This window comes from Tachypleus tridentatus, chromosome 1, assembly GCF_004210375.1.
Source record: "Tachypleus tridentatus isolate NWPU-2018 chromosome 1, ASM421037v1, whole genome shotgun sequence".
Taxonomy (NCBI): Eukaryota; Metazoa; Arthropoda; class Merostomata; order Xiphosura; family Limulidae; genus Tachypleus; species Tachypleus tridentatus.
Window position 1 is genome coordinate 35090401 of NC_134825.1, and position 60948 is coordinate 35151348.

The window sequence follows — 60948 nt, forward strand, 5'->3', positions numbered from 1 at the left end:
GTCATTCATTATTTATTTAGATAAGAATTCGTATCTAACAAATATTAGTACTTCACTAAACACTACGTTTGGAGACACTAAGCAGCTCATTTTAGTGTTTCATTTAGCTGCAAACAAATTGAGAATTTTAAAAAATGTGAATATTATTATTTAGATGTAGTATTTTCTTCCTAATTTTTATTAAAATCTTCATTCAGTCCTATATGAACATTGGTCAACACTTCACTTGAGATCATTTGGTCAATGCTAGCCTTAATTGGTCAACATTCTTGTTTAAGGCATTGTATTAACTGAATGATGTTCTTAAAGACAATAACATTGACCTGAGAATCATGGATATAAACACTGGTTAGCAGCTAATCACTCTAACATGTCGTTTTCCGTGGACTAAATTAAGAACAGCCAGACGAGGTTCATCAGTGAACCTCATATTGACTGTGTCTGTTAATATTAACATCACGTATATTGCTTACTGTAGCAATCTTTCAGAAGAGTGCTCAAATATATATGTTTTAAAATGCGATATATGTCATGCATATCTCTATAAGGTGTTCCCAAGTTCTACGAAGAATAAGGGCTATTCAGAATATTTTGACATTAGGTATGTTACGAGCTGGCAAGTTAACAAGCTGCCAACCTTACTTCAGTTTTGATCTTGAAGATGCAACACAAACTTCATTGACTGCAGCTTTTTCTACATAGCAAAGATGTAAACAGTAACCTACGCTGTAAATAGTAGAAATACACGAACAGTAACATTGTACTGTAATTCCAATTAGATTATAGTCACAAGATTCTTCTGTCTTCTGTTCAATAACCATTTGATCCTATGATTTGTATCTTTATGGCATTGCTGAAAATCGTAACGGTGCTACAGTTATGGAAAAACAGATTTCACTCCTTGTATTGGTAATTAACATAAACATTTGTGCTCGTTGGAGAAATATAAGTAAAGATAATATCACCTCTGAAGAGTACACAAGTGTATCCTATAAATACAAAAACAATTTCCCTTTACATTTATTCTTACATAAATCAAGTGTTCATTGAGTAATAATAAGTGAAGATTCAAATTGTGATATTGCACGAACCAAGTAATTGGTACATCATTTGCAAATACCATAATGAATCTATGAAACATAATTAATAAATACATCACACGCTTCAACATGGACAAGTTTTGGGTAAGAAAGAAGTTAGTGAGCATTCAGATCATTTATGAAGCAGATCTGTCATTATCCACATAGATAAAACAGCTCATTTTCATTTATATCAACACTATATACATATCCCAGTTTCTAGTGGCAATACACGAATTAAAACGTCATACAGTGGTTTCTGAGTACTGACGGTGGACACAGCAGATTGTCCAATGTGGTTTTTCTCTAAAATAAAAGCAAACAAACAATACAGTTGTTTGTAGAGAACGCGGGTTTGCATTTAAAACAATTCTAACATTCAAGTGACGAAGTGTATAAACACAGTAAAATCGATATCGAAAGTACATAAATAAACTTATTATATTTTGTGATACTTCGATGTTCATTTAGTTAAATCAAACAAAGTATTGTCTTGAATTCTAAAATTACATAAAACATAGTATAACTACAGATGCATAACTGGAGCTGAAATGATTAGGACTAGAAATTCATCCATTAGGAGAGTTGTTGGTCTCAAATAAAATTTAAACAAATACTTTAATATTATTAAAGAAAGAACCGACGTCAATTTGTTCATTATTATCGCAAATTCCATCGAATATAGAAAGAAAATTACAGATTTAAAAAGCTACAACAATAGGAACATTGATCTCAGTGATGTTTACATTAGTATTCCTTCTGATAAAATCAAAAAGAGTTTTTTGTAAGTATAAACTCTTTTTGTAAAAAGAGTAATTCTGATAAATTAATACCCTGTGTCAGTACAGAATTTAGAACCTTCGATGAAAATGTTACTCACGACACTTATCATTATTTTACATTAAAAGAATTTTTTGCAGGAATATATTATTTACTTCATAATAGATATGAGCAATGTGTCCAGTATGTCTTTAAGTAGTATAGGGAATTTTAATGGAAGGTAACTTTTGTCCGCAAGTTCGGTTTGTGCTCATTTGAACTAAAATTTTCATACGTTATAAACCTTGTTAAGTTGCTACATTAAAGTTTGCACATCAGTTGTGCTTTAAGAAATACAAGCATTGAAAATATTGCCAAATATAAAAATTATATATGGTTGGCTTTATAACTTGAAAAAAATAACCAAAAAGGAATGGTATGTAAGTGGACATCTCACTTGATCCGTCTAATGATCATATAGCTGTCTTGACTTTATAGGGAGAATAAAAAATGTATGTTACTGGCTTATTCACTGTATGTGTCAAAAGCTTGATGTTTTAATAGGATCTAAGCTTTCGTCCTTATACATTACCTTTAGTTAAATTTAAAATGCTAATTTTTATGATTAATTTGCAGTACAATTTTGACCTGATTGCAAATTGTAAATTCTGTATGTGTTTCTTTTCCAGTGAGAAAGCCAGTATTGTGTGGATTTTATTCTCCATGTAAAATGAGAAGGCTTTGTTTGCTGTGTGATCGTTAAAGAATCAAGTGATATGTCAACTTCGATTTCTATCTTTTTTGGTCAAATTTTGAAGTTTAGTAGCCAGTCCTGCATAGTTTGTTTTTTTATTTAGCGATAATATTTTCCCCTAAGTTTTTTTTTACTTTTCTGTGTAAGATGGCATACAGGGGTTATGACGCTGTAGAGTGTGTTCTTAACTTTATAAATATTGCAATAGAATTAATAATAAAATAACAAATCTAAGATCGTGAAGACATTCTTATTCTATTAGATCATGTTAAAATTATAGTTCTTGCTAGAACTAGTTAGGCACTAGCCCTGTTGAAGAAAGTTGATGATGAACGAAAATAGGAAATCTTAGTTTTGGCTATTCGTTGGGACGCTCTGCGTAGCTAAAAAGCGGCACCTGCACAGTAGATAGAGCGACTATATCAGATAACTCTTTGTACTTAGCTTTTGATTACCTTTAGACAAGAAAATCCAGACGACCTTTGTACCACGCTACCTGCACATAAAGATTGCTAAAGTGCTTTCCGACAGATGATAGTCTAACACAAATTTATTGAGATATTTTAGATACAGCCATGAAATACCATAGATTATGCTTGGCAAAATTCTACAGCAGATTGCCATTTCTTGCAACAGATTGCAATGCTGAAATCTCCTTATGATCACAAAATTACATCAGACATGAAACTGTATCAGCACAAGTGTTTTCAACCCTTTTGACATGGAATATAATGCTAAACTCCCAATTTAACAGCCTTCTGCTTTTGCCCTTCATTTGGTTCAAAAGCATGAATGAGCTGTGATCATTGTAAATGACAATAGGTTATTAAGATATAGATACATACATATTGGAATGTTCTGAAGCTAACACTCAAATTTTTTTTTTCCACAGTTAATAGTTATTTTGGTGACAGTTAAACGTTTTAGAAAAATAACAAACAGAGTGTTTAATACCTCTGTTGTTTGATGATAATAGAATGACACCAGCATCACAATAGCTTACACCAACAGCTAATGCGAAACATTTAATAAAGTGAGGTGTCGTCAACACAGGGTGAGTGCACAATAAAAATTTGATCTTTTCAAAAGTAGATTGGCATGTTTCACACCACTTGAACCTTCGACCTTTCTTCAATAGATTTGTTAATAGCACAGTGGTTGACCGTGGTGTACCACATGTCCTACGTAAACAAGTTTGGTCTATAAAAGTCACTTTTTGCTAAACTTACAGTGAAATTAGATTTCTTCAGCCTCAAAAGTACCAAGTAATACACTTAAGTGTTCTTTCCAGGTGTTACTGTAAATTACAATTTTATAAACATAAATTCTAACATCTGATGGATTGTTGAGATATTGACTTATCATTCACTGAAAAGTTTCCTGGAATTTTTCATTTCAAACGGTATTACTTTATATTGGTAAAATCCAACAGAAGTAACAAAAGCAGAAATTTCTTTTTTTATCAGTTAGAGGAATGGCTCAGTATCCCTTCAGCAAGTCACATTTTGTGATATATTTGGCTTTCTTAATTTTATCAATACAGCCCTCCATTCGTGGAATGGGACAGGAATCTATCTTTCTCAAAGTGTTCACTTTGCGAAAATCTCTACAGAATATAACCAAACCATCAGATTTAAAACCAATACACAAGGTGAAGACATATCACTTTTACTGAGTTCTATAATGCCGTTCTCCAGTATATAACATACTTCTCTACTCATTTTCTCAATCTTGATTGAACTCATACGATAGGAATGTTGTTTCACAGAGAAGCATCATCAATATCAACATCGTGAACAGCAATGTTGGTCATATTAGAAGCATCCAGGAATATAAACTCATATTCAGACAATAAACTACCAAATTGGTTTTTTCTCTTCAGGATGCAAGAGATCGAGTTTTGTATCATGATTGGCCAAAATGTCCAAATTACCCACTTTGATGCTAATTCATCTCTAACATTTTCACATTTATGGGTGTCTGAGTCAGAGAGACTTTCAATAATATCAGAAGAACATGCAATAGGTAAAATGTATTCAGATACGTCTGGGATATGATAATTGGACTTACATCGCTGAATAGCCTTTCGACGATCAGGCGTTTTTATAACATAGTCTGTATCATTGAATATCTGAACAACCTTACAGGAACCATAGTACCAACCACTGAGCTAATTTCCCATGGAGGATAACAATACCATGTCACCAGGATGGAACTTTCTTTTTAGGAGAAATGGTTTTAAATGTTAAGGTGCAATCATTAGAAAGAAAAACTTGTAATATTCCAAAATTCCTTTTGTCCAAATAAATTTTAAAATATCCATTTTTATGGCGTTTAAATTCTTCAATTAGAAATAATTATCTTAAATTGTTGAATTTGTTGTCAATATATATAAAATTACACCATCGTTCAAAATAAACCTCTTTTCTTAGACGCATTCCATATAAGTTTGATTACCTTGCTTGTGATAACATCGAAACTATGGGAAATAATCCTCTGGTACTAATTCGTATTCCTTAAAGATAGCTGTTTTCATCATGTCGTGAACACTACACTCTTCTATAGAAAGAGCAGCGTAGTTTTTTTTTTTTTTGTACACTTTACCAGTAAGAACAGTTTATAACAATAATGACCATTTTTCTGCAGGTCATTCCATGACTTGGGTAATCTTTTCAAAATGTTGGAAGTATTTATCAGCTTCGTTTCGATTAAATGTTGGTACTTTAATATACCGATTGATTTCAATGTTGTCATTTTGTCATAGTGAATCAGAATTGGATCCAATTTCTATTTCTTTAAGCCTTATTTATTTCTCGGTTTCGATACGGGTTTGTTCGGCCTCGAGACGTTTACTTTCTTTTTTTTCATTTCGATACGGGCTTGATTTTTCTCAGCTTCAATACAAGTTTATTCAAGCTCTATTTTGTTGAGTTTTGACTAGATTTCTAGCTTATCTTTATTACTCAATTCTGATGGCTTGTAGAGACACTAGAGTATTCTTCCAATGCTTCCTTAGACAACAAATCAGCATCAACCGATATTTCAATGCTTCTTTAGTTTTCATTTTTCCTCATTGATTTGTTGACCTGTTATTCTAAGTTGTTAGCAACTTCGAACAATTCACTTTTGTTATATTTTTCTAGTTGTTTAAGGGAGGGTGAGTCACGAAAACCTTGATAATCAGACATGATCAAATATTGTTGGCGCTGATAAATATAAATACAATTATGATTTCAATATTTTGACTTATATCGAACTTTATCTCTGATTGAGATCTATGTTACATATTGCAATTTATCTCGAACGAGAATCCGATTCATAATGTTATAGAAATCATGGTATCAAGATAGGGTATAAACTTCTTGAAATTATCAACATGAGTAAGTGTGAGATTCATGTCAGGATGGTGATTATTAAGAAATTCAACAAATTTCAAAAGAGAAGAGAATTCATGATACCATATACCGAAAATGTCCAATATATCTGTACAACTAACTGGTTCAATATTGGTTTCAAAATTCCACTAATTATGGGAGAAAGATCAAAAGAACTGTATAGAGTTCAAAGTAACAACAATTTATACCTAGAAAATTGAATTGAGTTTCAAGTAACTGCTGTTTAGGTTTGTGACAACTTTCGCTATAGAATACTTTAACATATCTTTTCATTTAATCCAAACGACCTTTCAGTAACAGATACTGTATTTGACCCCTATAATAACACTATTATTATCCATGTTTTTATTTTATTCTGTATTAATTTATTTTATTATATATCTTTAATTTTTACGACCTGTAACACTAACCTGTTCAACAATACTTTTATCGCGCTTTGACGTGCACCATTCTAACATACTGTTGTACTTTTATATTATTTTCGGTTGCTATTATTTAGAATCAATTTTGTAACCTGTGACGTCCTTAGTCCCTTTAAAAACAATAAAAGTTTCACGTCCACATTTATTTCCTTGGGATATTATTTGAGGTACAGTGACTGCTTTATTATACTGACCACAATTGGTTTTCACCTCCTGTTGTGTTTCAATTTGAGGGTCAACCCATTATTCGTCGCACCAAACATACTCGCCCTTTCAGCCGTGGAGGCGTTATAATATGATGGTCAATCCCACTATTAGTTGGTAAAAGGATAGCCCAAGAATTGGCGGTGAGTGGTGATTACTAGTTGCCTTCCCTCTTGTCTTACACTGCTAAATTAGGGACGGCTAGCGCAGATAGCCCTCGTGTAGCTTTGCGCGAAATTAAACAAACAACAAAAACATTCTGTTGTGGAGAAAATCGCAAGGTTAATACGTTAAATGCTGTTATTGGACTGTCATTTTGAGCTTCTGAAATTCATCCATTTCATAAAAAGCAATATTGACCTTTGCATCATGATGCGAGAGAAGCTTTCATATTAGAACGTTAACTATTGTAGTGGTATTAACATTCAACAAATACGACATAGTATTTGTTGCAAGTCCCATTTTGTCAACCAGTCTTGGAAATACGTAGTATACAATGCTGCTAACAGTTACTAGACGTTGGTATATTAATATTTAAAGTTTTGGCCACAATTAACTATTATGTATTTTTTAAACCCTTCATTATCTAAAACAGTAAACCAAATGCCAAGCATTTTTGTTTGTCCACGTCAAAGTGTATTTTGTTTCCATGCAAAAGTTACATAATCTAATATTTTTTTACTGTTTTTGTTCTAATGCAATACTCTCATAAATACAAATAATTTTGTTGCTAAACGTTACCAGTTTCAATATTCCGAGAAATTATTCCAACGTTATTCATCCACATTAAAGATTTGAAAATACAAAATAAAATACTTATTTATAAATTACAGAGAAACTAAATCAATGTCATTTAATAAACAAAAAATACCGGTAAGAGACGTATAGAGTTTAAGTAAGAACAGAAAATATAAGAATATGAGTCGTTTTTCGCTAATTTTGAATCATTGTGCAGAAATGAACAGTTAACTGTTCAGGTCAATGTCGCTTAATTTATGGAGTTGTTAATAACTCGACGTAGTGATGTGGGGAATAAAGTCAGCTGAAAATCTATTTGTTAGTTTTTTTAATTTTGTAAGAAAATAAACATGGGAAAAATCAATATCAACGAATAAATTACTATGTTAATGTCAAACACAGTTCTGGGATAGCGCAGCAGTAGGTACCGTTTTGTTCCACGAGCTATTAAAAAGATTAATGAAGACATGGTGTATCGAGTTGTCGTCTAGGAAACCCAGCATAAGAATTGCTCTCGGCTTACAGGCCGATCGATCCTCACCTGTCTTTTACTCTTTGAAGAAATGTATTCACTTCCAAACAAATAGTTGTACAATCATTGCTTTAAAATTACTGGCGCTAATTTCTGAATTTTTTACAAAGACTTCGTTTTGATTTCGTTGCTACTAATTACAAAACTGTTTGTGAACCGCGGGTATGGAAACCCAAATGTTAGCGTTATAAGCTCTGAAACTTAACAGTGAGCCACCAGTAGGTAATTTTTGAAAGTTTGTTTGTTTTTGAATTTCGCACAAAGCTACTCGAGGGCTATCTGTGCTAGCCGTTCCTAATTTAGCAGTGTAAGACTAGAGGGAAGGCAGCTAGTCATCACCACCCACCGCTAACTCTTGGGCTACTCTTTTACCAGCGAATAGTGGGATTGATCGTCACATTATACGCTCCCACGGCTGGGAGGGCGAGCATGTTTAGCGCGACGCGGGCGCGAACCCGCGACCCTCGAATTACGAGTCGCACGCCTTACGCGCTTGGCCAATTTTTAGAAAGAACATTATCCAACAATGTCTTATATTTTCTGTGATGTGCTTTGCTACATTATAAGAAAACCTGACTTAACTTTTATTTTTTTTATTTTCTGTTTGGTGTAAGAAACTGTATTAGTACATAATGCACTTACAGGCATCTGTTTTCTCAAATATTAGTTTGCTAGCAATTCGTGTCGAAATTCAACAGAATATATAAAGTTGTGGTTTTTTAAAGCACGATTTAAAACTATGGAGTGTTGAATCCCTGTTAGAAAATATGTTTTGAAAACTTCCTTGTAAACAACATTTTCAATATTTTCACTTTTAAAACACAACAATTTTTTTTTCTGTTTATAAGACGTTTTTATGTTGAAAATTATGTTTATACACGCTCATTCTGATGTTACATTATTTAACGAATAATAAATCTATACTACAGTATTTGAAACTATGAACTAGTATTTGTTTGTTCCTTAAACAGGATACATTTTATTTTTTATTTTATGTTACTTTCCTAAGCAATAAATCTATACTACAGTATTTGAAACTATGAACTAGTATTTGTTTGTTCCTTAAACAGGATACATTTTATTTTTTATTTAATGTTACTTTCCTAAGCAATAAATCTATACTACAGTATTTGAAACTATGAACTAGTATTTGTTTGTTCCTTAAACAGGATACATTTTATTTTTTATTTAATGTTACTTTCCTAAGCAATAAATCTATACTACAGTATTTGAAACTATGAACTAGTATTTGTTTGTTCCTTAAACAGGATACATTTTATTTTTATTTAATGTTACTTTCCTAAGCAATAAATCTATACTACAGTATTTGAAACTATGAACTAGTATTTGTTTGTTCCTTAAACAGGATACATTTTATTTTTTATTTAATGTTACTTTCCTAAGCGATGCTGGTTTGAATGTAGTTTTATTATATTTGAAATATAAGAACTTCTAAATAAACAATAATAGAGATTTTTTTTCATTACTGTCTTAGTGTATATATATTTAGGATTATAGAAAAATCTTCTAAGGTGCCCAATCCTCGTGATATTAGGTTCATCGCTAAATTATAAAGAGTTAGATTTTTCAAATGATGAAAAGGAGCAATGAAATTAAAGTAAATTTATTAAGCTATATGAATTTATTTTTAGTTTCGACTAAAATAGATAGCTTACTCTGGTCGGACGTTAGTGTTAATTAACAACATTTCTTTTTCTAGAATAGATTTTTAAGAGATTATTAAATATTAACAATTAGATTTAACTTACATTTTAGGATTATTAAAATAAAATAATGCTTAGGAATAATAAACAACCTACTGATTCATCTGGGCTGACCCATCCTCTGAAATAAACAAGAACTATTAAACAACAAAATTCAAAGCCAGCGCTTTCCACTAACATAGTTATCAAACTTTCTCCTTAACAGACATAAGTTTACTCCCTCTATAACACTCGAAGACAGCCCCTCGCATAGGCCAACTACTCTGTTAACAAAATAAAGCTGTCTTAGCTGAATATGATTTGTATTCTGCCAAACTTTACATTCCTGTCCGTTAATCCCACCATTCTTACCATTAAGTGTGAAACAAAGATGATGCATTGATGCCATCAAATTCGTTTACAATCTTAAGCACTGTAATAAGATTCCCTCTAACTCTTCTCTTTCAAGGAAAGAAAAATAACTTTACATATTTTAAGCTCTCCTTGTATAAAACCATTTTTATTCCAACCCTTTCCAACAATTCGGTGCCTTTCCTAAAGTCTCAACACCGAGTCCATTACAAACATTTTCTAAAACTGATGGAACCGAATCAAAATAGGCGTAAGAGAAATCACAACTGGAAACACTAAAGAACCTTTATATACATTTACTGGCTTGAGTGAGTAAATTGTATATTAAAGACAAGAGGGTCAGCTAAGAAAAATATTGATGGTTTCCCCTAGAGTTTACTTGCAGATTATATGCATTTTTAAATTACAATTCACAGATTTTGCATGAAGAAATGTATTTTTTTAACCTAAAGGTATGACGTTTTCTTCACTAATGCGGTCATTCTCACGTACACGTTTTAACTACAAATTCGTTTTTTGTATTCAACAATCTAAAACTGGCCAGGTGGTTAATACACTCGACTCGTAATCTGAGGGGTCGAGGGTTCGAATCCCTGTCACACCAAACATGCTCGCCCTTCAGTCGTGGGGTTTTATAATGTGACGTTCAATCCCACTATTTGTTGGTAAAAAGAGTAGCCCAAGAGTTGGCGGTGGGTGGTAATAACTAGCTGTCTTCCCTCTAGTCCTCCACTACTAAATTTGGGACGGCTAGCGCAAGTATCCCATGTGTAGCTTTACACGAAATTCAAAATTAACCAAACCAGTCTAACACTGTATTTAAATTAGAGGATTGATAATGGTTACTTATGCACGTGCATATCAGTTCACATGAATTAACCAATTATTTTTATAACTGAACATTTTTTAACACAAAAGGGGAACAGTTGTAAAAATGTGGAACAGTTGTGAAAAATATTTGCATGAGGTTGAAAGTGTTTAGGAAAATAATGATCAAAGACACAGAAATATGCCTGCGTATTTGTTAATCGTGAGATTGTTTGATTTTATTAATAAAGTTTCTCTGATTCTATCCGTGTCAGTTTCATGTTTTAGTATTGTGACATTCTGTTCACAAAATCGTTTTTTTTTTCATAGATTATGTTCAAAGACTTGGGAAGGGAGTTTTTAATGTTTTTTCTTAGCCTAATCTTCAAGGTCCCGTTTCTCTTATGCAAAAGGTTGGACAACTGTTACGTCATCTTTTGTATAAGTTTACTTGTGAGGTCGGTTTCTTATATAGTTTTCTTAACATGTATTTAATTTTTCCTTCCATGGATGAAAATGAGCCTTGTCGCTATGTTAAGGTTATCTTATATCCTAGTCTTTTCAAACTTTCTGATAGACATATGCTAATATTTATATATATATGGGATAGTGCAAATGATTACGTTTAATTTGTTTCATGGAATGCTTTTCAGTTTTTACTTGTACTTTGTGTGTGTTTTTTAGATTATTTAATAGGTAATAGAAAACTGGTTTCGATTAGTAAAACATTGAGTTACGCGTATCACTTCTTCATCGATGTTTCTTGTGGAGCATACAGTGTATCGTAAATTCAGGGAGCCTTGTTAGTTTTGAATATCGCAAAAAGCTTCACAAGGGCTATCTGCGCTAGCCGTCCCTAATTTGGCAGTGTAAGACGAGAGGGAAAGGCAGCTAGTCATCACCACCCACCGCCAACTCTTGGGCTGCTATTTTACCAACGAATAGTGGGATTGACTGTCACATTATAACGCCCTCACGGCTGAAAGAGCGAGCATGTTTGGTGCAATGAGGATTCGAACCCGCGACCTTCGGATTACGAATCGAACGCCTTAACCCACCTGGCCATGTCGGGCCCTCAGGAGGCCTTTAAGAGAGTTTTGTTTCTTGTGTATTACGTAATTACAAAACCAGTTTTTGTTATTTCCGTCGTATTTGATTTTCTTTTTTCTATTAATTTTAGTTGTGAAGCCTTTGGAAGCTTGTGTAATGTTAGCGTTTCCAATATTAATCGTGTAATTATTTTCATTTTCAACTGTTAATGGCATGAAAATATCGCAAATGTTTTACGAATCGCAGTTAGTTCGATATATTTACCATTAAGGAATCATACTGTTTGATTAACAGAATCACAATAGAGTTTTCTTTATCGGCCTTTTGATTGGCAATGTCCTGGTTGTTTATAAGGGTTTTTAGCCTTTTTCTTTCTGTAGATGTCATATTTTAAATGTAAAAAAAATCTGAGAAGACCATATTTTTTTATAGTATTAGGCTACACTGCAATACTACAATACAACTCGAAACGCTGTAAAGATTGTTACATCTAATATATCAAATATTAGTTTTCTTGATAGTTTCTGCTTCTAATTAAGCAACCTTATGATGCCACACACTGACAAACTATCCTTGTTTTGCGACAAAGAAACCATGTTCTATGCGCAAAATAATTGAAAATAATATCATCCTGAATTATATTGGAGATAGTTCACGCAGTTTTAAGTGTTCTAATATATTTTTGTAAGAAAATAATAAAACACCCGTTCTATTTAGACATTTTTGACATCTCAAAACTGTGTTTAAATGAACAAAACTAATATGCAACAAACTAATTTTTTAAATGGTATTGATATGGTTTACATTTCTTACATTAAAGCACACACGCTTAGATTTTGTACGTCTGTAGTTAAGCATTAAGCTACACATTGGGCTATTTGTGCTCTGCCCGCTATTGGTATTAAAACCCAATTTCTGGTGATGTTCGTTCGCAGACTTATGAAGCAATATTACCTGCAATGCAAAATATAAAATAAATCCAGAACAAATATATAGTAACGTAATAATTGACCATTTGGATAAGAAACTTCTACAACTGTCTTTAAAATTACAAAAAATGCATAGAACATTGCTACGTTACATTTTTATTCTGTAAGGATAGTTCAGTGTTTTTTTTATTTTGATATATTTTCTTAATAATTGATAAGAACTTTTCACCAATAGATGACGCTACAAATCTAATTTATCACATTATTTAGGATGCCTCCTTACCTAATAATAATAAACCAAATTACATGTGAAATTTGTTTAGTAAACACAAAGCTGCACAATGGACTATTTCAGCTCTTCTCAACATGGGTGTCTTAACTAGGTTTTTAGGGACGTTAGTTTACGGACTTACCAGTTCGCCGCAGGGGCTGTAGGTGAAATTCAATACTAGACGATTTTGAAAAATCTAAATAGTAGCCTACAGCTAAAATAGTTTGCATATCTTCAAAGATTAGTCTTACGAAATTATAAAACTATTTTAGATTCCATAGTATTAGCTGAAAACGTAATTAAGCTTCAAATGAAAGTATTTTCTATCAAAACAAAGAATATTTAGAAAAATAATTTTGAAAACCATGCAACATTTTAAAAGTCGAAGAAATATATTAATGATTATTGTTGTACTAATCTGACACTTAATGAGAATTTCCAAGAAAAAGAAGTCGATAAACTAAATAGCTAAATTATGAAAAAAGCACAAATACACTTTTACTGTATATTAATTTTGGTTGAATTAATCATAAATGAAACATGATAACTATATCATTTCATTATCAGATACGGGTTCTGATGTTCTTTCTGAAACTCCCTATTGGTGGCTCACCGTTAAGTTTCAGACCTTATAATGCTAACATTTGGGTTTCCATACCTGCGGTTCACAAACAGTTTTGTGTTTAGTTGCAACGAAATTAAAACGAAGTCTTTGTAAAAAAATCAGAAATTAGCGCCAGTAATTTTAAAGCAATGATTGTACAACTATTTGTTTGGAAGTGAATACATCTCTTCAAAGAGTAAAAGACAGGTGAGGATCGATTGGCCTGTAAGCCGAGAGCAATTCTTATGCTGGGTTTCCTAGACGACAACTCGATACACCATGTCTTCATTAATCATTTTAATAGCTCGTGGAACAAAACGGTACCTACTGCTGCGCTATCCCAGAACTGTGTTTGACATTAACATAGTAATTTATTCGTTGATATTGATTTTTCCCATGTTTATTTTCTTACAAAATTAAAAAAAACTAACAAATAGATTTTCAGCTGACTTTATTCCCCACATCACTACGTCGAGTTATTAACAACTCCATAAATTAAGCGACATCAACCTGAACAGTTAAAGGTTCATTTCTGCACAATGATTCAAAATTAGCAAAAACGATTCATATTCTTATATTTTCTGTTCTTACTTAAACTCTATACGTGTTTTACCGGTATTTTTTGTTTATTAAATGGCATTGAGGTAGTTTTTCTGTTATAAATATGGCCTAACGCGTTAAGGCGTGCGCTTCGTAATCTGAGAGTCGCGGGTTCGCGCCCGAGTCCCGCTAAACATGCTCACCCTACCAGCCGTGGGGGCGTTATAATTTGACGGTCAATCTCACTATTCGTTGGTAAAAGAGTAGCCCAAGAGTTGGCGGTGGGTGGTGATGACTAGCTGCCTTTCCTCTAGTCTTACACTGCTAAATTAGGAACGGCTAGCACAGATAGCCCTCGAGTATGCGAAATTCCAAAAACCAAACCAAACTGTTATAAATAAGTATTTTATTTTGTATTTTCAAATCTTTAATGTCGATGAATAACGTTGGAATAATTTCTCGGATTATTGAAACTGGTAATGTTTAGCAACAAAATTATTTTTATTTATGAGAGTATTGCATTATAACAAAAACAGTAAAAAGATATTAAATTATGTAACTTTTGCATGGAAACAAAATACACTTTGACGTGGACAAACAAAAATGCTTGGCATTTGGTTTACTGTTTTAGATAATGAAGGGTTTAAAAAATACATAATAGTTAATTGTGGCCAAAACTTTAAATATTAATATACCAACGTCTAGTAACTGTTAGTAGCATTGTATATTACGTATTTTCAAGACTGGTTAACAAAATAGAACTTGCAAGTAATGCTGTGTCGTATTTGTTGAATGTTAATACCACCATAATGTTGAACGTTCTAATATGAAAGCTTTTCTCTCGCATCATGATGCAAAGGTAAAATCTTGCTCTTTATGAAATGGATGAATTTCGGATGCTCAAAATGACAGTCCAATAACAGCATTTAACGAAGTAACCTTGCGATTTTCTCCACAACAGAATGTTTTTGTTTTTTTGTTTTTTTAATTTCGCGCAAAGCTACACATTTCTGCGCTAGCCGTCCCAAATTTAGTAGTTTAAGACTAGAGTGAATGCAGTTAGTCATCACCACTTACCGCCAACTCTTGGGCTACACTTTTATCAAGAAAGAGGGAGATTGCGCGTAACATTATAACGCTCTCACGGCTGAAAGGGCGATTATGTTTTGTGTGATGGGGATTCTAACCCGCGACCCTCAGAGTACGAATCAAACGCCTTAACCCACCTGGGCATGACGGGCCACAACAGAATGTGTGTAGTAGTATATTTTCATTCTGTTGAACTGATATGGAGAAGTTCTTGAAACATTTAGGGAGTGCATAATACACAAAGTGAAATTTGTTGATAACTGCTACATGTTTCTTCAACGTTTATAAGTTGTAATATGATATGACTGGTTTCCAAAGAATTATCAGCATTTTACTTCTGGTAGCTGGTAACATATAAATACTTCATTGTTATAAAAATACATACAACTTCTCACCTGTGGAATGATTAATTATCTACAAAATTCAAATACCACTATTCAACAAGATATAAATAATCTGAATTAAATACATATTTTTTAGAATATACAAGCTAAAAAGTTCAATCTGTAATAAGCTGAAGCAATAAATTAGTTTAAGCTCAGCGAATATACCGACCCTTCTTATCTCTTCCTACAAATAAATTTTTGTTTTGGTTAAAACTTTATTCTAATTACACTTTCTATTTTTTCATTGAGACAGTTCAGATAATAGACGTAGAAGTAACAGTAACGTGAGTTGGAAATGTTCAACGGTAACATATTACTAGGAATAAAAAAAGAACGAAAATTTAAGAGGTACATTTTGTTAAATATTATGGTATTCCTAAGTTATCTGACTAATATGTTTAAAAAAGTAATACAATTATTTTCTTGAATTTGACAAAGAAACTGAATTGATGGTTCTTTACTATTTAGACAACTAAAAATATACTTAATAGTTTATTGTTGCCATGTCGCTACACCAAGAATGTGCCATCTGTATCCTTATCCAAACTTCTAGTTTAAATTTAGTTGTTAGTTAATGTTTCATTTTCAAAATTATCAAGAATGAAAGAATGAACATATTTAGTGTGACGAGGATTCGAGTCCGCTATCCTCAGATTACGTGTCAAAAACCCTAACCATCTTGTCATGCTGGGCCCAAACCGTATCGAACTAGCAGCAATTAATTCCTAAAGTACATATTTGTAATATTTGTAAAGATGTAAAGTAATAAATAATAAAATAAAAACCTGAGCCATCCAGGAAAATTCGTTAATGTTAAATTACTATAAAACAAAATTGGTAAGTATAGTATGTGGTATGTCTAATATTATCGAATGTGAGACATTACGTTACAAACAGCTTGTGATACTAACTTTTCTTTATGCGTGAGTGTTTTCTTATAATAAAGCTACATCTGGCTATCCGCTGAGCCCATCGAGGGGAATCGAAACTCTGATTTTAGCGTTGTAAATACGTAGATTTTTCGCTGTGCTAGCGGAAGGCTTTTTTCGTTATGAAAAACATTTCGTTTCGGCATCCAAGATACTGTCGCATCATTACGAAACGTGTCGTTACAAGTGATTTTGTAATGGTTGAGTTTCGTTACTAGATTCGCCACTAGGTGGACTCAGCAGATAGCCCGATGTGGCTTTGCTATATGAAAACACACACACACAAATTCGCCACTAGATAAATAACTTGTTATATGAAATTATCTATATTATGTGTGTAAATATTCAAGTTATTAAAGATGTTTTAAAATCAAATTAAAGTATGCTAAATTACATTAATTTCTTTGTAGGCCCAAATCGTTTTCATTCTAATTTATGTTTTATAACACTGTTCACGACACCGTAATCCCTCTTTGTTGTTCTTTTGAATTAAGCACAAAGCTACACAATGGGCTATCTGTACTCTGCCTACCACGGGTATCGAAACCCGGATTTTAGCGTTGAAAGTCCGCAGACATACCGCTGAGCCACTGGGAGGCATAATCCCTCGTAATGCAGGTTATATACCCTCTCATCTGTATAGCGTTATCAAAGTTGTGTACGGTCCCCAAATAATTATACAATCTAAGCTCTATTATCTCTTTTTAGTGTCATACCTCCTACTGACAGAGCGGTATGTCTACAGACCTAACCACTAGATACCATGCAGAGCACTTTGTACATAATAACATTAACGAGCAATAACAAGTTATTGTGACCAATCAATTATATATATAAATAATTGCAAAAACGACTATTTGTTCCAAAATAAACATTTGTAACGACAACTTTCATGTCACAAAATAATGTAACAGAGTGTACTAAACAAACACATTGAGCTGGATATAGGAAATAATAAATAACGTTATATCTTCTGTGAAAGCTGAAAAGGAACCACGATACGTTTACAAAAATATCACCAAAAATAGTAAAGCTTAGCAAGGATGGTCATAATACTTGCTAATATGGTCAGAGTAAGTATTTATCAAAATTTAGTTTCACTAAATTAATTATGTAATCTCATACTATATGCATAGTTTATATTATATATGTATAAATATAAACTTAAACTAACAACTTAAACTAACAGGTTTAAGAGGTTCAAAGAAGATCAGGCCATAATGAAGGTGAAAAGTGACGATAAAAAAAATAAAACAAGACCATCATTGACTCGACAAAAAGGTTGATATATAATTTCGAGGGAAGTAGATAAAAAAGAAGTCGCAAAACACAACTAATACCAAAAGATAAAATTGTAATGTCTAAATTTGAGTGTCTCTTTGTGTTTGAGACCTAGAAAAATGGCCCTCCTGACTTTCCCTCTGATTAGCCCTGTCTTTTTTTAATTTCCCGCAAAGATACTCGAGGGCTACCTGCGCTAGCCGTCCCTAAATTAGCAGTGTAAGACTAGAGAGAAGGCAACTAGTAATCAATATCCACCGTCAATACTTGGGCTACTCTTTTACCAAGGAATAGTGGGATTATACGCCCCCACGGCTGGGAGGGCGAGCATGTTTGGTGCGACGAATAATGGATTGACCCTCACATTGAAACAAAACAGGAGGTGAAAACCAATTGTGGTCAGTATAATAAAGCAGTCACTGTACCCTAAATAATATCCCAAGGAAATAAATGTGGACGTGAAACTTTTTATTGTTTTTAAAGGGTCTAAGAACGTCACAGGGTACAAAACTGATTCTAAATAATAGCAACCGAAAATAATATAAAAGTACAACAATATATTAGAATGGTGCACGTCAAAGCGCGATAAAAGTATTGTTGAACAGGTTGAGTCGCAGGTCGTAAAAATTAAAGATAGGTAATAAAATAAATTAATACAGAATAAAATAAAAACATGGATAATAATAGTGTTATTATAGGGGTCAAATACAGTACCTGTCACTAAAAGGTCGTTTGGATTAAATGAAAAGATATGTTAAAAATTTCTATCGCGAAAGTTGTCACAAACCTAAACAGCAGTCACTTGAAATTCAATTCAATTTTCTAGGTATAAATTGTTGTTACTTTGAACTCTATACAGTTCGTTTAATCTTTCTCCCATAATTAGTGGAATTTTGAAACCAATATTGAACCAGTTAGTTGTACAGATATATTGGATACTTTCGGTATATGGTATCATGAATTTCTTCTCTTTTGAAATTTGTTGAATTTCTTAATAATCACCATCCTGACATGAATCTCACACTTGCCCATATTAATAATTTCTAGAAGCTTATACTCTGTGTTGATACCATGATTTCTATAACATAATGAATCGGAGACTCGTCCGAGATAAATTGCAATATGTAACATAGATCTCAATCAGAGATAAAGTTCGATATAAGTCAAAATTGAAATCATAATTGAATTTATATTTATCAGTGCCAACAATATTTGATCATATCTGATTATCAAGGTTTTCGTGAATCACCCTCCTTGAACAACTAGAAAAATATAACAAAAGTGAATTGTTCGAGAGTGCTAACATCTTAGAATAACAGGTTAACAAATCAATGAGGAAAAATGAAAACTAAAGAAGCATTGAAATATTAGTTGATGCTGATTTGTTGTCTAAGGAAGCATTGGAAGAATACTCTAGTGTCTCTACTAGCCAATAAGAATTGAGTAATAAAGATAAGCTAGAAATCTAGTTATAACTCAAACAAATAGAGCTTGAATAAACTTGTATGAAAACTGAGAAAAATCAAGCCCTTATCGAGGTGGAAAAAAAAGTAAACGTCTCAAGGCCGAACAAAGCCGTATCGAAACAGAGGAATAGATCAGGCTTAAAGAAATGGAAAATGGATTCAATTCTGATTGACTATGACAAAATGACAACATTGAAATCAATCGGTATATTAAAGTCTCAACATTTAATGAAAACGAAGCTGATAAATATTCCAACATTTTGAGAAGATTATCCAAGTCATGGAATGACCTGCAGAAAAATTGTCATTATTGTTATAAACTGTTCTTACTGGTAAAGTGTACAAACAAACTACGCTGCTCTTTCTATAGAAGAGTGTAGTGTTTAAGACATGATGAAAACAGCTATCTTTAAGGAATACGAATTAGTACCAGAGGATTATTTCCCATAGTTTCGATGTTATCACAAGCAAGGTAATCAAACGTATATGGAATGCGTCTAAGAAAAGAGGTTTATTTTGAACGATGGTGTAATTTTATATATATTGACAACAAATTCAACAATTTAAGATAATTATTTCTAATTGAAGAATTTAAACGCCATAAAAATGGATATTTTAAAATTTATTTGGACAAAAGGAAGTTTGGAACATTACAAGTTTTTCTTTCCAATGATTACACCTTATAATCTAAAACCATTTTTCGTAAAAAGAAAGTTACATCCTGGTGACATGGTATTCTTATTCTCCATGGGAAATTAGCTCAGTGGTTGGTACTATGGTTCCTGTAAGGTTGTTCAGAAATTCAATGATACAGACTATGTTATAAAAACGCCTGATCGTCGAAAGGCTATTCAGCGATGTCAGTCCAATTAACATATCCCAGACGTATCTGAATACATTTTACCTATTGCATGTTCTTCTGATATTATTGAAAGTCTCTCTAACTCAGACACCCATAAATGTGAAAATGTTAGAGATGAATTAGCATCAAAGTGGGTAATTTTGACATTTTGGCCAATCATGATATAAAACTTGATCTCTTGCATCCTGAAGAGAAAACACCAGTTTGGTAGTTTATTGTCTGAATATGAGTTTATATTCCTGGATGTTTCTAATATAACCAACATTGCTGTTCATGATGTTGATATTGATGATGCTTCTCTGTGAAACAACATCCATATCGTGCAAATCCAATCAAGATTGATAAAATATGTAAAGAAGTATGTTATATGCTGGAGAATGGCATAATAGAACTCAGTAAAAGAGATATGTCTTCACCTTGTGTATTGGTTCCTAAATCTGATGGATTGGTTACATTCTGTAGAAATTTTCGCAAAGTGAACACTTTGAGAAAGATAGATTCCTATCCCATTCCACGAATGGAGGGCTGTATTGATAAAATTAAGAAAGCCAAATATATCACAAAATGTGACTTGCTGAAGGGATACTGAGCCATTTCTCTAACTGATAAAAAAAGAAATTTCTGCTTTTGTTACTTCTGTTGGATTTTATCAATATAAAGTAATACCGTTTGAAATGAAAAATTCCAGGAAACTTTTCAGTGAATGATAAGTCAATATCTCAACAATCCATCAGATGTTAGAATTTATGTTTATAAAATTGTAATTTACAGTAACACCTGGAAAGAACACTTATGTGTATTACTTGGTACTTTTGAGGCTGAAGAAATCTAATTTCACTGTAAGTTTAGCAAAAAGTGACTTTTATAGACCAAACTTGTTTACGTAGGACATGTGGTACACAACGGTCAAGTTTTCCAAATTAAAGCGAATGTTGGTTACATCGGGAATTATCCAACCCCGACAATGAAGAAAAGTTTTATTAGATTTTTAAGAATGACTGGTTATTACAGAAATATTTGTAAAATCTTTGCCGACATCACTGTACTATTAACAAATCTATTGAAGAAAGGTCGAAGGTTCAAGTGGTGTGAAACTTGCCAATCTACTTTTGAAGAGATCAAATTTTTATTGTGCACTTACCCTGTGTTGACGACACCTCACTTTATTAAATGTTTCGCATTAGCTGTTGGTGTAAGCTATTGTGGTGCTGGTGCCATTCTATTATAATCAAACAACAGAGGTATTGAACACCCTGTTTGTTATTTTTCTAAAACGTTTAACTGCCACCAAAATGACTATTAACTGTGAAGAAAGAAACATTTCTTTTAGTGTTAGCTTTAAAACATTCCAATGTGTATGTATCTATATCTCAATAACCTATTGTCATTTACATTGATCACAGCCCATTCATGTTTTTGAACCAAATGAAGGGCAAAAGCAGAAGGCTGTTAAATTGGAGTTTAGCATTATATTCCATGTCAAAAGGGTTGATAACACTTGTGCTGATACAGTTTCATGTCTGATGTAATTTTGTGATCATAAGGAGATTTCAGCATTGCAATCTGTTGCAAGAAATGGCAATCTGCTGCAGAATTTTGCCAAGCATTATCTTTGGTATTTCATGGCTGTATTTAAAATATCTTAAAAATTTGTATAAGACTATCATCTGTCGGAAAGCACTTTAGCAATCTTTATGTGTAGGTAGCGTGGTACAAAAGTCGTCTGGATTTTTTTGTCTAAAGGTAATCAAAAGCTAAGTACAAAGAGTTATCTGATATAGTCGCTCTATCTACTGTGCAGGTGCCGCTTTTTAGCTATGAAGAGCGTCCCAACGAATAGCCAAAATCGAGATTTCCTATTTTCGTTCATCATCAACTTTCTTCAACAGGACTAGTGCCTATCTAGTTCTAGCAAGAACTATAATTTTAACATGATCTAATAGAATAAGAATGTCTTCACGATCTTGGATTAGTTATTTTTTTTATTAATTCAATTGCAATACTTATAGAAAACACTCTACCGCGTCATAACCCCTGTATGCTATCTTATACAGAAAAGTAAAAAAAAACAAGTATTAGGAGAAAATATTATCGCTAAATTAAAGAACAAACTATGTAGGATTGGCTACTAAACTTCAAAATTTTGACCAAAAAGATAGAAATCGAAGTTGACATATCACTTGATTCTCTAACGATCACATAGCAAACAAAGCCGTCTCATTTTACATGGAGAATAAAATCCACACAATACTGGTTTTCTCACTGGGAAAAGAAACACAACCAGAATTTACAAATTGCAATAAGGTCAAAATTGTACTGCAAATTAATCATAAAAATTAGCATTTTAAATTTAACTAAAGGTAATGTATAAGGACGAAAGCTTAGATCCTATTAAAACATCAAGCTTTTGACACATACAGTGAATAAGCCAGTAACATACATTTTTTATTCTCCCTATAAAGTCAAGACAGCTATATGATCATTAGACGGATCAAGTGAGATGTCCACTTACATACCATTCCTTTTTGGTTATTTTTTTCAAGTTATGTAGCCAACCATATATAATTTTTATATTTGGCAATATTTTTAATACTTGTATTTCTTAAAGCACAACTGATGTGCAAACCTTAATGTAACTATTTAACATGGTTTATAAGGTATGAAAATTTTAGTTCAAGTGAACACAAACAGAACTTGCGGGCAGAAGTTACTTTCCACTCAAATTTCGTATACTTGTAAATGTAAAAGGAAATTGTTTATGTATTTATAGGATAAACTTGTGTACTCTTCAGAGGTGATATTATCTTTACTTATATTTCTCCAACGAGCACAAATGTTTACGTTAATTACCAATACACGGAGTGAAATCTGTTTTTCCATAACTGTAGCGCCTTTATGATATTCAGCAACACCATAAAGTTACAAATCATAGAATCAAATGGTTATTGAACAGAAGACTAAAGAATCTTGTGACTATAATCTAATTGGATTTACAATGCAATGTTACTGTTTGTGTATTTCTACCATTTACAGCGTAGATTACTGTTCACACCTTTGCTATGTAGAAAAAGCTGGAGTCAATGACGTTTGTGTTACATCTTCAAGATCAAAACTGAAGTAAGGTTGGTAGCTTGTTAACTTGCCAGCTCGTAACATACTTAATGTCAAAATATTCTGAATAGCCCTTCTTCTTCGTAGAACTTGGGAACAAACTTTTGCAATATATGTGATGTTAATATTAACAGACACAGTCAATATGACCAGTTGATTCGCGAATCTCCTCCGGCTCTTCTTAATTCAGTGCACGAAAAACGATTAGCTGCTAATCAGTGTTTATCTCCACGATTCTCAGGTCAATGTTATTGTCTTTATCAACATCATTCAGTCAATAAAATGCCTTAAACAAAAATGTTCACCAATTAATGCTACCATTGACCAAATGATCTCAAGTGAAGGGTTGGTCAATGTTCATATAGGACTGAATGAAGAAGTTTTTAATAAAAATTAGAAAGAAAATACTACACCTAATAATAATTTTCACTTTTAGTTCAAATTCTCAATTTGTTTGCAGCTAATCGAAACACTAAAATGAGCTGCTTAGCGTCTCCAAACGTAGTGTTTAGTGAAGTACTAATATTTGTTTAGTACGAATTCTTATCTGAGTAAATTGTATATAGCACTCTATTAAAACAAGTCTATCAGAAACACTAATTTTTCAACTTCCTTCCTAAGCACTTAGATTATGTCCAGGTACCTTGGACTATGTATGTTGAAGTTGTTAATAAACTGTATCGTAAATCTGAGGGCTTTAGTTCGCATCCCTTTTACATAAAATCGCGCTACTATTTAGGGGCAGAGGATAAGGATAACAGTGATGGCTCCCTAGAGGTACAACGGTATGTCTACGAACTTACAATGCTAGAAACTGAGTTTAAATATCTACGTTGGGTAGAGCAGAGATAGCCCATTATTTCGCTTTATGCTAAACTATAAACAACAACAACAAAAAAGAGTGATGACTGGTGAAGTACCAGTATCCAGTCATACAAAAGTAGACCAAATGTTTTTCTTGAGTACTGTTAACTAGCTGCCTTCCCTTTAGTTTGTTAGTTCCCAATGAGGCATGGATAACATACAGCTCAGGTGGTTAAGGCGCTTGACTAGAAATCTGACGGTCACGAGTTGGAATCCAAGTCGCACCAAACATGCTTGACCTTTCATCCGTGAAGGCGATATGATGTGACAGTCAATCCTATTATTCGTTGGTAAAAGAAAAGCACAAGAGTTGGCGGTGGGCGGTGATGACTAACTGCCTTCCCTCTAGTCTTACACTGTTAATTTAGGGACAGATAGCCTTTGTGTAGCTTTGCGCGAAATTGAAACACATACAGCCCAATTTTTAACTTCATGCTGTATCACAAACAAACAGGTACTAGTAGTAGCACATTCCTTTGTATTTAATAATTTGAAACAGGTGCTTAAGTCACGATCTCTTAAAATCATGTTGTCTCATTTTTAAACTTTACCACATCAATTTGTATTCGCCTTGCAAAATACTCTGTAAAAGAAGTTACCAAATAGAGAAAAAAAATAATTCGATGCTTTAAGCTGCTGTATGATATTTACTGATTAGTTGTATTCAGAATAACGCCACATTATGTTATCTGCTGTGTTCACCATGTGAAACTATACAGCGGATTTAAACATTGTAAGTCCATAAACTTATTGCTGTTCCACCTAGAGATATTATTCACTGACAAATTAATATTCAGTACAGTTCAGCCAGTTTCACCTACATTCATGAAATTAATGCTGAAATAGAACTTTAGTTAAAAGATTCGATTTGAACTGTAACTATAGTAACGAAATGTTTGTTTACAGCAGAATTTCGAAGCTTGTTAAGTTTATAAATGGAATCGTGGATTAACTGTTTGTGCATAAGAAAGACCTGAATAACTATACGGTAGATAGTGCAGCAAATTAAACACATTAAAAATTATTTTGTTACAAACATTATAAATGGTAATATTTAGGGTTTTATATTTACACATGAACATAAAACATTCACGAATGGAAAAATTCCTTGACACTTAATATCGATTAACGTATCTAATAACCATGACGAGAACTACTTAAGGCATAGTCTCGTGAAATATTGGCTTTGCTCACGCCCTCTGAACTATTGTGAGAAACATCAAACAAGTTTATTTGTATATACGATCGCTTGTTTTCTTTTCCAACCAACGAAAAACAGACATAACAAAGCAGCCATAACGTAGACGACGCTGTGGTTGTATTCTTTGTTTACTTCAATTAGACAAATTCATGAAAAACTTTGTATTCCAACATCCCCTCCAAAAACAACATCAACAAAACAAATATATCTACTCTTCAAGGTCAGCTTAATGTTACAGTTATTTTAATATTCATAAAAGAAAGTTAAAACTATGAATCTTAGTGAAAGTTTTTGAAGCTTGGTACGCTTTTATTTTGAGTGCATTTAATTAACTCTTTTATATGTGCATTTCTCAAGATAGTTCAGACATTCATCATCTGGAAGACCCTCTATCATTGTAAAACATTGCAGTTCTTAAATTATAGAATACATTAGCTTACATAATCTCTGCTACTTTTCTATGGAAAAATAAACTATACTAAAATAGAATTCGTTTCACCTTAAATTGTGATCTGTTCTAAGATTGTTAACTTGTGCCAATTGTTTTTCGACCAGGTATTCTTGTTTCAAGTTCTTAGGTAAACAGTTTCTTAAGAAAATGTTACCTTTCTAATAATACATCAATCTAAGTGATATATTTCAGTACTGTAACATCTTTATGATTTACAGCTGCTTTGTAGTTAAACTCAAATTTGGTCAAGGCGTGGACCACAGAAATGGGACAAAAGTATGAGAACGAGTAGAAAATATAAACAGTATATCATACAAACACAGTAATTAGTTACATAGTATTGTAATTTTAACATTTCTTTTCATACAAATGTTTCTATTATGGTGTTAGGTTGTACTATATTTGTTAGAATGAAGTAGCAAATTGATCAGAGCTGCAATATGAAGACAGTAAACTAAATTACTGCTAATAATAAACCTCTACTACGTCTTATAAAGTGAAACATTATTTTACGTTATTATTCCAAGAATACGATATGATTTCCGTACTTCTGTATCCGAGTTTTCAATCGAATTCTTGGAAAGATTGATCTTCCAGTACAGTTCATGACAGTCATCTTATCCACTAAATTAGTGTAATATTTATATATATGTATTGTTTCATACGTGTTGAGCAACACATTATTTGATTATTTATTTAAAACCTTAGAGAACATTCTAGTTTTTCATTCGGCCAGTCTACTGTCATCTCTGAGAGTCAGGAAGATATGTTTTATGGGTCGTTTCCCGAATCTAGCTTTCTAGTTCTCTGTATGTCCAGATGGTCTTCAGAGGTCTTTGGCAGCGACATCCACGACTGAGCAGCCCTTTTTAAGATCCACTCTATCACTCCACATGTGGAGGGGGCTGAAAAAAGTGCCCTAAACATAGTATGCTTCGTTTCATCTGCTTTGGATAACCGTGTCCGAGTGGATCACCATGTTGCGGTCGAAATACAAAATGCTAAAATTCGGAACCTGGAACGTACGAACGCTTACGGACACGAACAACGCTAACCGACCTGAGCGGTGCACGGAGATAGTTTCTCGCAAAATTTGAAGATTTCAATCTATTTGGAGGACAGAAGAAGTGGTACAAGGATTTCCTAAAGACAACACTTAAGAGTTGTAACACTGATGTTAACAATTAAGAAATTCTTGCTCAAGACCGAACCACCTGGATATCCCTTATCCATCAAGGAACAGAATTCTTTGTGTCATCAAGAAGACAACATTTTGAAGAGAAGAAGAAACAATGCCAGAAGAACTAGTAGCAATGATTGGCTCATTACTCATCTCCGGACCCATGTATGAACTTCGAGGACCATCATCCTCAACCTCGAGGGATCGCCACGACGATGCTTTATAAATTCTGAAAAGAGATTTGAACTTCTTGCGAAATCTGGAATCTAGCTCGATTTCAAGAATGGTCGGATTCATACTAGTGTTTAGACTATGAGGAAGTACATGTCATACCCTTAACAAAATTACTATAGAAAACACGGTAGTGGCTACATCTGTTGTGCAATACAATATCTGATTTTTCAGTTCTATAAAGTCGTTTTTATCGTGTTTTTCGTGATCTCTGTGAACAGGGATGGTCAAGAAAGACTTATAAAAAAAATAGTAGCTGCAATAAGGTGGCTATGTGGAGTACCTACCTGGACATAAACACTTAAAAATCTTGTGCAATACAAACACATTCTGGTTAACCTCTTAAAATCTATATCCTTATGATTAATAATACTAAGAAATGAGCAAAAGTTTTAAAATCCAGAGTCACCTCAATACATACAACTGAGACACTCAAAAAAGTAGCACCTGTCGGTATCAGAATGGTCCAGCAGCTCTAACTGCACGTTTTCTGTTTTCAAGATCTAGCCCTAGCACATGTTGTCACTCGTTCTGCTCAAGAGAAAACTCCTACTGGTGGTTTCATCACTCACTCCATCTTTGAGAATGCCTCTTTGCTACATAATAAGTCACTAGATTATTCTTATGGCATTTTATGTTCCTCGTAGTGTCAAAACAGATCCATCGTGTAATATTCGTGTGATACAGTCACTTTTTTTTTAACCTTTGGTATTGATGATCAGTGGTGGAAATCTGGTCTGTTTATCAGCAACAAACTGTGGGTTCTGCAGCAGTTTCTCCATTTAGGCTTACGAACTTCAGTCTGCCGAGCGCTAGAGTGTCCCATCGCCATGTAAATCACCTATCTGTTAATGTCCAGTTCACAAGGAAACTTGTAGTTTGTGGAATTATCGACTGCAGTCCATTCCTTGAAGCTCTCTCTAAAATCAACTTGTAAATGTAGCTAGCCATGTTAATAGCCAGAATGTCACCGTAAGCTCCTTTTAAGGAACAACTGTTTCATTGCTTTTCATTTAAATTCTAAGAAATATTAACAATTGTTATTTTTAGAATGCCGCAGAGCTATACAAGGTATAAAATGAAAGATCTCAGACTAAGAGATATGTTGATAAGAAGTGGGTTTCAAAAATTATAAAAAAAACACCAAAAAATGAAGTTTTTAGCCTACATTATTAAATAGGAATGTTTTTATGATTTATTTTTCTAAAAAAATACAGATGTATCACAAATATACAGAAACCGATGGATCCATACTAGTTGAGATGATGGAGTTGTAGAGTAAACAGGAAAGTGTGGGATTTTGAAAACAGTAGTAAACGTCTGTATCATTATATATTAAGAAACTGTACTTAAGCTTTAGTTTTAATGTTTCTTAGTTTTCAAGGAGAGTACCGTCTAGCCTCATATCCCTCAGGAAGGAAGTTATCTCCTGATTTATAAAATCCGAGAAGAACATATTTTTGGGAGAAACTTTACGTTTCGTGATCACCATTACGTTTCTTGTTTACCTGTCTTCAGAAGAATAGGTGTATCGTTTGATTCTTAGAATTTATTGGAGGGCAGACATGTGCTTCACTTGTTACTCTTCAGAGAAGGAAGATATGTCTCATAATTATCAGACTTCAGGAGAATAGGTGTATCTCTTGTTTCCTAGAATTTATTGGAGGGCAGGGCAGGCATGTGCTTCACTTGTTACTCTTCAGAGAAAGAAGATATGTCTTATAATTACCAGTCTTCAGGAAGAGCAGACATTGTTCTTTGTCTCCTGTTATTCAGAAAAACCAAGGATATCACTTGTCCCGTGGTTCTTGGAAAGTAGTTATATCTCTTCATCCCGTCGTTTAAAAATAGCAAATATGTTCATATATTAAGTCTTCAGAGACAACACGTTATTCTGTTTACTGTCTGCGTTTTAAGGAAAAGATATATTTATTCATGATCCTTATTTTTTAGAATAATTAGATATCATAATGTTTAGGGACAACAAGGGACCTGTTGGTCCATCTCGGCTGTCCCATCCTCTGAACCAAGCTAAACCTATTAAATAAATTAATTTACAAACGTTAAAAGCAAGCCATTATGATACATATATCTATCAAGCTTTCTTTTAAACTCGTTCAAATTTATTGCCTCTACAGCATCTGAAGGCAACCCATTCCATAGGTGAACCATCCTATCTGAAAAATAAGATTATCTTAACTGAAGACGATTTCTACCTTGCCGTAAACTGTATTTGTGTCCTCTGGTTATGTAATTCTCGCTCTTAAGTATGAAAAATGTTAATGTATAAACATTATCAATTACTTTTACTAGTTTTGTTACAAGTACTGAAGGATAGTTATTTAAATTTCTATTGTTAATTATACAGTAAATTATAATGTTAATACGAATTAAAAATTCTTGTGTGTTATAATCTTGAGATGGGCTATTTAAATTTTAGTTTGTGTTTGTATCTTGTCATTTGTCAAAAATAGTTCTTCAGAGTTGATTGAATGTAAGTAATAGTTCTTGACCTGTTGCTTTATCTAAGCTACTCTAAGTATCCGTTGATAATTTTGATGTCTTATTTACTTATTATCTGCTTTATCATTAACAGTGCTATTGTAATGAACAGAGTGAGTCTTCTTAAAACATGCAGGGTTTGTATTTTTCAGATAACTTTTTAATGCGAAATAAATATTTTAATATTCACAATGGTTCGGGCTGGTTCTCTCTTTCTCTTGTTATTTAAACTTTTATTTTCATTTTGTATTCGATTTATTTATATATTTCTTGAGTTGTGACCACATAAACTGAAATATTCTATACTAAGTTATCACACATGTCTAATAAGTGGGTCGACACTCGATGTGCTTTTGCTGTGAAATCGACCTTCAAGTTGTTTGTTTTTTTATGTAATACGTCGGTACAAAAGTCGGGCACTGATTGGTTGACCATATCCACGTGCACATAGTGAACATTGCATGAGAGCTTTGGAGTGTTGAGGTACTTTAGTCAAGCCACATTTGATTCAAGTGTATACTTCTAACATTATTTAAAATTTTATCAGGTCAGTTTTATTACATGACGGAAATAATAATTTTTTTTTGTGTTCGTTGGTAATGTATAACAACTACTATAACGATTTTTAGTTATTAAAGCAAATTTTTTCACTAGTAGTAATTTAATGTTATAAACTATTAGAATATGGTTTCATTTGTTGGTATATGTAGTTTTTCTTGCCGCTACGGACCTGTAGGCAAGCGGCTTACTTGAATAAAATGTACAGGAGTAAAAAATTCAGTTGGGTGGTTGAAGAAAATTTGCACCTTTAGTTTTTCAAACATTTAATTTACAAAAAAGATATTATTCAAAACGAAATAAAATTCAAGTCAGTAATCTAGTCTTGTACCAGCCTTACTGATGTATTTTATTCAAGATAAGTCAGAGTGTAGAGAATAAAAATAAATGGGTGATACCAAGTCGTATAGTTTTATACACGCCTAGAATTTTCTAAATTAGCTGAATTACAATTGTTTTACAAGTCGTAAAACCATATATTTATTTTTAAAGGTTTTCTTTATCACGTTAATGTCTTTGTTAAGAACAATGTATTTATTAATTTTATATTTTGATAGACACACAAGTCCTTTGAGCTTAACGACAATTGAAGAACAAACAATCATGTACGTTACATCAACCTTAAGAGGTAGGTTTACCCATACAAACCTAGCGAAATAAACTTTTTTGTTATTATTTTTCTTAATTGAAAAAAAAAAAGAAGAAAAAATCCGGTATGTCATCTAATGATAGCGAGAGTAAACTTCATACATGTGGAGAGAAACCTAATGAACACTGCCCAGGATGTCACGATGAAGATATGGAAGGCTGTTGTCAACCTGATGAAAACTGCACTGGATGTCATGATGAAGATTATAATGGTTGCTGTCAGTCAAATGAAAGCTTTACCGGATGTCAAAATGAAGATTTAAATAACGTAACCAGTGAAAGTCACCACCACCATCATCAGCAGCATCACGACCACTGTCATGGTGATCATCATGACGACCAAGAATTTCATTGGTTATATGAAATAACCCATAAAGGAACCATGACTCCAGAGGATTCGTGCAAGATGTATGACCAACATGCAGATGATTATGAAAAGGTTTGTTATTGGTAGTTATTGTTTGAGTTATAATATAGGACGAGTTAGAAGATTTATTCCATTTAATTAGCTTATATAAGGTTAGACGATTTATGTTGTGTTTCGTGATTAACAAATTCTGTCATTACATTGCAATATATTAAATGTACACCTGCAGGATCTACGAAAATGTGCTGCTTCAAGAGCAAATAAGACAAAAATAAAATGTAACAAATGTTTTTATTCCTTGTTTTGGAAGTTCATATGTCCTCGTGATTCAGAGCATGCATACGTTTCACTGACGTAACGACAGTACAACTTGCAGTACTAATCGTCCATTATGTAACGTCATTTTAGTGTCTACTGACTGACTGACAGACAATATACTACAACAGAGTGGTACAGGTAATTAAAAGAGGTGGCACCTTCAAATACCCTTCGGCTCCATTTGGGATAAATCAAACAAATAAAACAATTTTGTACACACTCCATCAGCAATTGGGTATTACGTGGTATTGTGACACTGTCACATTCGTTCCCCTCCCTCCCGTGGCTCAAAGAGGTTGAGAGCTTATCCGGTAAAACAACGGGTTTGAAACCTATGGGGGTATAGCACAGATAGCCCTATTGTACCTATATGTTAAAACACAAACAAACCAAAAAAACTGTTACTTTCAGATGTTGACAGCAAATCTCTTTAGATTTAGGTATACGAAGGAAATATTGTGTTTACAAAAAATTCGATAACAATGGTCTTTCACAATTAATTTTCACTTAGGCATAAAGCCATAAGACTATGTTATGACGTTAGCCTTTTCCCACACCAACTGGAGGTAATACTAATTCCCTAGAACGTTATTTTCTTTTTTCATGCATTGCCTTTTCACAACCCTAAAGGAATATATGTAAATGCCTCCATTTCGCACCACTGAAACTTTTACGAAGTTGTTTTTAAATGACATCTGGTGGTCAAGAGCTTATGGCATAACTAAATTAAAGTTTTACAACTGGATTTTAATAATTTATATAATAAACACTTAGCGCTCAAATAATCTGTATTTTTATAAATTAAAATAAATTGTTTACAATGGTTTGTATACAGCCGCACTTGGGCTTGGCATAACCAAGTGTGCTAAGGCGTTCGACTCGTACTCCGAGGGTCGCGGGTTCGAATCCAGTTCCCACCAAACATGCTCGCCCTTTCAGCCGTGGGGGCGTTATAATGTTACAGTCAATCCCATTATTCTTTGGTAAAAGAGTAGACCAAGAGTTGGCGGTGGGTGGTGATGACTAGCTGCCTTCCCTCTAGTCTTACACTGCTAAATTAGGGACGGCTTGCACAGATAGCCCTCGAGTAGCTTTGTGCGAAATTCAAAAACAAAGAAACATCCGCACTAGCTTATTTCAAATATTTGGCATGCATCTCGTAGTGAGTCGCTTTGCTAGACTTCTTCATGTGTGTTGTAGATTTTTTGGATAATTTTAGTTCTTTCATAATGTGGAAGCCGAATGTTTAAAAAAATGCATTAACATACCTTACTTGCTTTTTGACTTATTTTATTTATAAGATGTTTAAAAAATAACAAAATGTTAGCCGAATTAGAAAAATGGAAGGATCATATTTTATTGCACACTTTCAGCAAAATTGTCTTTAGTTTATATTAAATTTATATAAATGCATGTATATTTAGCTGTGTGTATAAATTACGTACAACTCGATCATTACCATGTATTTCAGAACTAAAATATGCTGAGTATCTTTTACTTCAGGTATTGCAGGACGTTATAATTTCTGAAAGTAAAACACCATGTAAAGCAGATTTAGAATTTATTTCTTTAATACTTTGTGTGACCACGCTTGAAGTGTTTAGTAAATGAAACAGACCTAAGGTACTCAACACCTGATCTGGATAGCCCAGGTAGGTGTATACACCTGATCATGTTGTCAGTAGTCCCAGTTTCATTGAATATATAACCATAATTGTTTGAGTCTGTTACTTTATCAGAAATTGTAAATCGTAAGTCATATTTCGGACTTGAATGTAGAACAGTCATGTAAATCTGAAGAACATTTTATGTACGTTTTAATAAACATATGGAGCTTATGTGTGTGTTTCTTATAGCAAAGCTACATCGGGCTATCTGATGTGTGCACCAAAGGGAATCGACTTCCTGATTTTAGCGTTGTAAATCCGGAGACTTACCGTTGTCCCAGCGGGGGACTAAACATATGGAATGCTGTATGGTGTTGAACGTGTATATAATAGCCAAAGCATTATCACATATTAACCAAACATTCCACAGTTTTCAGAGACTAACCTATTGTTAATTCTGACATTCGTACAACTCGTTTTATTGAGTTACATTGAACCAAACAAGTGATTTGTAAGATGTTTAAATAAATAAGATATTATATTGTTATCATCACTGTACTGCATTATGGACATCTTTTGATATGGTTTGGTGGTTAAGAAATTCTTGTTGCCGAATATTCTTGCTCTTTCAGTTACAGAGTAGTTGTAATATGACGGTGAATCCCACTATTTGTTTATACATTTTTATGAATTGGCAGTGGGTGTTATTGGCAAGCTGTCTTCCCTCAAGTCTATCACTGCTAAATTAGGAACAACTGACGTTGACAGCCATCGTGTAATATTACACGAAATTCAAATCAAACATCTTTTGTACAGGATGCTGGGGACAGTAGTTTCTAATTTATATACATAGTGTTTATCTATTTGACCCATTCTGTAAAATTTCGAAGCATTTCTATAAGGGTGTAATAGGTAAAGCAACAATGTTTACCACAATGAACAACTGTTTGATGTATCCTTAAGATCAAAATTTGTTTACTGTTACGATATTCTGAACACTGTAATTAATTTTTTTGTTTCAGCTAATAAACAAACATGCATGCGAACATTCAAATTTTGTTGTGAACGATATGATGGAGATCGTGAAAGACAGAAATGGCAGAATATTGGACGTTGGAGCTGGGACAGGAGCCAATGGAAAACTGGTATTTATACTGATTATTTCGTTGTATAACAGACGTTTTTCATTCTTATAGAAATAAAATTAATTACTTTAATAAAGTATTCTCAAGACTACTGGTATGGATATTAAACCTTTAATTAAAATAAAGTACAGAACAACGTTTTAACCTTCTTAAGTCATCTTCAGGTTAACAAAGAAGGTCGAAACGTTGTTCTTTACCTTATTTTAATTAAAGTGCTAATGCCCATACCAGCCATCTTAAGAATACGTTTCTACTTCAAGTGGGTTTCTAGTCATTATACTTATATTGAGTATTATTATCATTACGTAAAAAAAGGCGAAATTAGTATATAAATGTTTTCAAAATATACCTACCCTTACTTTAGCGTAAGGTCTTTCAAACCAAACTGGACTAATGGAAATCTTTTTTTCTAGATGAGTCTTAGTACCTTGTTACTGTAATATTTTAATATCTTTTGCCTACTTTCTGTCTGATGAAGTACAGGTGAAAACATCAATTTTATTTCTTAACAAAATTATATACACAAATACACACATATATTAATTTATAGGTAACATGGCATTCTCAACACACTTTTGGGTATTCGATATTGACTAGGGGTGTATCTGGAGCGAAAAGGAAAGTATGAATAGGTAACAGTTGCAAAACGAAACCAAAACATAAAATTTACTGCGTATGAAGTTACTACATTATAGGCTGTTTTAACCATCTTTATGTGTGATTTTGATTAAAGCTCTATATAATTATATATTCACTATATTTCTATGATATTAATCAATTATTTTTGGAAGGATACAAATGTGTATTCAAATTTCCAACTTACGCTGCTTTCAGCTGAAACAACGTGGATACAGTAACATTGATGCCTTGGATGGAAGTAAAGAAATGCTGAAAATAGCCAAAACTAAAAATGTATACAATAATTTAATCCATCTTATTTTGAAGGATGGAGTCCGCATCCCTAATGTTGAAAATGGTATGTTCTAAAGTTTTAATGTCTTAAAATATAACAATATAAGAATTCAGATCAATTGTATGCTTTGGAATTGTAGCATGCACAAAATTATTGTCGGGATTTGCTACACTGGAAATATAATTTTTGTTTCATTAGCACCTTTGTCTTTTAATCACTTAATACCATTCAAATGTTTTCAGTAACAAACATACAAGTAACTGGTAAAAGCTATGTAATTATTATTATACAGACATTCACATAGTCTCCTATACATATCTACTAATATCTTTTGTTTTTTACCCTTTTTAACGTGTTACTTTTTGCACTATCTGTTAATTAAAAGTACCTTATGTTAAGTGTGAAAACTGGCGAGAAGTGTATGTTTAATATACTGAAAAGTTTTTGAAATTTCCAGTTAAACATAGATTAAACCATGTTAAACATATGAAACATTAGTTTAATGTGGTGTATTTTTTTAGTATTTGTTGAATAGCATTATTATGTTTAGTGTCATTAAGTGTGATAAGACGATAACGAGACAGCTTCTACATATTACAGACACCTACAGTGCTGTTGTAATGAATGGAGTATTTTGTCCGAACCATTGTGACTCTGCAATTTTTCCCGAGTTGATTCGTGTTGTCAAACCAGGTAGGTCTAAATTTGAGTCCATGTTTGATTTAACAAATTAAATTAGTTTTTCTGTAATATTTCATATACTACAATTATTTATGTAGTAATGTAAATTCTTCAGTTTAATTGATTTAAAAATAATTAGAGATACTTCTTTAATGTAAAATCAAATCAGAAAACACGTATTATACGCCTTTAAGAATAATGTGTTTGTGTTCTTATGTTTGCTTATAATGATACTATTTTTATTTTCCAACTGAAAACCTACTGTGGAAAGGAAGAAGTTAAGTACGTCCTCATTTAGGAAGTTAGGCTTAAGAATAAATAATTTTATATTGTTCTCGCAGTTCATATACATTTACAAACAATATTATAATTTTGATATATACATATGTGTTGTTTGGGTTTTTTTTTTCTTTTTTGAGGAGGGTACATTTGTTGGGTTATGAATGTTGGTGAGGAAATAGACCAGGAGAAGTTTGACACTGATGTAGAGAAGCTGTGTAAAGAAGGGAAGTGGAAAACACACAAAGAAAGAGTACACGAAGGATATTGTGGTGAAGAAAAAGTTACCATAATGAAGGTTTTGTGAGATATTAATAAATGGTTGCACCAGTCATATGTATAATCTTTTGATTTTCACTTAAAGTTAATGTTTTAAAATTATTTCCGAGTTAAGAAGATGAAAATTAATGATGTAATTATTGTTATTAAACTACTTGTTATGTACACATGTATTACATAAATATATCAGGTTTTAATTTAACAGTAAAAACTTCAGCTTACTTCATATTATAAGAAATATCCTACTTTATCTTATTTGTTTTAATTCTCTACTTACAAAAGCAAGGCAGTTTGTTTCACAATTTTCATCTATTTATGCCAGTTAAGTATCAGTTTTTAAGTGTTATCTCAACATGAGACGGATTATATTTAAAGTTCGGGTTCGTATATTATGCGTGATTCCGTACCATAATGCAGTTTGTTTGTTTTTGGAATTTCGCACAAAGGTACTCGAGGGCTATCTGTGCTAACCGTCCCTAATTTAGCAGTGTAAGACTAGAGGGAAGGCAGCTAGTCATCACCACCCACCGCCAACACTTAGACTACTCTTTTACCAACGAATAGTGGGATTGACCGTCACATTATAACGCCCCCACGGCTGGGAGGGCGAGCATGTTTGGCGCGACGCGGGCTCGAACCCGCGACCCTCGGATTACGAGTCGCACGCCTTACGCGCTAGGCCATGCCAGGCCACCATAGTGCAATCTGTTTGTGTGTAAGCTAATAGCGAGACCTGTGAACTTTTAATAACTTATATAACAAAAAGAAAGATTTAGAAAACAGTGAGTATCGACAATAATGACAGGTTTTCAACTGAATATAATTCTTGTTGCTCGAGTCTGGTGACAAAAAATGTAAGAGGTTGAAGGCTTATAGTACAAAAACAAATTCGAGACCATGTAAGATAAAAAAACACGGTGAATCATTATTTCATTATTTATAAGGCAAAGTCAAACAAAGAGTTATTTAAGTCGTAGGTAACTGTTTATTATGCGTTCAGTGAAAAATATACAAATCGAAATTTAGCCAGTTGTTTTTGCTGAACGAATTATAACGGCTTTCATTTAAAAACAACAACAAACGATTATAAATAATTGAAGAAGATATGAATAATGCAAGCTTGTCTTCAATCATTTTACAATAACATTCCTGAACGAACAGTGTATCTGTGAGTTTCAGCAGAAAACCCATCCTCCTAAATTAACCGATAACACTTTGTATTTAAGGCTCATAAAATATGAAAGTCGTTTTCTTTATGTTAGATTGTTTTTGAATTTTGCGCAAAGCAACACGAGGAATATTTGCAATAACTGTCCCTAATTTAGCAATGTAAGACTAGAGGGAGTGTAGCTAGTCATCACTTCCCACCGACAACTCTTGAGCTACTCTTCTTACCAACGAATAGTGGGATTGACCATCACTTTATAACGCCTCCACGGCTGAAAGGAAGAACATGTTTGGTGTGACGGTGATTTGAACCCGCGACCCTCCGATTACTTGTCGTGTGCCTTAACGACTTGGCAATGCTAAACCTTGCATAAAATATACTAGAAATAATTATTCACGACATTTATCTACGTTAAAATACACTTTTATCTGTGTACTTTTGGCCCCCTTTGGGGATCTTCATTGGCAAAAATGTGCTGAACGATAAACATTCCTTAATTGTGGATCTCCGTTTTAAAATGCCCCTAGTGGCACAAAGGAATATCTGCGGAATCACACCTCCTAAGACCGGGTTTAGATACCCGTGATAGGCAGAACGCTGACAGCCCACAGTGTAGCTTTGTGCTTAATTCTAAACACAACAAACCAATAAACCACTTTAAAATAGGTATCTAAGTAACAGTCATAACAGTACCTGACATTTGGTATTAAAGTTATCAAATACACAGAATTGTGATGAAAATACAGTATAAATTTTAAGTATTATGTAGAGTAAAAAAGATATTTTTTCATATTTCAAATAATTAAATGTGAAATTAAATTTTTAATTTTATCTCGAAATCACATACATTCTGTGTTTTTGTAAGTTTCTAAATACTCTCTTTGATTTCAAGTCACAAAGTAAGCTGAATAATTTGGCTAGCTGAGAGATGTTTAATTATACTAATTAAATGAAGGACTGAGCAATACTTTGTACGAAGTTTTTAAAACATCTGTTGTTACAAAAACTTATTGTTTCATATAAAAATTTCTTATTCGTAAAATACGTAAAAATAGTTTGTCTTAATGTTAAGTATCATCATCTTTACGCATTGTACATGTATTTTTGCATGATCTTTTTGTTTAAAAAAAAATCGACCCTCCGTCAAGGTAATACCCAGGTAACTCTGGGTAAAGACGGTTATTCCAAGAATAATTTACAGAACACTTACAGTCTAATGGAACAAACTCATAACGTTACATTGAAATATCTCTCTAGTAATTTTTTGCTCGTTTCGTTCATTTATTGTAGATTACTCTAATAGCTTTTATCGATTTATATATTTGCTTTATAGTATACGCCCTTAACATCAGAATCCTTAAACAGTTTATAAATAACTGTTATATTGTTTTCACTTGTAGAACTACATCAAGAATTAATGCAATTGTGCTTAAGTTCGACTAAAGTTGTCACGTGTGTTACGACACACTGGTTATACACGTACAACAAACGATAAAAAAAATTACACCAACCTGTCCTTTATAGATAACGTCTGTGGGAAAAAAACAAAAAACTAAATGAGCCCGTGAACGTTATTTCATAGGTTTCTTTAATCATATGATTTCTGAAGTAACTGAAACAAAATCAACTAGATATACGTAATGATGGGCTCTAAATGAAGGAAATAAAATACACTGGATTCAACTGTGATGACGTAACAATACACTCTGACTGACGGTTTCTCGTCTCAATCCAAATTTGTTGTACGTTTTGTTTGCAACTCACTAAACTCACAAATATTTCTCTGTTTGATAAAGTCTAACCAGAATAACTGAAAGAAAGAAACTTTTTGCTAAAAGCATGAAACCTCATCGAGAAACGTTCCTAAATGGATGTGTATCATCAACAATTTAATTGTATTTACATCAAAATAATAATATAAGTACGTAAGTACTTAAGACATGTTTTTTTTCACTTTTGTTAAGATGCAAAGAGTATAAAATGAGCTATTAGAACCGTACCAACCTCAAGCATCAAACCTAGCTTTGTAGTTGTATAATCCTAAAGTTTACTGCATTGTTTCTAGAGGGACCCGGCATGGCCAAACGTGTTAGGGCGTTAGACTCATAATCTGATGGGGCGCGGGTTTGCATCCACGTCGTGCCAAACATGCTCGCCCTTTCAGCCGTGGGAGCGATATAAATGTTACGGTATTTTGGTAATTTCTGTAATGAAAACTTAGCGCTCAAATAATCTGGGGGCCTGGCATGGCCTAGCGCGTTAAGGCGTGCGCTTCGTAATCTGAGGGTCGCGGGTTTGCGCCCGAGTCGCGCCAAAACATGCTCGCCCCCACGGCTGGGAGGGCGTTATAATATGACGGTGAATCCCACTATTCGTTGGTAAAAGAGTAGCCCAAGAGTTGGCGGTGGGTGGTGATGACTAGCTGCCTTCCCTCTAGTTTTACACTGTCAAATTAGGGACGGCTAGCACAGATAGCCCTCGAGTAGCTTTGTGCGAAATTCAAAAACAAACAAACATTATTTCTGGAGACAGTTGTGTTATATTTATATGTTACAGAACATTACCTAGTTAACTTTTAATAAAGCCATTTTAATATAAAAATAGAAATTTTCATTAATTAGAACTTCTCAAAAGTAGGAAAGAATCTGGTATGTTTGGAAGGGTTATTAACTCAGCTCTAAGGGAAGTTTTAAACCAGGACTAGATAGTTGTGTGGACAAAAATAAACTAAATGAAACAAAACTGAGATGTGAAGGAAAGTTTAGCTTAGAAAACTGTATAAAGTTGTTATAAGAATAGGCTTAATTGTTATCATTTTAATGCTTGGAGTATCAGAAGTAAAATACAAGATTTTAAAGCACTTACAAGAATAGAAGATTTTCATATAATGGGAATAACTGAAACATGATTAAATGTAGATGATTTTGATGACAGAAATTTCCTTGAAATACATGGTTATACGTTATGTGATAAGTACAGAGTAGTAAAGACAGGGGGAGGAGTGGCTTGATATGTAAAGTGCGAGTTACATTCTTTTGAACTTGAGAATATTAAGTACCATAGCAGAGAGATTTAATCCAGTTGGGTTTCTGTTGAGGAAAAATACTCTTAGTAGGAATTTGTTACAGACCTCCAAATCATATTGATTAAATTATTTATAAACTTTACAGGAAATTAAGATTTCATTTGTTAATGAACTGATAGTTATGGGTGATTTTAATTTTAGACATCATGATTGGTCAATGCTTGCAACCGAGTTTTTAGGAAACACTGATCAAATGTGGACAGTTTTTAAAGAAAAAATTCAAGACTCAAAACAAATGTATTATTGACAGAAGGAAAAGGAAAACTGCAATTAAAAACCAGATTAGCTCACAAAGGGTGTAAGAGATAAAATTAAATAAAGGAACAATAACTTTAAGAACATAAAACTGACTGGTATTATAGAAGATCAAGAAAGTTGATCAAACAGGAAATTAGGACATTTAAAAGGATGTATGGAAAATATTTGGTGGAAAACTTAAAAATTAACAGTAAGAATTTTTTGGAGTACATTTGGGGTAAACAAACTGTTAGGATGGGGATACGACTCTTAAGTGATAACAAAAAAAGGCTTGTATCTGATGATTATGAAATAAATATGTTATTAAATTCTGCTTTTTTAGTTTTTACTAATGAAGACATAAGCAGTATTTCTCATCTTTAGTAATAGCATATGAAAACAAAGTTAAACATGACAATTGCATAAATGTTGAGCTTGTTAAAAGGAAGTCGAGAAATTTAAAGAATGATAAGTCTCTTTTACCAGATAATATTTCCCTGAGAGTTTTAAAGGAGGTTAAGTACTGGATATATGAATCACTTGCCACAATTTTTGGTAAGTCGCTCCCTGAATTTTAAACAAGTATCAATAGTTTGGAAATTAGCTAACGTCATTACAATCTTCTGGGAAGATAATAGAAGTTATCCAGTAGTTATAGGCCTATTGGTCCTACATCAGTTGTGGGAAAAGTGTTGGAAAGTATGATAAAGGATACTTTGCAAAATAATGTAACAAAGTTTATAATTTTATCGGATGGTCAATATGGTTTTTACGAACAGAAAATATTGCCTTACAAATTTTCTGATGTGTTTTGAAAATATTATTGTTTATGTAAATGAGAATAAGGGTATTTGCATTTTCAGAAAACATTTGAAAAAGTGCCACATAAAAAGCTTGTAAAGAAACCCATCTCTATAGATGTATGGTTAAGAATTTGGTGCAATAGTAACTTGATACTATTTTATGTAACCCATTGAATGGTGGACAGGTACTAAGAGTTGGCTAATGTTACTCCTCTTTTCAAGGAAGATGACAAAAATTGACACAGTAATTATAGGGCTATTAGTATTACATAAGTTGTGGGAAAAGAAAGTTGTAGATAGTCTGATAAAAATGCTTTGTAAAGTTACTGAACAAAATTTAGAATTTTATTTGATTGTCAACATGGTTTTACTAAGGGAAAATCTTGCCTTACAAATTTTTTGACATTATTTAAGAGGTCACTGCTTATGTAGATGAGAGTAAGGGTGTAGATTTGGTGTATCTGGGATTTCAAAAAGTTCTTGGTAAGTTGTTACATAAAAGGCTATTAAAGAAAATTATATCTTTTGCAATGGAAGATAAATTTGCTAATTGTTATAAATGGAGTTAAGTCAAACAGGATTAACGTTACAAGTGGTGTACCTCAGGGCTCAGTCTCAGGACCTTTTTTTATTTACGAAGGTGAAGGAATGTTGAGCAAATTACTCAATTTTGCTGAAGATATCAGAGTCTTGGGTGTTGCTACCTGTTAAGAGGATGCTACTGCCTTACAAAGGCATTTAAATTATTTAGTGAGTTGGGAAAATAAATGGGAGATGGGTTTTAATTATGATAAATGCATGATATCGCACTTGGGTTGCCATAATTCGAATTATAGATGTTATTTAGATAAGAATAACATTAACAGTGTCATGAAAGAAAAAAATAAAGGATATAGGTATAATAGTTGATCAGTCTCTTATGCCGTCCAAGCAGTCTGATGTTGCTAGCAGCAGGACGAATACGGTTTTATGTGTTATCTACAGAAATATTTAATACAAGTCTAAAGAGGCTATAATTTAATTGTATACGTCACTGGCTAGGCCACATTTGAAATATTATGTTCAGTCTTGGACGTTTTACTTTAGGAGAAACATGGAATTTTTGGAAAGTGTACAGAGGAGGGTTACTAGTTTGGTACCAAGGATGGAGAGATTATCACATGATGAAAAATTAAAATCCATAAAATTGTATTAAATTAGTTCCAATTGATAAAAGAAAATCTAGAAGTGGATCTGATGAAACCGTTTAAGATTGTAAAAGGAATTTATAACGTTGATGCATCAACAATTTTCATACTTAATAGCGAAAATTAAATAATTAGTGAGCAAAAATGTAGATTTAGGTAAGGTGGAAGCCATCTTTAACTGAGACAATTTTATTTTTCAAATGGAGTGGAACGGGTTTCTTTCCGATGCCGTGGATTTGAGCGAGGTTTGGAAAAAGCTTGCTAAATATGTGAATGATAAGGGCTGGCTTCAATTTTTTTAATAACTTTAATTTATCTTAGAGGACAGCCGAATTTGACCAACATTATTTTATTATGTTAATAGTTCACAACTTTGAAGTTATTCTAACTTTTAATAAAGCACTTTAATGTCAAAGCTTATAAATTTTTTATAATTTAAAGCTTATCGAATTAAGAGTCCACCTACTTTCAACAATGTTTTTATATGCATAAATATATATACATATATTATAAATCAATAAAACTAATATTCATTAAAATATTCAATATACTCTCTTCCATTACCTTCATCATCAGAAACACACGCGCTCACACACACACAAACGATTAAATTATTGTTAAGTAGCTACTTTTTCACGTTGTAATTGTAATATCATAAAATACACTTTATTTTTAAGAGCATTCAGTTTTCGGATTTCGGAATTTGAAATATGGTCACATATTGAAACCACATAAAGACATTTACAAGTTATCATTCGCTATCACAACGAACAAATATAGATGAGTAAGTTGTGGCTGGTCAAGGAGAGAAGTTTCTACATGTTTTTGTCGTTTTTATTCTAACTCTTGATTAACTAAGAACGTTGAGACTGTTATAGAATTACTATCACATCACAGTAACAATAGCTATGTTTTTTTCTTCCAGTCGATCATAAGAATGCTTACTCGAATTGGGTTGATAATGTTCAATATCATTTCTATTTAAAAGTAAAATTAGCATTAATATGTTATGATTTATAATACAGGATCAGTCAGTAATGACGTTAGTTTTGTTTCAGTGTCACAGTAGTCAAGGGACAGTAGAGGAATCGTATTCATTCAGCCAGTTTTTTCTTATAAACAGTTTGTTTTTGTTTTTTGTTTGTTTTTTGAATTTCGCGCAAAGCTATTCGATGGCTATCTGCGCTAGCCGTCCCTAATTTAGCAGTGTAAGACTAGAGGGAGGGCAGCTAGTCATCACTACCCATCGCCAACTCATGGGCTACTCTTTTATTGACGAATAGTGGGATTAACCGTCACTTTATAACGCCCCACGGCTGAAAGGGCGAGCATGCTTGGTGCTACTGGGATGCGAACCCGCAACCCGCGAGTCACACGCCTTAACCCACCTGGCCATGCCGGGCCCCTTATAAACAGAGATAATTACCAGCACATCACGTGTTAACATTACAGAAATTGTTAAGTGATATCCCAAACATAACTAGGCGAATAATGGTTTGGTTCAGTTTTGTTTTTAATTAAGCACAAAACTATACAATGGGCTATTTGTACTCTGCTCACCACGGGTATTAAAACCCAGTTTCTTGCGTAGTAAGTCCACAGACATATCGCTGTGCTACTAAAGGACAATTTAGCTCAGAAATTGATGCTAAATGTTTTATTTTTAAAGATAAAGAATGTTTAAGAAGTTATTTAACGAATTAAAAATTTATTTCAGTTTCTACGTGTTTTCCTTAATGATCATAGAAACACAATTGTTTTTATAAGATTTATGTTTTACATACGTTCTCTAAATGGTAAGCGTTACGCTTACACACTTACAACAGTAAAATCTGGAGCTCGATTCTGCGCAGTGAAGAGAACATAATTAGTCCATTGTTTGACAATGCGCTGTATCAAAAACTAAATAAATTCTTACCGAACATTGAAAATACGGAGATTATCTGATGAGTGCTAGAATTTGGAACAACGTACAACAAAATGAAATCATTTTATAGTTTGAAGTACACATAGTTATAAAACTATACACACGTTCCAAATGTGATAAACATCACTTACATAATATCATATAATTGACGTTATGTGATCTAATTTAGGAAATAATGATATTTTTGGATACATTTAACAACGAGTGAATGACGTGAATCACTTTCATTAGAAACAGAATAAAGTTAGTATTTCTATGACTTCAACATAATTTTGAACGAACTAAGTGTATCGCTTACGTGTTAGTATTCATACGTTGAACTGAAAGCCCTTAGTGTACTGTAATTATGAACAGCTTTTAACGCGTTAATAAAATCTGTTGCCGAGGGTGTTGTTTCATCGTGGGTAGTGACATTAATTGGTCGTTTTTTTTTTATTCGTATCTTCTTAACCAAGTTGATTAAACTATTAAATTCTACAATTGACCAAATTGACGAATTAGCTCTAAGGAATGTAATCATATTTTTATCAGTTGTCTCGTCAAATTAATATTAAGCCAGTGGTTAAGACTAGTTAATTACTGTGGTTGATTATACATTAATCAAATATGTATATACTATCGTTTTACCATATTTGTTGGTAAGTTTATTGAAACTTCACCAGTTTAGAAGTACTAAGATAACATAAAATTACAATTTATTAAACGGAAAATCAAAGCGTTTACAAATCTTTTGACAAGGGTTGTTATTTTTTAGACATTATAATGTCTGCAAATGTATATTCGAGGACTGATATTTTCTAAACATCTGAATGTCTAGAAATTTATTTAAGAGGATTGGTATTTTCTATGCATTTTAATGTCTACAACTCCGTTGATGAGGGTTGATATTTTTCAAACATCATAATGTCTATAAATATATTCATTACGTTTGATATTTTCCTAAATCGTTCTAACTCAGAAAAGTGAAGCTGCGAAAAAATGAAATTATTTCGTGTTACAACAATAAATTTACTTGGTGAAATTCTTTTTAAATTTACAATAACTTTCTTAAACCTGTGTGATTTCAGAAATTTTTTTTTCAGAAACTCAACACTTTTGAGTTTTTATTTTTCTCTCCCGAAAACAGCCATTTGTTATTTAATGTAGTTACTTGAAACTGAATTCAAATTTAATAAAACCTGTCTAAGGCGGAATCGCACGGGACGGAATAAAAATTCCGGCTTAAGCAGGTTTTTCCGGCTCAGACAGTGAACATTAATTATATATAATGCTTTAGAGAAACGTTATATTTGCTTGACTCAAGGGAAGTAAGATGTTTTGAACAATGTTATTATTCTGTTTATGCTATATTTATTAGAATAAGAATATACATTCAAAATATACATAAGTACACAAAATCTTAAATTTACTTGAAAAAGTGTCCAGTTTCAACAGTTTCATTTTTTTAATGGGCTTTCTCATGCGATTGAAAGAGAACACAAATTCTACGACTTTTTCATGAAGTTCATTTCTTCCCTTCATTTTTGCATACAATTTGAGAGCGATAATAAAATTTAACACTTGCGATGAAGTAGGAATTTCTAGGACTCCCGCTAGTACAGCGGTACGTTTCCGGATTTACAACGCTAAAATCAGGGGTTCAATTCCCCGTGGTGGGCTGAGCAGATTACCCCCCCCCCTGTGGCTTTGCTATAAGAAAAACTTATGCCCCCCCGCTAGTACAGCGGTATGTCTACGGATTTACAACGCTAAAATCAGGGGTTCGATTCCCCTCGGTGGGCTCAGCAGATAGCCCAATGTGGCTTTGCTATAAAAAAACACACACAGGAATTTCTATTTCCTCACTATCTTTTCCATTTTATTCATCTTCTGAATATCTTATACTGTTACCATCTTGCGATTCTATTATACATTTTAAATCAATTTTATCAGTTTCTATCAAAATATTCCTGTCACCGTTCTCAGCCCCCCGCTAGTACAGCGGTATGTCTCCGGATTTACAACGCTAAAATCAGGGGTTCGATTCCCCTCAGTGGGCTGAGCAGATAGCCCTTTGTGGCTTTGCTATAGGAAAAACACACACACACACACACACACAACGTTCTCAGAATCATCTAACTCAATCTTTCCAATCAGAGGTTGGATTTCACGAGAATCGTCATAACAAACAACTTCTCCACAATCTCCGCCATTATCAAAAATAAAACAACAGTTTCGAAAGCACTTTATTACACATTCATCTTTTAAGCATTTGATTGAATGACTTAAAAATTCAATTGCATCTAACACGTAAATTTTCATGGTCATTTCAGATGCTCTCTTACAGTCGTCCATGTTTGCAATAATATGCTGAAGCATCAGTTTTCTTTATTTCAATTTTATACACTGTATAATTCCATTATCTAGTGGCTGTAGAACTGATGTTGTACATGGAGGTAGAAAGACTAAACGAACATATGATGAACTTTTGGTGATAAGTTGCATTATCTAGGAAAAGTAGAATATTCATATTTTTGTTCCATTTTCTGTTTAATTTGTTCAAAAATTTCTTGAATATAACACTTGTTATTCACTCTTCATTATTCTTTATCCATTCCGCAGGAAGTTGATTCTTCCTTAAGTTTTTGAAAGAGCACGGATTTTCACTTTTACCGATGGTTTATCCAGTTTTCCATCAGTAAATGCAACCAAAAATGTGTGTTTTCTTATAGCAAAGCCACATCGGCCTATCTGCTAAGCCCACCAAGGGGAATCGAACCCTAACTTTAGCGTTGTAAATCCGTAGACCTACCGCTCTACTAGCCAGAGACGACCAAAAGTACAGTCAATCGTTTTTTCGCACTGCAACCTCCTAAATAATGAAGGCAGAAAAAAGAACAGAATATATTTAACCAATACTTACTGTAACAAAATGTCCGAGAATTTATTAATATTTAAACAAATTATTAATTAAACAAGAATTTATTAATATTTAAAGAAATTATTAAATAAATAAGAAATTAATATTCAATCAAAAACATTTTTCCGCCTTACTCAGGTTCTAATACTATTTGTTGATAGATGAGGTAGGTAAAAGATAGTTTTCCATCCACGTTACGCAGGTTTTATAAGAAAAATATTAAGATAATGCTGCGAAATTTTGATATTTTCCGGCTGGTACAGGTTTCCGTTTTATATACAAGTTGTCCCTCGCTAGTACAGCGGTATATCTACGGATTTACAACGCTAAAATCAGGGGTTCGATTCCCCTCCGTGGGCTCAGCAGATAGCCCGATGTGGCTTTGCTATAAGAAAAACACACACATATATACAATTTCCGGCTTAGACAGGTTTCACTGTAGTTTACCTGAAAGTGATTTTCATGTTATATACTAAAATACTAATTTTGCTTTACAGTTTTACATTTAATTTGCACAATCTTATGAACCTCATAAATAAATGTGAAAAAAATTAAGGTAAATGTTTAAAATTTATTCACCATTTTCTTTACAAATCATTAACTTTATCTATTATCATCAACATGCAGTGTACTGAATTGTTTAAAATTATGAAACAGAAATACGTATATATTTTAAACTTTTTTATTGAACTTATATATATATATATATATATTTTAATGTTTCATTTTATTCTCCTGTTTTTCTTCGAGTCAACAAAATCAATCAGTGTCTGTAGGCTATCTAACTTTTAATTTCCATTATTAGTTTTAAACCTATGGCATAATGTTTTTACACTCATAAGTTTGTTAAACCTGTTTTAGCAATTTAAGGCACAGGATAGTCTTAAAAATAACTTAAACCTTGAAATATAAACAATAAAACACAAATAATACATAATTAAGTAAAATATAAAACTTTAAACCTAACTGTCTCTTCAACTAATACGTATAAGGTGAGAGAAAAGTTCCAAGTGTTACTGACTACATTACATCATCACAATATATTTCAAAGCGGATACGTACCAGATGGTTTCTATTACAGTAACGACATTCAACAGGAAAACCTACCCTTTTTATTGTTTATAAACATGTCATTCAACTTAAAACAGTTGCTGAGCAACCCAGCTTTTTCTTTGCAAGTGGGAGTGAAATAATTTGAATTAAAAATATCTTTAACAATTTATTTTCGAGGCGAGTTCTAGGAATTTCTCTGTATATTTAAATTATTAAACGAAAAAGTTTTTAACTTACTTCGTCGTTTGTTTATATAATAAAATCTACAGTTCAGTTGCTATAGCAAGTCAAACATCAAGTTTTAATTATTGTTTAGCTATTTATTATAAAACAAAGGTGTAAAAACTTAAATAATACGACTGAATCATAAAACACTAATTTGATAAAAATACACTGAGAGCAAACTGATTTAATTAAAGTTGATGTGGCCTGGAATGGCCAGGTGGATTAAGGCTTTTTCTCGTAATCTGAGGGTCGTGGGTTCGCCTCCCCGTCGCACCAAACATGCTCACTCTTTCAGCCGTGGGGGCGTTATAATGTGACGGTCAGTCCCACTATTCGTTGGTAAAAGAGTAGCCCAAAGGCTGGCAGTGGGTAGTGAAGACTAACTGCCTTCCCTCTAGTCTTACACTGCTAAATTAGGGACGGCTAGCGCAGATAGCCCTCGAGTAGCTTTGCGCGAAATTAAAAACAAACAAAATTAAATCTAAATATAGCTCACTAACACTTTGTGACATGCTCAGAAAGGGATTTTAAAATCTTACCAGAAATAATAAGGTTACGATCTGAGATAATAATACAGTGATCAATATTAGAGCTGTCAAATATGAAAAGATAGAAAAGTAATCAGATTACTGGGACATTTTGGAAAAAAAAACTAGTAACAATTGTTATACCAAAAACAACAGATATAATTCTGGTAACTTCTACTCCATTACTTGTTAAGCTGTATTAACAAATTTATGGGAAAATATGCTCAATTGACTTTTACATTTCTGTAAAGCAAATTTCCGAAATACGTAAAACAAACAAATAGACCATCTCACAAGATTAACGATCAAACCACCATAGGAGTATTATTAGAAGTCAATAAAGCTTTTGACAATGTATGGCACAATGCTATCAAGTATAAGCTGAAACTTGAATATTAATGAGACCATATTCAGATGGATGTCAAACTTCCTTTCCGATAGGAAAGCCTAAGTCAAAGTAACTGACAATCTTTCCAAATAATTTAATATTACCTTAAGGACTAATTATTTCATCACTCCTATACATAATTTTGGTAAATAATATCCCTTTTCCAATTTAACATCTCACTCTCAATACGCTGATGGCCTAGCTGTCTGGAGCATATTTAGAAACTCACTAACTACGAAGGAAAGAATTTTAAAATTATTAAACATAATTCTAGACTGGTGCAAAAATAACGAGTTATATTTAGTCCAATAAAAACACAAGCAGTCGCCTTTTTCAAAGAACTAAGTTTAATTAGTAAACATATGAGTTATATCAGAGTCATTGTCGTCAAACATACCGGTTGCACGTGAGACATATCTCTAAAAAAAATACAAAACACTTATACGCCCTTATAGAATACGTCTGTCGAATAATGTTGAACATGCCTGAAAATAAAATTAAAACTACAACTGCGACAAAACAGAGCAACCAAATTAGCTCTAAGGAAGTCGTATTCACTCCTGTAAAATACTTACACATAGTTGTCAACTTCACTACTTTATGAAATAAACTTGCCTACAAATACTACAATAAAGCGGAGAAAGAAACACACTTACAGGTACACTGCATACAATTAGAAGCGCTCCCTCAATCACACATCTCTGTACAATCTGTAATGCAAACAAAAGAGCAACCAAACACCCACAACTGTTGAATTTCATGTATCGTACCATGTCGTGTGGTTTTTAAATATCGTGTTTCTTTCAAGAGGCACGGAACAGGTAATATAGATTATTTAGCGTCTGTCCTGTGAAAGTGGGTTTCCTCTGGATGCTTCTGTTACCCATCACAATTAAATGCTCCTAGTTATTGGAACCGAAGGTCTTAGCCCCTCTGAAAAGGGTATTTATCTCTAGATGATTTATTTCTCGAAAATGATAATGATAACACAAACTGATCCTTTTATTTTAAATCTTTAAAAGTAATACACACAGAAACTGGATATTTTGGTAATAGTCTGTGTGTCTTCTCGTTCATCGCTGAACTAGGCCTTCAACTGGAATGAAACCACCGACCACGAAGAAGAAAAACCCCTTTAGTGCCAAGACCTTCTCTGACTTATTTCACAACTTTCTGCAAATATTATTACAAGAAAAACGTCATGACACAAAAAACAACCACAATTCGAAAAACTTTCCCACGCACGTGGTTTAAGGTAAACGATTATTCCTGAACCCCCTGATGAGAAGAGCAAACAATTTTCATGTTTTTCTCTTCCTTCAAACACAATTTCTGTTGTTTGTCTCTTTCATCAAATTACTGACGTCGATTTTAGACCCAGCTGTTTTAGAATAATGATGATGATAGAGTTTTTATTATCTGTGGTGTTTTGAGTAAGTTTTATTTTACCATAGAATAACCTTAATTAATTTAATAATATGAACAATATTATGACTTTTCGTTTTTAATTGTTTCAAGTCATGTTTAAATTTTAACAGCAATAGTGTAGAGCTGAGTTTAGGATAAAGGAGTGAAAATTATAATGATGTCCTCTTATGCTTTCCTTCACAATGAGCTATCAAAGTTATTATTTAAAATCGTAATAGCGTTTATTGATTAATTAGAAGTTCAGAAACTCGTATTTAATGTACACTATTTAAATCAGATTGTTGGTTGAGAGGTTAGCACACAAGAACTCCTGAAAAAGCTGTAATGTTTTTAAATTAGACTCAAAACCCAAAACAGAAGAATAGTCAATTTTTCGAAATCACTTGTCTAGTTTGGGGACATTTAAAGCATCAGTTTATGCAAATTCAGTAAAGTTTCAGCTAATGTAAAAAGAACAACAAACAAACAATAAACTTCACTTTATACAATTTAGGACACTATTCCCTCACGACCGACCAATGTTCATAAGTACAGTTTAAAAAGTTACCTAGTTTAATAACACGAATCAGTCAAGGAGGTAGTGAAGGATGGGATTCCATAAAAATATATTTTTTGTATGGTAATTTTCGTTGACTTTGAAAAATAGATTTTCTGCTCACACTTTTGTTAATTTCAATACATGGCCCGGCATAGCCAGGTGGGTTAAGGCTTTCGACTTGTAATCTGAGGGTCGCGAGTTCGAATCCCCGTCGCACCAAACGTATTCGCTCTTTTCGCCGTCAATCTCACTATTCGTTGGTAAAAGAATAGCCCAAGAGTTGGTGGTGGGTGGTGATGACAAGCTGCCTTTCCTCTAGTCTTACACTGCTAAATTAAGGATGGCTAGCGCAGATAGCCCTTGAGTAGCTCTGCGCGAAATTCAAAAACAAACAAATTTCAATAAGTCCATAATTTCGACTACTGGAATTTTGTATTCTAATAATTCAATGTCAAAACTTCTCATCGCGTCTTCAAATACAGTTTAGTAAATAAAGATATTTTTAACTGACATAAGTACATCTTCCTTTTCTAATTTTATGTTTTTGATTTCCTCTACAAATTTAAAATTTTTGACTGTATGTTTGTTCTTATCTCTCAAGAAAGAATACTTTCGTGTTATAAACTTGGCAGTTTCATAAGATGATGGTCCTATACTGTGATTATATTTATGTGTTTTTGGTATTGTATAAATCCTTGGTACTAAAGATTTCTTTCCGTGTTTTTATAGTTCGGTTTGATTTACTAAAAAAATCATAGCATTATATTCTAATAATTTTTACGTCATTACGACTTCTTACTTTAGTTAACTCGGTTATAATTTCTACCTCACTATAATTTATTAATATTACTATAAGAGCGCAGATGGCCCTCGTGTAGCGTTGCGCAAAATTCAAAACAAAACAAATCATATGCATATTCAAAGCCTTTTTCTTACACTTTCTGTTGCTTTGTAATTAGCGTTACATCTGAATTCCTCACTACTTTGGGATTTTATGGAATATTCTTGTATTTTTAGTACTGTTTTTAACTTACTGTGATCTCCTTTTTTTTATATCAACATTTTAAATTTCTGAATCCATGTTGAGTTTCACATTCTGCACTAACTTTAACGCACATTTCCGATAAGTAGGTCAATGCTTGATGCACTTCCACCAAGAAATCGACCTTCAATTTTTCCTCCTATTTTTTACACAGTGTACGTCAGCACGCTGGTCGTACACTGATTGGTTGACGCACCATACACACGTACATAGTGTACATAGCCTAAGAGCTTGGACGAAAGTGAACTCACAAGTTCGAGGTTTTCTGTTTGGCGGTTTGAGGTAATTTCGTTACATTATATTTAACTCAGAACAAAGCATGCACATTTAACATAATTTAAAAATTCTATTAGTTCAGTCTTTATTAAATGAACAAAAAGATAATTTTCATTTTCAATGTACATTCACATTAAGTTAGAAAAGCTTGTTTTATTCACTTGTAGTTTTTGTTTTGCTCTGAAAGGTTATCCCAGGTTTTCATCACGTTGGTATATGTAGTTTTTACTGCCGCTGTGTACCTGTAGCTACGCTGCTCTCTCGAAGAAAGAGTACAGGAGTAAAACGTTGTGCAATAAAACAGTTGCTTAAGTAGGAAGCTTTGAAAAAAATCCCACTATTCGTTGTAGCTTGGCGGTAATAGCTATCCAAATAGTCTTTTGTGCTAAATTCCAAAACAAACAAAAAATAATTATCCAAATGTCTTTTTTACAAAAATACTATGATTAATAAACGAAATAAAATTCAAATCAATAATCTAGTCTTGTGTCAACCTTGCTGATATATTTTACTCAAGATAAGTTACAGTGTAGAGAGAAATAGGGTATTACCAAGATCACGTATAGTTACATACATACGTTTTGTAAATTAGTTGAATTACAATGGTTTATTTAGTCGTTAAGTTAGTATTTGTACTTCTAAAGATTTTCTTCATAATGTTAATGTGTTTGTTAAGAAAAATGTCATCTGTGAACTTTATGTTTGGTAGATACATATGTTTTTTGAGCCTAACAACAGTTGAAGTATAAAAAATAACTTGTACGTTATAAAAACAACCTTGAAAGGTAGGTTTACTTATACAAACCTGGCGACGTAAAGGTTTTGTTATTATTTTCTTTGATTGAAAAAAGAAGAAAAAATCCGGTATGTCATCTAATGATAGCGGGAGTAAACCCCATACATCTGGAAAGAAACCTAATGAACACCGTCCAGGATGTCACGATGAAGATACAAATAACACAACCAGTGAGAGTCACCACTACCATGATCAGCATCATGACCACTGTCATGGTGATCATCATGACGACCAAGAATTTCATTGGTTGTATGATATAACTCAGAAAGGAACCATGACTCCAGAGGATTCGTGCAAGATGTATGACCAACATGCAGATGATTATGAGAAGGTGTGTTATTGGTAGTTATAGTTTCAGCTATAATATAGAAAGAGTTAGAAGATTTATTCCATTTAATTAGCTTATATAAGGTTAGACGATTTATGTTGTGTTTTGTGATTAACAAATTGTATCATTACATTGCTATGTATTAAATGTACTTACGTGGTATTCTCGAAAGTATTTTGTTTTAAGGGTAAATGAAACTAAACTTAAAAGTTTCCTGCTTTTGAAGTTAATATATCTTGCTGTGTTGTCGTCTACATGTTGGATAATTCTTCTCGTGATTCATGACATATATACGTTTTACTAACGTTACCACAATACAAACTGTAACGTTAAGCGCCCCTTATGTGACGTCATTTTAATGTCTACTGACCGAATGAGAGACAATACATTACAGTGATGCCTACAAATACCCTTCAACGTTTTTTCGGAGATATCAATCAAATGAAGTATTTTTGTACGCACTTGAACAGCAGAAGGGTATTACGCTGTATTGTGACCGAAAACACTGCCTTATTTCCTTCACATTTGCTCCCTAGTGGCTCAGCGTTAAAATTTAGGACACATACGATAAAACACCGGGTTTGACACCTGTGGTGAGTACTGAGCAGATAACTATATTGTACCTGTGTATTTACACTCAAGAAACTAAAGAAACCCTTATTTTTACAGTTTTTGACAGCAAATATGTTTATATTTATTGCAGGAACATTGCGTTCATAAAACAATTCACAAAAATATATTTTTTTACGTATCAATTTTCATACAGGTTTCAAACCTCTATATTATGTTTTTGACATGAACTTCTTTCCTTATTGACTACAGGTAAAAATATTTCTCTCACATGTTTCTTACTTTCTTATGTTATCTACGATTTACAACACTAAAATTAAGTTTTCGATTCCCTTCAGTGGGCTTAGCAAATAGCTCGATGTGGCTTTGCAATAAGAAAACACACATACAGTCACAATACTAAACAAAACACCCAAATACCACTCTCATGTACCACTAAAACTTTTACGAAGCTGTCTTCGAATGACATCTGGATGTCAGCAACTTATGACATCATTTAGCTAAAGGCTTACAGCTGGATTTTGGTAATTTCTGTAATGAAAACTTAGCGCTCAAATAATCTGGGGGCCTGGCATGGCCTAGCGCGTTAAGGCGTGCGCTTCGTAATCTGAGGGTCGCGGGTTTGCGCCCGAGTCGCGCCAAAACATGCTCGCCCCCACGGCTGGGAGGGCGTTATAATATGACGGTGAATCCCACTATTCGTTGGTAAAAGAGTAGCCCAAGAGTTGGCGGTGGGTGGTGATGACTAGCTGCCTTCCCTCTAGTCTTACACTGCTCAATTAGAAACGGCTAGCACAGATAACCCTCGAGTTGCTTTGTGCGAAATTCCAAAACAAACAAACAAACAAACAAATAATCTGTATTTTTATATTTTAAAATAAATTATTTACAATAGATTGTATACCCCAGCACTAGAAGTTTTCTAATACTTAGCATACATCTTGTTGTGAGACACTTTGGCTAGACTTTTAATTTGTGTTACAGATTTTTTTTTTGTATGATTATACTTGTTTTATAATGTAATAACTGTATGCTTCGGAAAATAATTAACAGACCCAAAACACGTATAAGGTGCTTAAAAGTAACGAAAGATAAAATATTAGTCTTGATTGTAAGAATGAAAAGATCAAATTCTATTACAGGATTTAAGCAATATTTTCTTTAAATATGTGTATGTGTATATGTCTTCTTATAACAAAGTCACATCGGGCTATCTGCTGAGCCCACCGAAGGGAATCGAACCCCTGATTTTAGCACAGTAAATCCGTAGACTTACCGCTGTCCCAGAGAGGGGCATATATGTGCATGTGTAGTTAAGTGTGTAGGCCCAGCATTGCTAGGTGATTAGGACGCTTGACTCGACTCGTAATCTGAAGGTCAAGGGTTCGAATCCCTGTCATACCAAACATGTTTGCCTTTTCAGCCGTGGGACTGTTATAATATAACAGTCAATCCGACTATTTATTGGTGGGATGACTACCTACCTTTACCCTTGTATTGCACTGCTAAATTAGGGACGGTTAGTGCAAATAGTTCTTGTGTAGCTTTGCGCGAAATTTAAAAACAAATGGACAATTTAGCTTTGTGTACAAATTAGAGACAACTGTAATTTAGAATTAAAACATGCGGAGATTTGTTTACTGTACGTATTTCAGAACGTCATAATTTCTGAAAGTAAACCACCATATAAAGCAGATTTAGAGATTATTTCTTTAGTATGCTGTATGATCACTCTTGAAATACTAACTGAATGAAATAGATCTAAGGTACTCAACATCTGATCGGGAATGTCCACATAGTTTACCAATTTTGATTTTGTCATCTGTGGTCCCAAATTCATTCAATATATATCCATAACTGCTTTGTCTCTTTCTTCATTAGAAATTGTGAATCGTAAATATTTTGTACTTGAATGCAGAACAGTCATGTTAACAACAGACCAAAGAACATTTTATATATGTTTTAATAAATGTGTAGAATGCTGTATGGTGTTGAACGTGTATATAATAGCCAAAGCATTATCACATATTAACCAAACATTCCACAGTTTTCAGAGACTAACCTATTGTTAGTTCTGACATTCGTACAACTCATTTTATTGAGTTACATTGAACCAAACAAGTGATTTGTAAGATATTTATATAAATAAGATATTATATTGTCATCATCACTGTAATTCATTATGGACATCTTTTGATATGGTTTGGTGGTTAAGAAGTTCTTGTTGTCGAATATTCTTGCTCTTTCAGTTACAGAGTAGTTGTAATATGACGGTGAATCCCACTATTTGTTTATACATTTTTATGAATAGGCCGTGAGTGTTATTGGCAAGCTGTCTTCCTTCTAGTCTATCACTGCTAAATTAGAAACAACTGACGTTGACAGCCATCGTGTAGTATTACAAGAAATTCAAATCAAACATCTTTTGTACAGGAGGATGGGGACAGTAGTTTTTAATTTATATACATAGTGTTTATCTATTTGACTCCATTTGTAAAATTTCGAAGCATTTCTATAATAATCTAACTAAACAGATAACGTAACAACGTTTTCTACAATGAATAACTGTTTAATATATCCTTAAGATCAAAATTTAGTTTACTGTTACGATAGTCAGAACACTAATTTTTTTTTTTTCTTTCAGCTAGTAAACAAATACGACTTTCATCATTTAAATTTTGCTGTGAATGATATGATGGAGGTCGTGAAAGACAAAAATAGTAGAATATTGGACATTGGGGCTGGGTCAGGAGCCAATGGAAAACTGGTATTTATACCGATTATTTTTGTTGTATTACAGTCGTTTTTACTTTTTACAGAAATAAGATTAACTATATAAAGTATTTGGTTTTTTGTAATATTGTATAATATTGTAAAATTATTATACAAATTTGACCAAAAAACAAAATATATTTATCTTAATTTTAGGATTTGGGTTTCATAACCAAAGAACAAACTTGAACTATTCAAAATCCTTTCTTTATAAACCTTACTATCTGGGTCCTACAATATTTTAATAGTTTTTTTTCTATTCTATACAATACAAGTAAAAACATACATTTTATTCTTACACGAAATTATATGTATACATGCATATGTACATTAATTTATAAATAATTGGCAGTTTTGATATGCTGAATGGGAAGTTTAATATAGAAATATGGACGCATCTAAAGCCAAATGGAAATTATGAATAGATAATAGTTTCAATGGAGAGGAAGAGAAAGTCTGAAAGACGTCAGACGGAGTTACTATTTTATAGACTTTTTAAAATAATTTTATTTAAATTAAAATCAGTATAACTACATATTCACTATATTTCTATGATATTGTTCAATTATTTTTGTAAGGATACAAATGTGTATTCAAATTTCCAACTTACGCTGCTTTCAGCTGAAACAACGTGGATACAGTAACATTGATGCCTTGGATGGAAGTAAAGAAATGCTGAAAATAGCCAGAACTAAAAATGTATACGATAATTTAATCCATCTTATTTTGAAGGATGGAGTCCGCATCCCTAATGTTGAAAATGGTATGTTCTAAAGTTATAATGTTTTAAAATATAACAATATAAGAATTCAGATCAATTGTATGCTTTGGAATTGTAGCATGCACAAAATTATTGTCGGGATTTGCTACACTGGAAATATAATTTTTGTTTCATTAGCACCTTTGTCTTTTAATCACTTAATACCATTCAAATGTTTTAGTAACAAACATACAAGTAATTGTTAAAAGCTATGTGATTATTATTATAAAGACATTCACATAGTCCCGTATACATATCTACTAATGTGTTTTGTTTTTTAGCCTTTTTAACGTGATACTTTTTGCACTATCTGTTAATTAAAAGTGTCTTATGTTAAGTGTGAAAACTAGCAAGAAGTGTAAATTTAATGTGTTGACTAGTTCTTAAACTTTACGGTTACCAATAGATTAAACCCTGGTGAACTTCTGTAATATCAGTTTAATGTGGTGTATTTTTTAGTATTTATTGATAGCATTATTATGTCTTCTATCATTAAGTGTGATAAGAAGATAACGAGACAACTTCTACATATTACAGACACCTACAGTGCTGTTGTAATGAGTGGAGTATTTTGTCCGAACCATTGTGACTCTGCAATTTTTCCTGAGTTGATTCGTGTTGTCAAACCAGGTAGGCCTAGATAATATTAGGTAGGCATAGTAGTCAGTATCTTTGTTGTTAGTTTATGTCATTTAAAAGCAATTAGAGATACTTTGCTTCATGTATATAAAATCAAATTTCCAAAACGTATTATAGCCTTTTAGAATTACACTTCTGTTTTCTCAGTGCTTCTAACAATACTTTTTTATTTCTAAGTGAAAACCTTTTGTAGAAGAGAACGAAGCCAAGTTCCCCCACATTAAGGAAGTTACGTTTAGTAATAAATATGATAGTTTTGTATTGTTCTGGTAGTTAACATACTCAGGTTAATTCGATATTTATGCATGTTGGTTTTGTTTATTCTTTTTTAAGGAGGGTACATTTGTTGGGATATTATTGTTGGTCAGGAAGTAGACCAGGAGAAGTTTAACGCTGATGTAGAGAAGCTGTGTAAAGAAGAAAAGTGGAAGATACTCAATAAAAAAGTACACGAAGGATACTGTGGTGAAGAAAAATCTACCACAGTAGTTACCATAATGGAAGTACTGTGAGATGTGAATTGTTTGCACCAGAGATATGCATAAACGTGTGATTTCCGCACAAAGTAAATACTTTAAAATTATTCCTGAATAAAGAAGATGCAAGTTAATAATGTAATTATTGTCATTAAACTACTTGTTGATATTTACACAGATCATATATTAAACATATTAGGTATAATTTACTTCATGCTGTAGAAAATAATTTCATTTATCTTATTTGTTTTACTTCTCTGGTTTGTTCTTCTGTTTGTTTTTCCATTATTGTATTGATTGACTGTTGAACGTATTAAATGACAATACTGCAACAGATTAGATACAGTCTCGATAATTAGTTAATTTTAAACACTCTGTTGGTTGAAACCAAATATAAATATATTAACACATAAAAAGGGAAATCTCCAGATATGTATATATGTAGAGAGGCAATAGACAAATGTGGAAACAGTTGGGTACGTGATAGGCAAAAATTATGTGCAATGCAGGGACTATCACACAGGAGTGGCTCTTCCATTATTTAAGCATATAACATTCCGGTATCATAGGACAATGTATAAAAATGCAAGAGAGGCCTGAATGCCTACAATAATAGCTTACATTGGTACAAGGAAATTCAGTGTCTTTGAAATAGGAATGATTGTTGGGGCACGTATATCTGGAGCTATCGTGACTAAGTCATTTCAACTTGCTAATATTTCACGAGCAACGGTGTATAAGGTATAATCAGCATAGAACAGCAAATGGCAACAGTGAACAGAAGTGCATACTTTAAAATCGTGATGTCTGTGCATCAATTTGAACTGTAACGCAGATCATTTTACCGCACATTTCATCTGAGAGAGAGAGAGAGCAACTACTTTCATGAGAAATGGTCCGCCGTAAATGTATACAGAATGGGGTACCATAGACGGTTTGCAGTGTAAAACCACTCATAAGTACCAAACAGTGTAAAAATGTGAAGTGGTCAGATGTAGCATCCTTCACCACGTTCTCAATAAATAGACCAGTGTAAAAATGTGAAGTGGTCAGATGTAGCATCCTTCACCACGTTCTCAATAAATAGACCAGTGTACGTGTAGTACCAAATAAAAATCTCTAGAGCCCTGAGTGCTTCGTTCCAATAGTGAAGAATTCTGGTCGATCCATAATGGTGTGGATCGTATTTTCTTGGCATGGTTTGGGTATACTCATATTCTTAGAATTAAAGGTTGATGCCAGTCGTTGATTAATGATACTGAGTCCTCGTTTTCACCCCATGTTGCAGCATTTCTGACCTTTGGAGAATAGTGTCTT

At 32.9% G+C, this 60948-nt stretch overlaps 1 protein-coding gene across 4 annotated transcripts; it reads left to right on the plus strand.

Annotated features, from left to right (window-relative positions):
• The first annotated feature begins 30162 nt into the window (after positions 1-30162).
• On the plus strand, positions 30163-59965 carry LOC143246100 (uncharacterized). 4 transcript variants are annotated; one of them, XM_076492318.1, is made up of 11 exons: positions 30163-30259; positions 30828-31357; positions 34233-34355; positions 35190-35331; positions 35869-35961; positions 36369-36526; positions 54142-54417; positions 57629-57751; positions 58378-58519; positions 59054-59146; positions 59489-59965. In XM_076492318.1, exons 2-11 carry the CDS (start codon positions 30986-30988, stop codon positions 59665-59667), a joined length of 1701 nt encoding a protein of 566 aa, XP_076348433.1. In that variant the 5' UTR covers positions 30163-30259; positions 30828-30985; the 3' UTR covers positions 59668-59965. The 4 variants fall into 4 exon arrangements, with proteins under 4 accessions (XP_076348433.1, XP_076348442.1, XP_076348447.1 ...); XM_076492327.1 differs by having other exon boundaries at positions 54145-54417; XM_076492332.1 differs by having other exon boundaries at positions 36372-36526.
• The last annotated feature ends 983 nt before the right edge of the window (positions 59966-60948 follow it).

What these genes read in the sequence shown, in the direction of transcription:
- LOC143246100 (XM_076492318.1), top strand. Translation starts at nt 30,986, where the DNA reads ATGTCATCTAATGATAGCGAGAGTAAACTTCATACATGTGGAGAGAAA. An exon ending in CAGGAGCCAATGGAAAACTG is followed by an intron (nt 34,356 to 35,189) that starts GTATTTATACTG and finishes CGCTGCTTTCAG; the next exon opens with CTGAAACAACGTGGATACAG. An exon ending in AAAAAGTTACCATAATGAAG is followed by an intron (nt 36,527 to 54,141) that starts GTTTTGTGAGAT and finishes GATTGAAAAAAG; the next exon opens with AAGAAAAAATCCGGTATGTC.